The sequence below is a fragment of the Salarias fasciatus genome, chromosome 6, assembly GCF_902148845.1.
Source record: "Salarias fasciatus chromosome 6, fSalaFa1.1, whole genome shotgun sequence".
In the NCBI taxonomy this organism is placed as follows: domain Eukaryota; kingdom Metazoa; phylum Chordata; class Actinopteri; order Blenniiformes; family Blenniidae; genus Salarias; species Salarias fasciatus.
The window spans coordinates 34,221,256-34,290,129 of NC_043750.1; the positions used below are offsets into that span (position 1 = coordinate 34,221,256).

The 68,874-nt window shown below is 44.6% G+C and overlaps 7 protein-coding genes across 10 annotated transcripts; 1 reads left to right on the top strand and 6 right to left on the bottom strand.

Moving 5' to 3' along the window:
• Positions 1–1,498: 1,498 nt before the first annotated feature.
• On the bottom strand, positions 1,499–10,795 carry LOC115390845 (far upstream element-binding protein 2-like). The gene is made up of 18 exons (XM_030094872.1): positions 10,547–10,795; positions 8,916–9,018; positions 8,784–8,837; positions 8,665–8,701; positions 8,519–8,577; positions 8,360–8,431; positions 8,215–8,272; positions 7,931–8,078; positions 7,689–7,787; positions 7,475–7,594; positions 6,195–6,297; positions 5,904–6,028; positions 5,518–5,808; positions 3,035–3,144; positions 2,865–2,953; positions 2,567–2,764; positions 2,291–2,484; positions 1,499–1,532 (listed from the first exon to the last, which is right to left on the bottom strand). Exons 1-18 carry the CDS (start codon positions 10,634–10,636, stop codon positions 1,524–1,526), a joined length of 1,959 nt encoding a protein of 652 aa, XP_029950732.1. The 5' UTR covers positions 10,637–10,795; the 3' UTR covers positions 1,499–1,523.
• Positions 10,796–13,480: 2,685 nt separating this feature from the next.
• Positions 13,481–19,715, bottom strand: LOC115390858 (calcium-binding mitochondrial carrier protein SCaMC-3-like). 2 transcript variants are annotated; one of them, XM_030094885.1, is made up of 11 exons: positions 19,677–19,715; positions 18,505–18,714; positions 16,950–17,073; positions 16,765–16,852; positions 15,394–15,505; positions 15,030–15,188; positions 14,753–14,905; positions 14,450–14,563; positions 14,186–14,353; positions 13,962–14,109; positions 13,481–13,802 (listed from the first exon to the last, which is right to left on the bottom strand). In XM_030094885.1, exons 2-11 carry the CDS (start codon positions 18,697–18,699, stop codon positions 13,591–13,593), a joined length of 1,473 nt encoding a protein of 490 aa, XP_029950745.1. In that variant the 5' UTR covers positions 18,700–18,714; positions 19,677–19,715; the 3' UTR covers positions 13,481–13,590. The 2 variants fall into 2 exon arrangements, with proteins under 2 accessions (XP_029950745.1, XP_029950746.1); XM_030094886.1 differs by lacking the exons at positions 16,765–16,852; positions 16,950–17,073; positions 18,505–18,714; positions 19,677–19,715 and having other exon boundaries at positions 15,030–15,191; positions 15,394–15,493.
• Positions 19,716–19,885: 170 nt separating this feature from the next.
• Positions 19,886–22,076, top strand: LOC115390907 (regulator of G-protein signaling 5-like). The gene is made up of 5 exons (XM_030094954.1): positions 19,886–20,046; positions 20,137–20,193; positions 20,286–20,338; positions 21,434–21,597; positions 21,704–22,076. Exons 1-5 carry the CDS (start codon positions 20,003–20,005, stop codon positions 21,869–21,871), a joined length of 486 nt encoding a protein of 161 aa, XP_029950814.1. The 5' UTR covers positions 19,886–20,002; the 3' UTR covers positions 21,872–22,076.
• A 1,841-nt stretch (positions 22,077–23,917) lies between these two features.
• Positions 23,918–25,226, bottom strand: LOC115390920 (UPF0390 protein zgc136864-like). Its single transcript, XM_030094968.1, has 3 exons — positions 25,122–25,226; positions 24,484–24,539; positions 23,918–24,384 (listed from the first exon to the last, which is right to left on the bottom strand). Exons 1-3 carry the CDS (start codon positions 25,204–25,206, stop codon positions 24,238–24,240), a joined length of 288 nt encoding a protein of 95 aa, XP_029950828.1. The 5' UTR covers positions 25,207–25,226; the 3' UTR covers positions 23,918–24,237.
• A 453-nt stretch (positions 25,227–25,679) lies between these two features.
• Positions 25,680–37,390, bottom strand: LOC115390884 (methylthioribose-1-phosphate isomerase). The gene is made up of 6 exons (XM_030094925.1): positions 36,848–37,390; positions 34,565–34,788; positions 32,322–32,491; positions 32,048–32,224; positions 31,730–31,954; positions 25,680–30,207 (listed from the first exon to the last, which is right to left on the bottom strand). Exons 1-6 carry the CDS (start codon positions 36,977–36,979, stop codon positions 30,074–30,076), a joined length of 1,062 nt encoding a protein of 353 aa, XP_029950785.1. The 5' UTR covers positions 36,980–37,390; the 3' UTR covers positions 25,680–30,073.
• Positions 37,391–45,602: 8,212 nt separating this feature from the next.
• LOC115390833 (coiled-coil and C2 domain-containing protein 1A-like) lies at positions 45,603–55,900 on the bottom strand. Of its 3 annotated transcripts, XM_030094848.1 has the most exons (29): positions 55,868–55,887; positions 55,642–55,768; positions 55,359–55,431; positions 55,113–55,254; positions 54,696–54,802; positions 54,245–54,496; positions 53,814–54,132; positions 53,304–53,413; positions 53,146–53,218; positions 52,856–52,963; positions 52,623–52,750; positions 51,848–51,920; positions 51,613–51,749; positions 51,360–51,447; positions 51,184–51,260; positions 50,975–51,070; positions 50,274–50,396; positions 50,073–50,131; positions 49,342–49,458; positions 48,537–48,610; positions 48,399–48,457; positions 48,165–48,316; positions 47,986–48,076; positions 47,746–47,901; positions 46,886–47,017; positions 46,689–46,815; positions 46,496–46,572; positions 46,348–46,395; positions 45,603–46,262 (listed from the first exon to the last, which is right to left on the bottom strand). In XM_030094848.1, exons 3-29 carry the CDS (start codon positions 55,413–55,415, stop codon positions 46,230–46,232), a joined length of 3,015 nt encoding a protein of 1,004 aa, XP_029950708.1. In that variant the 5' UTR covers positions 55,416–55,431; positions 55,642–55,768; positions 55,868–55,887; the 3' UTR covers positions 45,603–46,229. The 3 variants fall into 3 exon arrangements, with proteins under 3 accessions (XP_029950708.1, XP_029950709.1, XP_029950707.1); XM_030094849.1 differs by having other exon boundaries at positions 55,359–55,428; positions 55,642–55,900; XM_030094847.1 differs by having other exon boundaries at positions 55,642–55,900.
• An 8,780-nt stretch (positions 55,901–64,680) lies between these two features.
• On the bottom strand, positions 64,681–65,310 carry LOC115389842 (nanos homolog 3-like). Its single transcript, XM_030093410.1, has one exon. The coding sequence runs from the start codon at positions 65,308–65,310 to the stop codon at positions 64,681–64,683; it is 630 nt and encodes a 209-aa protein (XP_029949270.1).
• Between the last annotated feature and the right edge of the window lie 3,564 nt (positions 65,311–68,874).

Sequence of the window (68,874 nt, forward strand, 5' to 3'; positions counted from 1 at the left end):
AAAACACTGCACAAATTCCAACAGACACAAAACTATAAACCACCAAAGATGAATGAATCGTACAACCTGAGGAACAGAAAGACCAGATATAACAAGGTCCGAATGATAACAACAAGAAAAAACTAGACAAAGATTAAATGATTACATGAATAAAACACAGAGAGAACTAACTAAAACATGAAAAGAAACAGACACTTTAGCACAAACTCAAAACAATCTGTCAGGCTCGTAACAGCCAGAAAAAAACATGACTTGAAATGACCCGATGCTATAAAGTGACGGCGTCTCTCTGCTGCGACGTATTTCCAGCATAAAGAAATGTAATCAGATAAGAGTTTGAGTCAGATCTCATAAAATACTCACGATCACACAAAGCTGCGGCAGTTTCAACATTTTTATTTAAGTCTTTAAAAACAAGCTGTAAAAAATAACATAAAAAAAAAATCAGCATACCTTAACAGAATCTATTGATATTAAAAAAAAAAAAAAAAAAAAAAAAATCATTTAACATTGAAGATGTAAAAATTAAACAAAGGAGCAGTCAAGCACACAACCATACGGACAGACGGCCAACCTGCGTGGAGCAGGACTGACGGCCCTAACAAAGATAACTCCGTCTTCTGTTCAGTAGCATTCTCTGTATCCACACACACACAACCCTCACGGAATTTACCCAGACAAAATAAAATAAAAAAAATATGGACTCATGACAGAACGGGGAGACGCTCCTGCAACTCAAAACACTGAGAATGAAGTTACAAAAGTACCAAAAAAACAAGGAAAAGGGAGGAAAAAAAAAAAAAGGAGAGAGAGTCAACATTTCCTTTGATACAAACATTTCTGAAGATATTCAAAATACTGCAGGACAGTTTTTACCCTCCAACGAAAGGGGAAAAACTATGAATGAGAATCAGTGATGAGATGCTTTTGTGCTAGCTTGCAATCAAAGATGCTTATTACTTCACATTTTTAAAAGAAATCCGTCCGAACGATCGATATTAAAAAGGTATGTGTGAGGTGGTGGAGAAAAGAAGGGGACAACAACAGAGGTTGTTATTTAGTGCTTTGGGGCAAAAACATGTTCCCTTTTCTCTTTCTTTCACAAAAACGGACTTGAACATTTATTGTGTGAAATGTCTGGCTGAGTGAGAGAACCACCGTCTTGCTTCGTTTAAGATCCAGTGTGTAAGATTTAGAGGGAACACGTGAAATGCGATGCAAGTCTTCTGAAACACACACTTTCATGAGTGTTGGACCATCTGTACGGACGCCGCGGCGGCGTCCGTCATATCTACACGCTTCTTAAGACGGGTCCGGAGAGGAGACGCTGTCCGGGAGTTTCTCAGTCACTGCTGGAAATGCTCGGGAGGGATCGGTGAGGAGGGCAGCAGTGCTCACTGCTACACGCCGCTAAATCCTACACACTGCACCTTTTAAGCCCCGAAAAAGTAGATATCGAACAAGTCCGATGATTCCTCAAGAAAAAAAACAAACAAACAAAAAAAAAAGACGAAGAGACACGGTTACTGCGCCTGAAAGAGAAAACACAAGGAAAAAAAATTACGTTTATAACCAATATAAACGTAATATACTATATAAACAACAAATATAAACAATTTGTAATTTAAATCACCTGGTTAAATAAAAGTTAAAAAACAATATGAAGGAATTTGAAACTGCTTTATTTGATGTGTTTTGTTCAGTCAGCATTCAACAACATGAGTAGGAGGTAAAAATAAATGATTTAGCTGCAAAAAAGAAGCGGCTCTTCAACCACAGACGTCAAAGATCCTTCTGTGATTTACTGAAGTTGGTGTTTGATGATAAAAGGTAACTAACCATGTGTCCACACTGCTCAAATGAAAGTGAATTAAACTCTTTAAATTCAGGTTTCCTGGGTTTGGTTCAAAATTGTGAACCATGATCTGAAAACTTCATCAAAGCAAATAAAATGCATTAATCAAGTATTCTGACGAGTCAGATTGTTTAAAATGGCAATATAATCTGTATTTCTGCAAAATTCAAATAATTAGACCCAACATTCCCTTTCATGGTAAGTTTATTTGGCATTTGAACACTCAGACATGATTCAAAGTGCTCTTAAAATTTTTAGGAATACATAAAAATATCACTCGTTTAAAAGAAAATGCTTCAGACTGAAAACCATTACCATCCAAAGGCTGTTTTTTCTTTTTCTAATGAAATTGTGTCTTCCAGATGTGATGCAGTGTGCCTGTATTGGCTGCTAGCAGATCACTGTGTGTTGTGGAAGCGGGTGTTCCCGGCTCACCTGTTGTCCCTGCTGTGGAGCCGCCGCCTGTCCCGGAGCCTGTCCTCCTTGTCCGTAGTAGGCGGCCTGCTGTCTGTAGTACTCGGCCCAGGCCGCGCTGTAGTCCTGCTGGCCGCCGGCTGCAGCTCCGCCCGCCGCCGGCGCTGCGGCGGCGCCGGCGCCCGGAGCAGCTGCTGCTCCGCCGCCTGGCTGGGCTGGAAGCACACGTTTCACCGTCAACCACCTGAATTTATCATTCAAAGCTCAAACTTGAATCGATTATTAGCTCCGACTTACTCATGCCGATCTTCTTATAATACTCCTCCCAAGCTTTAGTGTAGTCGGGCTGACCCCCGGCGGTCTGTGCCTGTGGACCCTGGTCCCCGGCTGCTGCGGGCCCAGGAGCCTGCCCCCCCATGGCGCCCCCCGGCTGCTGGCCATAGTATTGCGCATAATAGGCAGCCCATGCTGCGTTTGGGTCTCCAGCGCCTTTATCTGTCGGGAGGAGGTGGAGAAACGGTAGAGGTGGAATAAATTATCCACGGAGAGCAGGACGTGCTGAAATGTGAAGCGTCTGATGGCGTGGGGAACTCACTGGGGTCATGTGGACTCGGGGCCTGCCATTGCTGGTAGCTGCTTCCCCAGCCCTGAGGGCAGTACTGAGGACCACCGGGTCCGCCTTGACTGCAAAGACACACAGGACCGTTTATGATCAAAGCTGGTTCAGGGTCTGACGTTCACGTCTCCTCAGCAGGCTGTACTTACTGGGGAGCTCCACCAGGAGGCCCTGGGTTATAAGGGTTGGGATTATACGGACCCATCGGACCGCCTGGTGCTCCTGGACCAGGACCTCCACCCACAGGACACAGAGGGCCCTAAAAACCACAGGAGGACAAAGACAAATGAAACACTCTGATGTGTTTCAACTACAATTTTTGGGCTGATATTGTTCACTGGAGCTAATCAAGACAAAACTCGTATTTTATTTACTCATCAGGGCTGGTTTAAACAGCGTCAGTGCAGTTCACATGTGAACACACACACAAACAAGCACAACAGCTGTTTACCAACCACAAACCAGCAGTGCTGTGTTCAAACACAGGAACCGACAGAGCAAGAGGAAAAAAAACACTGAAATCAATTCACCATCAGAACCGCAGATTACCTTTCACTCCTTCATATTTACGACTGTTTCATAAAGTATTAGCCACAAAAAAAAAAACACAACAACGGTTCTCAGACTATTATAAACCCAGCATAAAGGAGACATGTTCTGTCAAGCAAAACTTTAAATCTCTGGGTTTCACGCTAAAAATGTGAGCTGATTTTTCCTTCTCCAACACTAAATGACCAGACTGCTGCAGAGCTTTATCACAACCTGCTCATCTGAGTCAGCGACCCCGTTCACATTACCATAGGAAAACAATTAATCTGATTACTGGGACTAATCAAATGTAATAAAAGGATCCAAGGCTTTCACATTTACTTTAGAAAAGCAATAATCTTTTCTTTGCTCATTAATATATATTACATATATATATATATATATATATATATATATATATATATATATTTTAGGGGTGTAACGGTATACAAAAGCCACGGTACGGTACGTACCTCGGTGTAAGGGTCACGGTTCGGTACGTTTTTCGGTACAGTGGGGAAAAAGTAAAAAAAGCTCACAAATGCACCAGAACATTTTTCCCAAGCTTTCCCATGCGACACATTATTGGCCCAGTTTACATGGTGTTTTTTCAATCTGATTGTAAACAATAGTATTAAACGCGAGTGTATTCATGTACAGCATACAAAGCATCCACGATGAATCCTCGTTTACAAGGACCCTGTGACATGCGCACAAAGTCTCACGAGGAACTTGCAGGTCTTCCTCTCTGCAGCAGCAGTCCTCAGCGCCGAGCAGAGAGTTTTTATCTGCTGATATCTGCTCAAATAATGTCCCAAAATCTCCATGATATGCTGCTGAAGGAGCGGCTGCTCCCCCTGACCGCAGCACCGCCGTGCGGAGCAGCACGTCTCGGTGTGAGCTCTGCGCCGCAGGCCGATGTTTCGAATTAACTGGTGCCCGTGTTAACTTGTGACCAATAATGACTGAAACATCTAGTCGTTCTGGCGAACTTCGGTTATCGACAGTTACAGTGAGTGTATACGTTTAAAGTCTTTTGTGAGTCTTACTTTAACAACTGCTGTAATCAGCATGTGTTTACACAGACCTCCGCTGCCATTCGTTAACACGGGAACCAGTTAATCCATAACACCAGCCGGCGATGGCTCGTATTCTGCGATGGAGCTCTTTATACAACTCACTGTTGCGCGATTTGGTTCCATCTCGCCTCTCCAATGTTTTTTATGTCGGGGTTTTGTATTAAAAAAGTGTTTTTCCACCACCGTGGCGTTCTCTGCTGGTTTTTTGACTGTGCTGCTTCCCGTTTACTGGCACGTCACACGTCACTCCGTATGAGGGAACGCACGAGGAACAAATACTCTCCCGTTTAATCCGCTCCGCCGCACGCTGCAGCTCTCATTCCGCTTGTACTTTCTTCTTTGATTGTTCATGTTTGGACCTGCTTGTTCTACTTCTTCTTCTTCTTCTGTGATAATGGTGGTTGCCGGCAGCTTTTAGGCTCATTACCGCCAACTAAGGTTGGAATTTTTTTTTTTTTTTACTCACTGGTGTATTCGTCGTGTGATTGTGTGTGCCGAACCGTGACCCCTGTACCGTGACGGTACGGGACGAATACAAATACCGTTACACTCCTAATATATATATATATATATATATATATATATATATATATATATATATATATATATATATATATTTTTTTTTTTTTTTGGTTTTGGCTTAGAGGGGATATGTGCCGGGGGTGGAGGGGTGGGTTGTAGGTTGTTTGTTGTACTCTTTGAATTACATCACTAACATAGTATTGTTTTATGACTGTCATTGCTGCTTTTATATGTGAAAATCCAATAAAGAGATTTGACAAAAAAAAAAGTGAACCTGAAATGCTAATACTCCTTTAAAAAAAAAAAAAAAAAAAAAAAAAAAAAAGCAATAATCTACTATTTAACCTTCACAAATGTATTAAGAGGGAATAAGAGTTCTACATGCACAAAAACAAAGTATGAGAGAAAATCTATGCATGTTAGTCAGATTTACTAGAATCAGATCACCTCATATCTTCCCAGGACCAGTTCTGGAAGAATAATGTATCCCTACTTGAACGAACCTCAATCTTCTCCTCTATGAGCTGCTTGGCGTGGTCAATCTGCTGCGGGGACCCTCGGATGGTGAACAGCTTGAAGTTGGGGTCGCCGTTTGGCGGCGGCTGGCGGGAGATCTCCACAAACGCTCCGGTCTGCTGGTTGATGGCCTTGACGTTCTCGCCCCCTCGGCCGATGACCAGCCCGCATTTGTGAGCCGGGATGGAGAAGGTCACCTCATCCCCCGGAGGACCCCAGCTGCCCTGACCTCTGCCCCGCCCCCGGCCGCCGGGAGGCATGCCTCCTCCAGGAGGGCCCTGCGGGTCAAACCCAGCGCACAAGTGGGTGAACATCGCGCACATTCACCAAAACACATTTCCTTATCGGCATCGAGGCCGGCCTCCGTACTGACCCCCTGCCCGCCCTCCTCTCGTGCACGGATGCTCTGCAACAGGTCGGTGATGATGGAGGCAGCGTGCTGACACTGGTCTGGCGGCCCCATAATGTGGGCTATCTTCTCAGGGCCGGTGCCGTCGTCTGGAGAGCCACAGGTCAAAAACAAGTTTATTAAAACAATTACCTGTATACAGTTTGTGAAAGCATGCTCACGAAAGACAGCCACGGTCAGAGATCATTAACTGCGTTACTTTGACGATTCCTTTAAAATGCAATTTGATCGTTCAGGAATAAGTGAAGAGCTCACCTGGCTTGAACTGAATCTTCACTCCGGCATCATTCTGGATTTTCTTGATCATCTCCCCGTTGCGACCAATCACAACGCCCACAGAGTGTCGAGGCACGGCAATCTGGAGAGTGTCAAAACAATAAATATGACAGATTTAGACCAATGCATTCTGATCAGAACCTCTCTTCAAGAGCTTTAAAGCAAGTCAGTAGGAACAAGGCAAATAGAGAGAAGAGCTGGGAGGTCAATAAAGAGCTGAAGAAGAGCGTACGGTACATACAAGGTGGATTTGGTGGAGACAAGTGTCAGAGAGGATCGTCACCCATGAGGTTTCAGAGTTTTAAGTTGGGGTTTCTTCTCTAAAAGCTCCTGAGGTGACTGTGTTGTATTTGCTGCCATATAAAGTGGAATTGATGCGTGACAGACGGAAAGCAGCAAGAATGAAAGGGAAGGTTTTAGGGATGGGACGAGATCTCGTGTCACGAGGTCTCGCAAGATCGAATGCCGCGAGATTGAGTACGTTTATATAAAGGCAATAACTCTTCATTAACTGGAATATTGACGGAATAATACATTACATGGCGCACAGCCATATAAACACGTGCAAAACCCTGAATGTGCTCATATTCATATTTAAAAACCCGGTCGAAAGGGACATGAAATACTGTTCTGCGCATGTTCTATCCACAAGGAATCTTGGTCTTTTGAGTACACAAACTACTTGTGATACAGTTTAATTGCTACGGCGTAAAGAAAATGTGCGGAAACGATCGTTCAGTTCTTCTCTTTTATTGAAAAAACGGTGCATCGCATCAACGAACATTTTACCACGTCTTGCCGGCTCACACTCTTTTTCTAACAACATGCAGAGAGAGCCTGCAGCGGCTGCGGCGCCCTTCTTCCTCTGTGGTGTCTGTGTAAAATAAGGTTGAACATGCAGTGAGACCTGCAATGAAAGCAGTACTGTCTCCATGTCTGAGCACAACGGAGCAGAGATGGAGATTCTTGAGATTGTCAGTGGGAGTGACAGGACCACAAATAGAAAGATCCGAGGAAAAACTAAGGCGGAGCTCAGTGGTTATAAAGGAGAAACTAGGTTTGAGATCCAGCTGCCAGGAATCGGAAGAGGAAGAGCTCAGAGTAGATTCAACATGGAGGCAGTTGATGCAACAACTGGGGTGAATAAAGCAGCCATCTATCCATCCATCAGTACAGGAGGGACAAGGTGAGATGGATAGTAATACACATCCTTTAGTAACTGTGCCGCGTGCAATTAAAGGCATAGACTTTATTCTTACCTCAATGCCGCCGCCACCGCCGCCGCCGCCTCCTCCCATCCTTGAGCCGTATTCGTTTCTGTCTCCAAAGCCAGCATGATCCCGTTCTCGTAGAATCTCATTGACCATCTCTTTTGCTTGCTACAAAACCGATAAACAAACAAACAAAAGAAGTAAGCCAGGACAACAGATCTGGCAGCTAACAGAAAGTTTCTCCAGTGTGATTAAACAGTACCTGCACTTTGTAGGGGTCTCCGATGATGCGCAGGGGTTTATCTACATTGGGAGGCTGAGAGCCATCCTGAATGAGAATCATTTTAACTCCAGCTCGCTCCTGGAAATTCAGACGAAATTAAAACTCTCAGCATTCCCCGTATTTTCTGTGCCTCTGCATCAGAAATAGTCTCTCTGCGACAGTGCAGTCACACCTTCGCTGGGTAGCTCATTAGAGCTCTGAAAATGTGGCGTGAATCTCACCTGTAGCTGTTTGATCGTCTCTCCTCCTTTACCGATAATCAGCCCAGCCTTTCCTGCAGGGATGATCATCTCTTGCATGGAACCTGACTGACCGTTTGGGGAGTCGTGACCCCTGGACACAATGTCGTCTATGAGAGCCTTAGCTCTCCTGGAAGCAAAATCACATGAAAGGATAATTAATTCGGAGGCCAACATAAAGCCATTGCTATACTTGTAATAACTCTTTAATAAGAACAGAAAATAGACAACTAATACCCAGAATACATAGAAGAAGAAGAACGTACTGTATGGCATCTGGTGATCCCGTCAGAGAAACACTTCTTTCTGGAAGACCGGCACTGTCTGCGAGTTCACAAGAAATAGAAGGATCAGCAAAAAAAAATCAAGCAAGAACTGCTCATGCTGTTGACGTAATAAAGCTGAGGCTACCATGTGCGATTTGAACCTTGCAGCCAGAGTCCTGCTGGATTTTGTTAATCTGTTCACCTCCTCGGCCGATAACTGCAGGGGCAACATAACGATGCTTTGAATACCGTCTGGAAACGTTGAAGACGTGCTTCACACGTTTGTGAACTTGGGAGTACTCACTGAGGCCAACCATGGCATCCGGCACCCGACACTCTTCTGTCATTGTTGAGGGCCGCACACTGCAGAGACACACAGAGTAATGAAATACACAGAAATATCCAACCGAACACCAGGCGTTTAAAATACAGAACAAAACAAATAGATACCTTTGTTGGGACAGAGCTGCCAGCTGCGCTTCAATAGCTGCGAGTGAGGACAAACAAGATGAGCTGATCAGAAAATGAATAAATGGCAATCAGAAAAAGATTAGAAGTATTGCACATACACGATGCAGTTTCTCTTTCACTCTGTGATGCTAACTTTTTGGCATCCGGTTCATCTGTAAGCAAAAGAAAAAGTTAGCGTTACAATTTAGAGATACGAAGATAAAGTGAGCGTTTGGCGGGACTCCTCTAACCTGCTTCCTCCAGGGATCGTTTCTGTGCTGTGAATGGATAACTCTCAGCTCCTCCATTGTTGTTCATTGAGGGAACACCATCCCCACCTATCTTAGCTGCAATCTAAAAAAAAAAAAAAAAGAAACAAGAAACAAGATTAAAAAAAAGGTAAGGCAGTTAACGAAAACTTCTACGCACATATTCCGATGTCGAAACAAATTTCTTCGAGAAGGTGATCTTTGTTACGTAATCACTAAATTCAAATGACAATCACACTTTATCAGCCGTCCTCTGATGTATGAAAATCAGTTTGATCTTAAAGAGCGCAAATACAAAAGAGGCACAGAGGGGGGCTTCAGCAGAGGGGACATTGAAAGAAACTGTAACTTGCAGGACAATGATTACTGAACTGAAGAACCAACTTCTGGTCTATACACAGCAAATTCACACATTTGTGTGAATTTGAGCAAATTTCAATCAGAGTTATGGAAACTGGGGATGCAGACCTGGCAAATTGTGCTCACTGTGAAGAGTGTATAAGCAGATAAATGGGTAGCAAACACAGATATTGATACATTCATCTTTTGTCTTCGCCTAATTCACACGGGGCAAAAGACATCAAAAACAGCAGAGCGATCCCTGTCCTTCCCACTCCACCAGCAGGTCCTTGACTGACTTTATGATAGTCTGGTTCACTACAAATGTAAAAGGTCACTATCCAGGATAAGAGGAACTGGAAGTGGATCCACTGCTTCCACACAGTAAGTTGGTTTGGATGCTTCTCGGTTGCCTCTAATCCTGGAGTCGGCTTGGAAAACATGCTGGAAGAGGACAGCTGCCGGTCAGCCTGGGAAAGCATTGGGATCTCCTGAGATGACCTCCGAGGAGCTACTCAAACACAAATACCTGCAGTTTTTCATCTCCATATGGCCATAAGGAGCCAATAAAGTTGGTCAACACAGTTCTGATTCTGGGAGATGTGGAAATATCTGAAGATGTGTTAAAGTATCAAATGAAAAAAGCAACAATGTTGTGAATAAATAACAGTATGAGTAATGTCACCGCACCTCATCAAACCAATCAAAATCTTAATGATAGCTTCACTGCTTATCGTCACCCGACAAAGTAACAAAAGATCAAAACCCGTCCGAAACACAATCAGACAAATACCATAAAGCTTATAATAAACCAGCTTAAGTCAGGTGTATTGTTTGCATCGTTCCCTCCAAATGTGACAAAGGCTAAATGGGCATAAAATCAGTAGTTTATAAACTGGTTTCTACGGAGCTGTTAATGTTTAATGCAAAGAACGTCTTTAGATTCTGAACAGATTACTCATTATATGTCACCATAATAGAGTTTACCCCGGTGGCCTCTTAACTTGGTTCAGCTCCACATAATTATGGCCTCGGCGAGGTTGGATTATTATAAGTACGTGGGAAAACTTTCTAGCTCTCTGATTTTGGTAGTATTTTTGATCTAGACGATGTCGAAGCTCGGCGGCGTGAGACAAATGAATGGTAGAGCTAGCGGCTAGCTTAGCTTGGTAGCCGTTTAGCTTAGTGGCTGCTTAGCATTGTAGCAGCAGCTAACGGGATCCCCAGCAGCCGCTAACCGGCCGCCTCCTCCGGCGCGGGGCCGCCTCGGTTACCTGTCTGGCCCGCTGTACAGCATCCGCAAAAGCGTCTTTTTTCATCCCAGCGCCGACTCCATTCGAGGGAAGAGCGCCGTAATCAGACATGCTGCTCTGGGCGAGTGGACACACAGGAAGGGGGGAGCAGGCTGGATGGCCGCGGCCGGGTCGAGCTGCGCAGAAGCGGGAAGGTTAACGGGAGCGCACGGAGGGGGGACACCGAGGAGATCCGCTACCACGCCGGCAAACTTCCCTCCTCAAAAGAGCCAATCAGCGCGCCCTCTGCCCCGGGCTGGGTTCTCCGCCTCCCCGCTGATTCCGGAGGTTCGCTGCTCTGATGCTGGAGCGCAGGAACAGCGCCCCCTGCAGGTGGGAGTGCGCAACACGCCCCAGCTTGTTTTGGCTCAGCTGGCTTTTTTCAAAGCACTTTACCAGAACTGGATTAAAAGATAAACTCAGCTCCAAAACTGCACCAGGCCCAGAAAATCCATATGATCTGACAGTGTTTTCATTTCCGGGAAGTGGAACAACATCTAACATCTGTCAAGTTGGAACTGTCCATGAGGGAAGTTTCCTCTTCGATTCTTCAGAGCTCACACTCACAGCTCACATTCAGCCACCATGTGCGTTTACACTCTGGAAAACAAAGATAATGATGCTATTTAATAATCAAAAACTTTTACTCAACAACCATTTTGGATTTGCCTCAAGTGTCTATGTAATGTCAAAATGTCCAGCAATACCCATTCCTCTTCTTCTTTGGGTAATATAGATTAATTGAAATGCATGTTTTTGGACTGTGGGATGAAAGCAAAGTACCAGAGGAAAACACAAACATGTATAAGAACATGCATGCTATGTACTAATAGGCCTGGACTACAACCATGATTTTCTTTGCTGTGAGGCCACTTGGCTGTTAGGTAACTCTACTGTGAGGCTCCACAAGTGAAGAACGATATGATAATATTTCTATTAAAAAGACTTAATAGCTCTGAAGTTCAAATATTTAAAGTCAAGGACAACGTGAACCTCAAACCTGAGACTTTCCAAGTTGGAGGATGAAAACAAAATCCTATAACAATATCAAATGTGATATTGTCTTGTTGTGCTTGAGACAATATGCTTATCTTTGAGGCTGTGGTTTTGTGTTAATAGTGTTGCCACCAATATTAGAAACATAACCCACTGGTCTCCAGCACTCAGAGGCGGAGCGTGGGTCTCAGTGCAGAGGGGGCGGAGCATTCTCGACAGGCCCTTATGATAGTAATTTTACCATTCAAACAATCCCTCATGCTACCATCAAACAACACAGTAATGCTCACTTTTATTGAGCCAAGCAAACCTATATGCCTCAGAAAGCAGAATAAAGTCACAAACCAGTTCACAAACTTGTTCTGAAGAATAAATACACATACGCACGCACACACACACACACACACACACACACACGCGCACACAAATGCAGCCTCACAGGTGTCAATCTCAGAGCTTCCGCTGTCCATGGTGCTGAAAACTCAGATAAAAACTCATTGGCTAAATCTGTATCTATTCAGATAGCTATAGTCACAGCTATCTATATCTTTTGGAATTCACATATATTAGAAAAAAATAGACTCGGCGGTCTCTTATAGTTGAGAGCAACACAAGGCACATTCAAATATCCAGGTGTTTAAGACCACAGCATTCTGATAAAGATAATATTTTTGAAGGTTTCACTGACTCACCAGTGGCTCCGATGTTAGGTTTTGGGTAGTACCGCTAGCGGCTAGCATAGTGTTTAGCATACTGTTGAACTTCCCTCCAAAGAGTTCAGATCAAGTGCAAAGAAAAAACTCATTATTACCGCACAGCCAATCAGCGCTGGCTTACAGCTCTGATGCATTCATGGACAGTCGTAATGTAAGAATCGGCAAATTGGAGCCCACAATCATATGCGTATACCTTCTCACACACACTGCACATTTTATTATAATAATTTTTTTTCTGATTAAATGTGAACACACCACATGAAACAAGGTCCTATGACCTTGTGGGTCCTGGGGCCACCGCCCCCTTGCCCCCACTCTGGCTCCGCTACAGCTAGCACTACATCTCGAAAGACTATAGCGTCAAAAACAAATAAAGAAAAATCAGGACAATGTGTTACTGTTACTGCACTGCTCTCATTTGTAAGCTGTATTTATTGAAATCTTGTGTAACACGGATCTGTAACACTCATACATGAGAAAAAGCTGAACAGAATAACTTTTAGGAATGAAACACAATGCATGCATTGATTTGAACATAAATATTGATACATCAGAAATGCTCAATGCAATAAAATAAATATCAATTTATTTTTTTCTCAATACAAAGCATACTGTAGTGTTTATAGTAATACTTAGTGGTTCTGGAACATCAAACATTTCAGTTAAGAAATGTCTTCTTTGTATAGGAGCACAAACGGCACAGATAAACAACGGCTTTTATTCATCCTTTGTGCTTATTGATGTCTGCTGTAAAAATGTGATAAAAAAATAAAAACTTTATATTTGCTTTATTCAGTAGTACTTGTTCCAGGATCCAGGAGAGTCTTTCCTTTTGTTTCAGTATTGTCCCCGAGGTCAGTCAGAAAGTTTCTGCTGTTGTAACATTTGTTGAGAAAGCGTCATAGTCCTCTCTTAGAAAACACAGCATTAGATCAGCCCTCCATCTTCTCTATAGCAGATCACCTGGGAGAGAGAATAATGCTGAGGGAATGTAACATGGCTTCAAAGATGAGTAACACTTGTCTCTGCTCTCTGGCAAGTTCATGCAAATCTTCAAGGGAGCAGCAAAATGCTTTCACACACAGTGCTGGCATGCTCTCACTGCAACGCATCACACCCCAATCGCTGCCAATCAACCCAATGTTAAGCTGCTTCAGAAGATTATATATTAACATAACTTATTTGTTTCTTCCCATTTATCCATCCTGAAGGGATTCGTGGTTTCGGGACAATCCTCAGTCAAGGCCCGTTTCCTCATGCGCCGCCGACGGATCCGTGCACGTCGACGAAAACCACCTCAAACAGTCCATCCTGCTAGCTTTTTCCTTTCCCTCCTCTCCTACCCTCAATGTCCACCCCCAGCATCATCCGGGTGTACTCGTAGACCACGTAGGACACGCTCACGGCGGGAATGACTTTCAGGAGGTTGGGGGAAATTCCCCGATAGAGTCCGGTGACGCCCTCCTGGGACACGATGTTGCGAATCAGAGCCAACATGGAGAGTTTCGGGGCTCCTTTCAGTGAGGCTAAAAGGATGAAAACAAGAAACGTCAGTGTGTTCAGATTAAGAAGCTAAAAGTTTGACTTGTGGTCAACCGGCATCTTAAAGAAGACCGCCCACGTTGTCATGAAGGCCCCAAATCTCTACTTATGCCTGAGATATTTATAAACCCTGTTATCCTGACCTTGGGCCTGCATCCGGGTGCGGATTAGTGCCAGTGGGTAACTTGCCAGCTGGCCGCAGGTGCTGGACACGGCACCACACCCAACCAGCACCATCACCCCCGGGTCCGCCAGGCCGATGTTCCTGTTCAGCCAGGCGAACTTCAGAGTCTGCAAGACACCACACGGTGAGAAGGAGGTGAAGACTGAGCGGCGGGAGCGGCGTGCGTCTTCCTGCTCCTCTCACCTCGTAGACGGCCAGGTCAATGCCGGCGTAAGGCACGATGCTGAGCAGGTTGGGTAAATAGCCCTTATAGAAGGCTCGGACGCCTTCTTTCTGCAGCATCTGTTTGGCACAGTCTGCGATCCCTGTGTACTGACCTGTTTTTCTCAGAGTGAGACGGGTTTTTAGCACCTAAAATAAACAAGGAGGAGAGTTCTGTTCATAAGAATCATGAACCCTGCTCACATCTGGATGAATGCCGTTGCCTGTGTATTACCGTGACATTACCTCCATGGGATAGATGGCCGTCTGAGCTGTTGCTCCAGCTAAAGAGCCGGCAACAAACCTCTCATGAACCCTCAGTGTTCTCGTCTCATTGCCTCCACGGATCACATTCTTGATCTGTAAAACATATAAAAAAAAAACAAGTAACTAAAATTTGCACACATATATATGCTGTCAAGTTATGGACTTCGATGGGATAACTGTATGTATGAACGTGACTGTGAGCTTAACTCTAACATATATGATGGCTGTTAGCAGAGGTTTTGAGACATTATGATCAAACTAAAAACGCCAGATGCTTCTCACCTGCTCATAAGCTGTGAATTTGATCGCAGTCTCTGGAGCGATTTTTAGAACATTAATCCCATTTCCCCTCCACAACGACCACGGCCCTCCTTCCTTCCACATGACCTGAAAACTCGTCAAAACGCTCCCGGTGAAATCAGAGGAGCCGTGCACCTTGGAGAGGAGAACAGGGACACGATTGATTGATTGAGCCTCCACAATAATGTCGACACATTACTAATAACAAATGAAAGATCATTTTGTGGACCTCGATCGGAGCGCTGAGATCCAAACCCACCTGACGGAAGACTTTGATGCGGTCTAACGGGGCGGTTCCAGTCCGGGACACGGACCCAGCCATGGCTCCGGCCATCAGCTGCCGCCACACATAGCCCGACTTCTTCTCCTCCTCTGAAAAGTCATCTGGAACGGTCAGCTGCTCTCCGATGTCTAACATCTACTGAAGCCACAAGGAATGGGAAATGATCTTCCAGATGAGTAAAAGCCAGAATAAATATTTCAAATGTTCTTTATTGAATAGGTTATATGGATTCTGACGCTAGCAGGTTTTCCTTCATTTATTAATTTTTTTAAACAGGAGGAACCACTTTACAGATAGTATTGTTATTCAGAAAGACACAACGCTGTGTGCTTGGCCTCACCATTGAGCGTTTCCAGTAGCGCGCAACCTCCTCCATGTTGGTCAGAGGGTTAAAAAGGAAATAATCCCGCCACTCATTCCAGTCGATGGTCATGGTGCCGTCCTTATCCATGCTGAGAAAAACAGAAAAAAAAAAATTATAAAAAGAATTTCATGGGAAGTCAATTCAAAATGCTGGTGATGAGTTCAAAGTTAATATAATTTAATATTTTTTTAATTCATGTTTTCATTTTATCATTTGGACAGTCAACAGTATAATAAAAAAATGACTATTTCTAACAAGCTTCACGCAAAGCTCCAAAACAGCAGGTGGTAATCACTATGGAGCTGAATATACACAGGAACTGGTTTGACAACTGGGTTCAAACTGGTTCATAGATAGTCTTTGGACGAGGCTTAACCGGATTCCAGACTGGATTGGTACTGATTTTACCTTGGTTGAGATCTTTTCGTTCTGTTTTAACCATGTCTAGATTGTTACTATATTAAAGTATTTTAACAATTTGGCACTTGTTGTCACCAGACTGATTTAGTTAGTTAGTTAGGTGTCTAACTAGTTCCAGAACTGAATGTTGAGAGGCTGTCGGACGTCATTCAGAATGGTTTATGACAGAAACTTTGTTTAAGTTGTTCTTTGGATGAGTTTAAAGCTAGGGTAGACGATGTTGTCCAAAAGCACTTTTTGTCATACTGAGTGAAATGCTCCTTGCCCCCTGGGAGAAGTCAATTCATTATGTGGACGGAAAAAGGTGCAGAAAAAGTTTGACAATTGTAGCGGCCACAGGACAGTAAAAACTCCGACCAATCGTAAGGCGCGGACCGCTCTTCAGGAACCAATCAAATCCCTTTGCCGTTCTATCAGCCCCCTGCGTGTACATTTCAATGGCGTGCACTGGCCCTGGTTCAGAGCGCGCACGCGCTGCCAAGGCGCTCTCGGCGCTCGCGGCTCGCGTGAAAAATCGAACGAAGCGGAGCGGGCGAGCTGCGCTACTATGCGCATTGTGTGCGGGCAGTCAGAAAGGTTAATGACATTGGAGGCGATCACAAACTCTGTGCGCGTGGCGCCTCCGCGCACACGCGGCACTTCCGCGTCCAGTGCTTCGCTCCCAACAGGAGCTCCTCCAATGGGGTGGGAGCTGGGCGGAGCCTTGGGGAGACGCTACATTCGTGCTACATGCTACTTTTCCAAGATCGTCGACCCTAGCTTTAAACTGGCTTTTCATTGGTTTTTGTTGTTCCCAATTAGACTGGAACTTCAGACTCTTTAAGAAGTTTGTGAAGTTTTATCATTAAAAAAATTAGCAAAATCCATCTTTAAATTTTCGGCGAGTGTTCTTCATTCAATTCCTAATGTAACGTAAAATTAACTGACCTCAACAAAATCCTGGTTGCATCATTCATGCTAATGTTCACGCCCATGGAGCGCAGGCAGTCTCGGATCTCTGCCACATCGATCTCACCTTTCAGGGAGAAATGATAACGTGAAAAATCTAATTAAAAAAAAAAAAAAAGATTGTGGCGTAAATTACGGTCAATCAAGACAAAGTTGTTCCAGACCATCATTGTTCTTGTCCAGCTTGTGAAACATGAGTTTCAGCTGCTTCTCGTGTGCTCTGAGGTACTGGGTGAACTCCTCAAAGTCCAGCACTCCGTCCTGGTTGGTGTCCCCGGCCTCCACCATCTGACGGCACGCACAGGACAGGAGAGGCGATAAAACATGACGGCGGTTCAAGGACCAAAAAACATTTGTCAGTCAGAGGTGAGATTTAAAGGGGGAGCTCGGCTGTGCCATGCACAGCAGCACAGGCAGCGTTTCTTCTGGGTATCAGGACCAAAAACATCCACAGCAGTCAACATGAAGAACATGAATCGTCCTTCACTTTCATGGTAACAGATAATGTGTAAAAATATATGAAAGGTGAATTCTAGCTTAGGATTGCAGAAATAACAACAGGGAGGGTTTTATTTCTCATGTCATAAGTGGGTCGGGGTAAAAACAAAAACAGTCACATCCAGACGGGTCGCATGATGAGACTCGTAACATGTGAAAAGAGGTCAAGTGTAGAACTGAGAGAAAGGTTAGCACTCTCAGCTTACAGGGTCTTACTCCTTCTACTAAAATAGGAAACAGGCTGCCCTGCAGACGTCAAGGCAAACACACACACTCACGCGCACACACCAACACTGATATGTATGGGATGTGGAATAAACCAGGACCACGACTTGAAACATCACAAGATTAGTAAAGGTTGTTTTTAAGCCGAGGATGAGCGTAACAAAATAAAATTAATCGTGGAAAGTGAAACAAAAAATACACAAGATACAAACTGTAAAACATAATTGGCATGACTGAATCAAAAGCACCATGTTTCTCCTCAAAACACTTTCAACTTTTTAATCAATACAAACAGAGACACCGAGGACACGGATGCAGACTCTGTGTATTCACAACACACACTCATGCTGGTGATGTTTTGGGTTGTTAACACACTCTGTGAGGCTGAGGATCAGGCTGGTCTATAAAAAGGGAAATGTGATGCTGGAATAGCAACTGAGGAATTATTAGGAAATAGCTCAAAACAAAATCTGTATTTAATTAGAATTTTGGAGTTGGTACCGGGTCGTACAGCACTGTCTTTGTGTTTTGAATGATGTGTTTTTGTATTGCAAACACTCACCATGGTGATTAATCTAACACACATTGATTCAAATGTACAACAAGAAACAAACAGCAAAGAGGAGTGAAAATCCAGTGCAGGATTTCTTTTCTGTCAAAACGCAGTTTTGCAGAGACAGAGGACATTTTTAAATGAGATTTTGTAGATTAAAGATGATTTATTAGATGTTTGACCAATTGTGAAATCGCATCCTATAGTTTCAAGTCTTTACACCAAGAGAATCTGACTCCAAGATGAGTTTCCTATCATGTCTTAAACAGTTTTTCCAGTGCAAACAGTATAAACTCTGCATCCATCACCCCAATGACACCTGAGAATATCAGTGCGTCTACACTTTTTAGTGGCTTCAAACTATCACATTGATTTTGATGTTTGAAAAGCAACATTAGAGTGAGAGGCCTCCCAAAGCCCACCCCTCCTGCCCCGCGCCTCACCTTCTCCAGAGACTTCCTGGAGAAGCCGCGGCTCGCCAGGCCCGCCCGCAGCTCCACGATGTCGATGTGTCCATCCTTGTTGAGGTCGAGCTGGTCGAACAGCTCGGCCCAGCGCTTCTCCCTCTCTCTGTCCGGACCCGGAGGCTCGCCGCTCTGACACTGGGCCCGGGAAAACCAGGTCCACTGTGGTCCCATCGCAGCCGACGTCAGCTGAGGGGACAGAGTGTTGGTTCAGGCATGGATAAATGGATGCAGTTTTCAAAACAGTCATTACAAATGAACTTGTGTAATCAGGATGAGCAGTACAAGAAGGAGTAAAACCAACCCAGCATTCCTAGTCAGGGTTAGTCTACACTACCCACAATGCCTCTCCAGCTCCATGTGGAAGACATGTTCTGCTTAAACATTGGTCCAACTGGGCTTTTTTTGTGGTTTATATCTGAAAATGTCCAAAGATTGAAGTTAATGTACTTCACTTTACTCAAACATTGTTTTCTTTATATGACATGTTCTTCAAGTAGTATATACTGGGATTTCTTTCTTTTTTTTTTTAGGAGAAATAAATAAATAAAAAACTATAAATAAACTGTAAGAAAACTCATTTCTCTTCAGGAGCTCAAGAGAACATGGTCGTATTGTGGGTCACCAGCAAGTGTGGCTTTAGTTCTGGGGTTATTTTGGTTAAAAAGTCAAAAAATAGTTGGATGCAGCTGGATCATAGTGTGTAGAACATACACCTACAAGTAGTTTTTATTTCTGTAATCGACCTGTGAAATGCCAGTTTCTAACTTTCCAAACCTTGCTGCAACAAGCTGCTTCAATAAATCGTTTTGCGCCAGATGACAGGTCGTTCGTCTTAAAGAGCTCCGTGTCCTCCTCACTAATCCTAATCCTCTGCGATTAAACTATGAATCCAGAACAGTGCAACTATTAAGCAGACAGTGAGACCATTAAGCAGAAACAGGATTTTCCTGCGATCTGTCGCGTTTTTAGGGGGGATTTCTCCAAAAATCCAGATGATCGGTCGGAGCCAAAAGGCGTCGGGTCATCTGGAAAAAGGGAGTTCAGCTTCCACACGGGGAAAACCAGGCTGTTGTGTGGTTCTGTGGTGGCCTCATAACAAAATATGGTCTAATAATAAAGCCTACGGTTCGGTTTCGTGGCCCACTCACGGTGTTTCTCTGCGGACCGACCCGCCGCCCATCGCCGGACGCACGGGATCCGGGCGCAGCTCCCTGTGTGTGTGTCCTGTTGACAGATCTGCATGGCGGCCGAGCACGTACGCCTCTCAATCAGACGCTGCTGTCTCCACTCGCTCACACGGACACACCTGCTGGTCTGAGGTCTGCTGATTGACAGATGAGAAAACGTACAAGTCACCCAGCGTATAAAAGAGCAGCACACTGCGGTCCGGGACGCTGACTGAAAGAAGAGAAACTCTTCACAGATCATAAAACACAATTTATATTATTCAGAGTTTGAGAAATCAAAGGCCTCAATGTGCAAAGGTCTTTCCTCGCTGCCTTCATCATGTCTGGAGAAGTGAGTATTTAGAGGTTTCATGATTAAATGACGTTTTCTGAGATTGTGTTTTCTTCATGTGTGATTTTTCTACGTCCGTCTTCCTTTCAGGGCAAAAGGAATGAGGGTGAAGTTAACTCACATGGCTGAGACTCACCACAAGAACAGGTACATTTACTGACGAGACTGAAATAAAGATAAAGATGGATCCAACAGAGCTGAAGCTTCATGTTTTATTTTGTCCCTGTTTCTCTTTTCAGGATTCAGGATGCAAAAATCATCCAGGACCTGGAAACTCTGTTAAGCAGCAAAAGTAAGTTTGTTTTAGATGACTTCATCCTGCTGACTGTCAAACCTCAATGAAACAATGCAGAACACAGATGTTTTGAAATTCATTTTTATTCATTCGAGTATAAACAGTCTTGTAGTGAAATAATACAGCGATTGTCTGTTTTCCTCAACTTTACAAACAAATTCTTTACAGGTTTGTGGAAAATATTCACAATATTAGTATGAAAATAACACATTTTAAGAAATTGAAAGAATTTTTGCTAAAATAAACTCTTGAAGTTTAGACTGAGTGAAATTAATCAACTTTCCATTATCTGAGTTTACTTATGTCCCAGTCAGAGGTTTCACAAAACATTTTGCATTAATGTAACCTGTGTGGTCACAGAGCAAATACATACATATTTCAGGATTATAGGATAAAAAAACAAGTGAATCACAAAATAACAATGATGGCAGAAAAATAGACTCTCTTCAAGGTATCAGAAAATGGTCACAGTTTAATAATTTTCAGTTTTAACCAAACTTAACAAGCAAAGCTCAGATACGAAACTGTTTAAAATAAAGGTTTGAGGTTTTGATATTCTGTAATTACATGGAAGAATCAGCTTGTTTTCCAGTATCATGGGGTTAAGTTGGACAAATAGACTTCTGTTTTGTCTTCTGCACATTTTTCTGAATATTAACCTTAAAAAATCTTGAATAGAAGGAACATATCATTACAAATTACATTCTTTGAATAGCATGGAAATGAAGAAAATGTTTCCTTTTTTTTAACTCTACAAATGGGTATTTATGATGGAAGTATTATATATGTGTCAAACTGCATTGCTGAGTGAGTTGCATTTTAGTATAAATGTACATTAAAGTCATAGTCATACACACTCCCTGTGTAAGACTTTGCACTCAAATTGAAAATAGAGTTGCACCGTGGTGCAGCGATGATCCAGGCAGCAGTAGAGTTATCAAGAGTACATACTATGATCTACATGGAAATGTATGTTTACTTAGAATAGTTCAGTATTTATTAAATGAGTGTTGTTGTGCTGTGGTGTCCTGAACCTGTTTGAAAGCCTGATCGTTACATTGAGCGTGTTGTCTCGGTCGGCCTCCCTCTCAGGCGCTGTGCAGGCCTTTCGCTGCTTCCTGTGCTCGGAGTTCAGCGAGGAGAACCTGGCCTTCTGGCTGGCCTGTGAGGACTACAGAGTCTCTCCATCAGCTCTGCACAAGGCCAAGGCCAGCAGCATCTACAGCCAGTTCATCGTGCCCGAGGCGCCGCAGGAGGTCAGCAAACGCCACCTTGATGCAGGACGTCTCTCAAACCGGGAACAAATCAAAGGAAGCAGGGTGGACGAAAGCGCCTCTTCAGTAATCTGCTTCTGTCCTCCAGGTGAACCTGGATGCTGAGACGCGCGACGCCCTGCTGAGCGGGATGGACTCTCCGTCCGGGGACACGTTCAACGAGGCCCAGCAGAGGATCTACACCCTGATGGCCAAGGACTCCTTCCCCCGCTTCCTGCGCTCCCACCACTGCGCGCAGGTCGCCAAAGCTTGCTGAAGCACAGAATAACCAACCCGTACCGCATGATACGACAAATGTACTCCCATCAGTTCAGTGTGGCAGTCTGTTTTCTCAGTTTTGTGTTAATCAGGCAGCACTCTCCTTGTGCGTTGTACACTGTGTGTTGTGGTGAACTTCATTGTCGATGTAACTGACTCTGAAGCACAAATAAACTGCAAGCGTTGTTTTGAAGCACACCTCAGGAAGGGGGATTGACTGATGTTGTATTCACGCAGTCATTTTTACACAAATTGCCACTGAAGCACAGTTTGTGGCTCCAATCTGTTGACATTAATCAAGCAGCTGAGTTGGAATTGCTCATGCGACGCACGACTGTTTACAGTCCTCGGGAACTGGTTTGAGAAAAAGTGCTTTGGTGCCTGTTTACACTCGTCCTCAGTTCTCACCACACGTAAACTCAACACCCGGAACGCGCGTTAATGTCAGGTGGAAACGGGCTGATGCAGAGAACAGCATCACAGCAGTAATACTTTCAAACTGATGAATAAAAAAGAAATGGAGATTGATCTCACGTGAGTGTTGAGTATGACTCCAAGATTTCCATCACAGAGCCTCAGAATGGACTGCGGTGGGTATCAGTGGTTGACTGTTCTCCAAAAACATGTATTTGAGTCTAAAGCGACTGGATGGGTGTGTGGTTGTGTTTTCCTGTGCACTTCCTTCAGCTGGGACCGACTCCAGCTCTCATCCGCCCTGACCTGGATCGAACAAGAAGGTAAAAACAGATGTGGCTTCAGGATTAAGAAGCTACACCTCGGCTAAATCTTTTAAGAGACTTGTTGGAGCTCCTGTTTCCTGCAGAAGAAGCTGCAGTATTGTTCTGGCGTGAAACATGAAGCCTCCGTGAGATTTTAAAAACCCACCTTTTTACATTTGTGCCGAACAGCCAGGCCTCAGCGAAACGGCTTCATCCTGGATGTTTGACTCAAAATAGCAGACTTATTTTGAGGCTGGTTGCAAAAGTGCATCACCATGGTAACACTCCAGGGGAAAATACGCCGAATGGGAATGTTGTGCAGGACATTTTGAGACTGCAGATGGAGTTCGACTAATAACTGTTATAAATAAAAAATGATACAAATAACCTGTGAGTACAGAAAAGCTATCATCATAATGTGCTTTTCCAACATTTGTGTTTCTCCTTTGATACCTAAATAAGACTAAGGGGAACACAAAAGTCTAATCCACGTCTGAACTCTTCCTAATGTTCCTAGTATTAAAATATACGACTCTCTGCCAGTCAAAACATCCTAATATAGTCATATAGCCTAACTACTAGTGCTCCCTACTGGACACATGCAAGATCCGAACAACAGTAAACATATTATGGAAAAGACCTTAAGAGCAGACAAACCCCAGCTGCAAGAAATGACTGCAAATTTGACCTTAGTGTCCAATCAGAAAAATCTGCACTCACGTGCAGACAAGATAAATGTAAATGAGTTTTCTAAGGTGTTCTGCAGTGTTATGCTCTGGTTAACATTCTAATGGCAGACTTCCACTTTAGGACATATTAACTACTGTCTGTTGCTCTGTGCTTCATGCTGCAAAGTAATCAAGCCACACCAGCAGATCTGCTTTTCAAATGACCTCACAGCAAAGTTTGAATTGTAACTCCAAAAAACACAGCAGTTTGTTTTAACCGGACCAATTGGAACACACCACTGAGGTCTTAAAGGAGGAGTACAGGACTCAGAACAGGCAGCAAAATTAACTAATTATAAATTACTTGCCCAAAACTGGCCACTGCTGTAAAGCTGGGAAATCAAAAAATATTTTCTGTAATCACTGGTCTAAAGAAATACTCCAAATGATCATGAACCTTTCTCACAGAAATTTCTTAAAAATTGCTTGAATCAAAAAAACAAGAGAGATGCAGAGTGACAGACTGTCGACTACAGCCTGCACCTAAAATACTTTCCAAAGGGGGATCAATATAGTAGGAAACAATGTTATAATTCACACATAGCAATTCACTTTGCTTCAATACACACACACAAAACAGACAACACTGGATTTGTTAGGATGATCTATATTTCATGAAGACTGATTCAAGAATGATCAGCAGGCGAACTTTACAATCTGAAGGTGCTGAACGTCTGGGAAGGTTTGAACTTCACATTCACAGAATAACTCAGGTCCTGTGGAGCCCTCGGAGGAAGGATCCAGGGACACTCACCATCCATGATTGCTTCACTTTCTCAGATAAACATCTTTAAAAAAAGAAAGCCTTTGCAAGGTTTCTGCCATCATCCTCCAGAAGGTTAAAGACACGAATCAAAGAGGGAACACTCCATAAAGAATACAGTTCATTTGCCGAATTATCACATTCAGCAGCTTGTTCATTTGGAGCTGGATCCAGGACTGGGTGCAGCAGGTTTTCCTTTACTCTCAGGTGCTTTCAGAACACTCAGCCGTTTGTGCAGCGACGAGCTGGCCTTCTGGGTCACCTCCTGCTCGATCTTGTTCCTGATGGCCACCTCCAGACCCTTCAGTGAAAGAACAGACGAGGAAAAGCTCAAGCCGCTGCATCCAGTGTCAGTTTCTTCATGTAAATCTGCTGGGACAGATTATAAAGTGCGTCTCACCTTCTTCAGCTTCTGCTGCTGAACCACCTGGGCTTTCTTTGGAGCAATGATCCTTCCTTTACAAGGGGAAAAACACAAGAATTACACAAACGTAAATATGTCAAGCGGTTTTGGGTGATTTTGGCCAAAAATAATGGCAATGTGAAACGTTCTATATCTAAATAGTTTTAATTATATCTAACCCCAACCAAGAATCCAGAACAGAAAAAAAAGGAATAGAAGAGAAATATGGTATTAATCCCAGAGGGAAATTCTATCATGGTTAAAACACATCAGAAAGGTTCATAAAGGAACCATGTTGAAATACGCAAAAGAACAAATTGGTACCGAGTCTGAATAAAAAGAGGAAAAGAAAATGAAATAAAACACATTCTTAGAGTTTTATCCGTGAAAACTTTCCTACAGTGAAGATCTGTTGAAAGACACTCGCTTGTACTGAACTAAAAGCCACATATTACTACGTGTGTAAAGATTAATTGGATGATTAATTATTAAACGGGCATATTTACACAGAATTAAATTCAACGTGTTCAGCTGTTTACAGCAGATCACGTGTCTCGGTTAATCGACCTAAACACCCGCACGTCTGTCTGCAAACATCCTATTGTTTAATATATGATAAAAGACGATAGTCTCACCTCCTTTCTTCGGTCCTTTCTGTTTCTGTGTTTGTTTTTTAGCTGCTGGACGCTGAGATTTAAACTTCTTACTATCCTGAGCCATCTTTCCTGAACCGGAAGCAAACGAATCATTTCTTCTTCGTTGGTTCGAAGGGTTTCATGTCAGCACGAGCGCCACAGCGCCCCCCGCTGGTTCCTTTTGAATGTTTTCTCCCGCCTGCAGAAATTCATCAATTTATTAAACCCAAATTTATATTCAGCCTGCATATATACATTTTTTCATTAGTATCTGAAGTATTCACGCCACCATAAAGTTTTTTTTTGATGCTTTTTCCCCTCTTTTTGTCAGCAGCTGTTGAGCAGGTATTAAAAACATCTGCACATCTTTTCATTTGAATTTATTGGTGGCCATCAACCTGAGGTCCCAATCGCTTTGGAAGGGCAACAGGAATCATGGGAGTCTGCAGACAAGCAAAACGTTAGCGTTCATTGGGTTTATCAATAGTGCTGTTAATGTGTCGTGAGAAACGGTTTCAGACAGATACACAGACAGGTCATTTCACTGTGGTTTTATTCTTTTTACTGTATTGAGGTGAAAGAGAAATCTCTTAAATCATGACTGCACTTTACAGCATTATATTCATATACGTATATATAAAAAAATGCAATTTTGAACTATTTCCACATGTTACAAAATTAAACCCATATCAGGTGATTATCAAGAACAACAATAACATACTTGCACCTAAAGAGGCCATCTGAACAACACTCCTTCCATGGTCACATTATTATTTTTCTTTTCTTTTTTTTTTTTTTTAATGACACAAGCACCTGCTTCGATTCATCAAATCAATGTGAAAACTAACGCAGCTAAAGCAGTGCTAACTTTTGGCACCTGATTGTGAGCCGTGTGTTGAATTTTCCCAAGGAAACGGGTGATTGATTATCTCTGTTGAACACAGTGCTGCTTCGCCGCTGCCTCGAAACCACGGGTGTAAAAACATGGCATAATGCACAAATCATTTGGCTGCAACCCAAAAACAACACGCTCGCCTGAATCTTTGGCAAAAAAAAAAAAAAAAAAAAAAAAAAAAAAAAAATCAAACGCACAAATTATCGGTCGCTTTGGGTTCGAGATACAAACGTTAGTGAGCGATGTGGAGAATTTCAGTCCAGATTCCTGCTCTGCTGCAGCCGCCTGGCACACCGAGTGCTCGTGCTCGTGCGCTTCAGTGTTGGGAGTCCGTGCAGGCAGACGGAGAGGTAGTGTGTATGGTTGAGGAGGCCTCCCCAGCGTGGTGTACAAATGGCCTAGTCACTAGGAATCACAATGTCATGGAACAAAACGACGAACCACAAGCCAAACAGTTAGAATCATGATGCACAGACAAACGAGGGGAAGGGAAAAAAAAAATCTTGTACCTCTTATTAAAAGATTAAAAAAAAAAAGAAAAAGAAATTTATAATATGCGGCGAGTCTAACGGCCGCAAAAATTGCTACATATGTCTGGAACGCCACCTAAAATCGGCCCGGAGGAACGTGATGTGTTCGACTGTACAAAAGAAGAACGATTCAAATACACAGAGTGTCTCTTTACGCTCGCGAGCGACCTACCAGCATTTCTGTGAGTTGAGGTTTCATGAGTGAACGAGGTGAGGATGAGGATGTGCAAAGGAGAGGAAGAGAGCTTACATTACAGCATTTTAGAGATAGAGATGATATGAACACTGTGGATGAATTAGTGCTTTTTGACACAGAAGCTCTTTTTCTTTAGGGTGTTTTCTGCGGACTTCAGCGAAGGAAAAACAGCAAACCTGTCGCCAGTTTGAGTGAAGGAAGTCGATCAGGAGGCAGCAGGCTGAGCGGTTCACCGAGCGGCGTCTTCGTCGATTTACACTCACAGTAACATTCCGATCAGGGATTGTTTGTGTAGAAATCCTGCAACATGCTGGTTTGAGCTTATCGAAAAACTCAACAGCATCATGTAAGAATCACGGATTCAACAGTTTTTGTTTCTTTTTAAATTAATGCATCTTTGCTCAACACTGTGAAAGTACTTTGATCATTTCGATTCTTAAAACATTTGCTTGTCATACACCAGAGTTCAGACTGAAGCATTTAAATAAATGAATCACATTTAAAAGTCGAGTCATCTGTTTTCCTTTAAATGTGACACACTTTGACAATTTGCCAATAATGAGCGCTATAGCACCTCATTTAATAAAATTAAGCTTAATCATTAAGAATGTATGTATTTGACATGCTTCACTGAGAAAAACTTCTAGAAAGACTGTGTTTAGAGGTGAATTACATCTGATTCGCATGTATGGTTTTACAGCAGCAGGATTTAGTACATTTTCATCACTTTCTCTCTCAATCCTACACATCCATCCATCCATCTTTATCCAGTCACGGCAGCTGGTGCAGAGCCAAGCCGCGGGAAACACTGAATAAATGCATGTGTTTAAACTGTGGAGATATCAGGACGACGAGCAAAACTCTTCAAAGAAAAGTCTCCAAGCAGGGACGGCGCCATCCGCAGCGCTACACCAACTGTCAAACTTCTGTGCATGTAAATCGGTAAGACGCGCACACACACACACATGCGCGCGCAGACAGCGTGATGGTGTCAAACACACTCAGATCCACCGCCTCCTGATTACGCCTTGCACACATGTGTTTGATCTCTGGCCACGTGACACAAACCGGGTTGAGAGGAGGACAGTCGGCTTCGCTGGCGCCGCACCTGTAAGGCGGCGAGCAGCGTGACCCCCCCCCGTGACATTCAGTACAGCGACCCACACCGCTCCCGTGGAACCAGCGAGACGTGGATTCACCGTCCAGGCAACCAAACTGAAGGAATTCAGGACGTCTGAATCACGAACGAACCCTCTGAGAAGCTTGTTTTTAAACTCCTCTTCAGCCGGATGCTCGTGATCCAACATGAGGTCACTGTAGGTCATGAGAGCAAAGACAAACTGCTCATTAATCAATTACAGTTAAAATCTAAAAATGAGAAAATCAGCTGATCTCAGGCTTGTTTTGGGATTTTCCTGAGAAAATTAACTTCTGTAGCTCATTGTCAAATTGATACTTTAAATTTTTTTTTTTTTAATAGTTACATTTTTAATCCATTTTTCTATTAAATATGAAGTAAGTGACAATCTGGATGTGTGCCTGCGTTCAATCGCCCTGGATTCACAGCAGCTTCATGGTCTGGAGTCAAACAGGCGTTTTGTTTTACGAAGAGTCCAAACACCCCGACTGCAAACCAGGACGGGTTCATCTGGGTGAGAAGTTACATTCTGATCGTGAGCGGCGCCACTGGAGGCGCGGCGGCGCCCTCCGCAGGCAGACGCCGCAGCGTGGAGAGCGTCCCGGCCGCCGTGGAGGAGCAGTTTACCCCAAAACAAAGAAAAATCAAACCAGCGCTCACCTCCTCAGACTCTGGACAAATTGAAAACCAGATTTCTGTGCAACCATGGTGACTATTAATCAGTTTAAAGACTTTTATTGCTTTTGAAAACTGAAATCGCTGAATTGTTTAACGATTTTCAAACTTCATTTTTTGCGGATTGAGTCACGTAAATCCAGAAGTGAGAAATTCAGCTGTAAACTGTTGTGTCTGCGGGGATTTCTGCAGCTGAACACTTCCACAGCTACTGATGGGAAAACTAATTCAACTTCTTCGCATTTTCCTGTATTGTAAAATAGATTTTTAACAAACTCCTGAGGTATTTCAAAAGTGCACAAATATTAAATCTCCACTTTGGGGTAAACTATTCCTTCATCAGTGATGCCTTTTTATGTTTTTTTTTGTTTTTTTAAATAGAAATACAGACTTCAGTTCACAGCTAAAGCTGTTACACAGATAAAATGACACTATTATGAATATTTTTTTTGTGTTTAATGTTTCATCCTTACAGAGCAGGGCGACCTGTAAGGATGCACGTGTATGTGTATATTTATATCTACACATATGTCCATATATATAGATATGTTATGAGAGTACAGGTGTGGTTATGATGCAGAAGAACTGGGGATAACGGGAGCAAACTAGGAGTGAGGTATAAATACAGTGTCGATAAAAGCTTCAGCTGAATAATGACTCCACTTGTTGAAATCGTTGCTACACTGGTTACAAAGTGAGCGCAAAATACTAGTCTTTCTGTCAATAAGAATGTCAGTTTGTTAAAGTTTATGAGCTAGAAATTTAGATTATTCCTCTACAAAAGTCAACAAAACAAATTAAAATGTTAATATAACATTTTCGATGACAAATTTAAACCTATTTGGTTAAAATAGCAGTACCTTTGACTAGCATGGGTTAGCTTTCTACATATGTACACACTACAAGCGAGGATTTTTATATATAATATATATATATTTACAAGTGGATAGCAGCATTTTAGAAAGCACGACTACTTAAAAATCGAACAATCAGTCGCGTCATTTATACTTTTGGGATTTTTTTATTTTATTTTTTTTTTTTAATTTTTCTGGTCTTATTGAGGATGTTCATAAAAATCACCTTGGTAAATGTCTCAAAAATTTGTCTTCCAATAAATTGTTGTGGGTTTTAATCCAGCTGAGCTCTACGTGTTGCTACATTAAAAAAAAAAAAAGGAGTAAAAGAGGAAAGAGACTGAAAGGTTGGGTGGAAAGCAGAGTGACATGAAGGACCACAGTAAGATCGAACAGAACGGACAGAGTGCACATGTGTGTGTGTGTGTGTCTGCTTGACTCCCTGCAGTGTGTGTGTGTGGTGTGTGTGTGTGTGAAAGAGAGAAAGTGAAGGTGTCTTTTCTTCTTCTGTGTGCACCACTGACCATGTAACAGTAACTGCCGCCAGACCGACGCGACCCCCGACCCCAGCAGTGTCCGTGCGTTGTGGTGTGGCGACATGCCGACGTGCGAGCGAGCGGCGCGCGCACGGACCGGCGGCGGGGGGGGGGGGGCGGGGGGCGCTCTAGAGGGCCGTGAGGCGGCCGGTGAGCGCCGCCTGGAGCTCGGAGGGGAGGAAGACTCCCAGCTCTGTGATGATGCCGCCTGTGATGAGCTGGTGGGGGGTCACGTCGAACGCCGGGTTCCACACCTCGATACCTGAGGAGGCGGGAAGAAGTGAAGGTTAGATGGATAAAGACGGAATACAGCAGGTGAGCAGATTCCTCTGCTTTGCATGAAGCAGTAAAGTGCAGTATTGTCAAACAGCACGAAGGATTGTGGTCCAAAGCCACAAAACCTCCCGTTACACAACAATTTCAACACTGTTCCTCTCAGTCTGTAGCCTAAATTAAGCTTCTTATTTAACATTTTTAAAACTCCTCACTGCAGACTGATCCTATATCATAAAGTTGAGCTCCAGTCGTTCTTCTTCTACCACTTGATCTGAGTCAGAGTAGCAGGAGGCTGAAACTGATCCCAGAGGACAAACAGAGACCGACACACTCCCACCTGCCCTGGAAGAACTAAGTTAATTTTCTTGATGTGATTCTTCCTCTTCCTTACTCTTACTCTTCCTTCAAGAAAATACTACAAAGAAAATCAGGAAATATTACATTTACAGGTAATGTTTCCAGCTTACGCATGTTTCATGAGTGTAATGGACATTTCACCCAGCTTCCTCCTTCACAGACGAACAGCAGTCAGCTCGTAAACCAACCTAATGATTGTTAGTTTTAGACTCTTAATAAGATTTACCGTCTGTAAAGAAATGAAGAGTAATTAGGTGTGAAAAGAAACAAGGTAAAGATGTAAAGAAAAATATAAAGTACAAGCAGACGACGCGCTCTCCGAGGGCCGCTGTGCTCATTAACTGATCTTAATTACTGCGATGTGTCTGAGCACCCCTCTGCTGCGGCGACATAATTACTGGGCTCGTCTCTCAGATCCTCTCCTCAGCAGTAACAGACTCAGACCGCGACTCTTCAGCCCGTCAAGGGTCAACACTGTCACTCCGCAAAACCTCACGGCTTAATGGACTCTTTCCAACTCTCTGCACAGACTTAGGAATAAAACAACAGCATGGTGCTACAGTGTTCAATGCTGAGCATTAATTTTTTCCCCCATATGTTTCCAAAGACGAGACAACGTATATAGATGCTTCTTAAAAAAACAAAAAACAAAGAAAAGCTACGTGGAGACATCTTCCAAGTTCACAAGATTTAAATTTTGAGGGACAATATAGCATTCAAACTGGTAAAATCACAAAGCTCTGACACTCCACTGCAAGGAATGCATGTGATCCTGACTTCTAATTCCCCCCAAAGTCACAATAAATGTCCAGCAAAAACAAAGAACAATGCATTGACATGCATGGTAACAGTCTCTGGGCAGTAAACTTCACATTGTGCAGGTTTCTCCTTGATCTCCAACACTCTTTCACACACTTTTTCTCATCCTTTAAATCTAACGCTCTCATTTGATGGAGTTCAAAACGACTTCCGTCCATTTCTTGAATGCCAGAGGTCTCGTATCCTGCTCCTCCAGACGTCTGAACCTCCTTCCAAACTCACTCAACCTGCTGCAACTACATCAAACGAACTCAAACTCTAAAGCTCTAAAATACATCCTGAAACGTCCAGGACTGGACCCGTCATGCGCCGTAGAAATGCTCGTTGCTTACCAGGAGCGGCGATGGAGACCCCGTTTATACTGGTGAGCTCCTCCGGGGGGCGCACCTCGATGATGATGTCCCTGCCGCTCTCCAGGCTCAGGTCGCAGGACGTGCTGGGCGCCGCCACGTAGAAGGGGATCCCGTGGTGCTTGGCGGCGATGGCCAGCTGGTACGTGCCCACCTTGTTGGCCGTGTCGCCGTTGGCGACCACCCGGTCTGCGCCCACCACCACGGCTGAGGAGGAGAGACCGGACGCTCCGGTGAGCTTTGAGGAAGAGGAGAGACCCGAGTCCTTGTGCGTGTGCACACACACACACACACACACACCTGTGATGTCCATCTCCCTCATGGTGAGTGCCGCCATGCTGTCCGTGATGAGCGTGGCGGGGATTCCCTCTGCGACCGCCTCGTACGCGGTCAGCCGGGAGCCCTGGTTGTACGGCCTCGTCTCCGTGCAGTACATGCGCTTCAGCCGGCCCAGACCGTGGAGGCTCCTCACCACGCCTACACACACACACACGCGCACACACACAGACATACTGTCATTACAACAGTTTCAGCTCCATAAACATTACACTAATGGCCCCCCGCCCGGGCTCACCCAGCGCCGTCCCGTATCCAGCTGTGGCCAGCGAGCCGGTGTTGCAGTGTGTGAGGATGGTCACCGAGTCCCTCGGGACGCCCGACAGGATGTGCTGGGCTCCATAGTTACCGATCTTCTTGTTGTCATTGACGTCACGCTCCAGCATGTCTTCAATCCAGGCAATTACGCTGCAGGAGGAGAGGGAGGGGGGGGGGGGGAATGAGAGGCAGGCGCCGTCTGTCACTGCGGACGCCGCGGCGCGGACGCTCTGCTCAACGCCACTTCGTCGCTTCCTGCCGTCAGTCTACATCCCGCCTGAGCCTCCACTGAAGCGGGAACACTTCTCCTCATCTCCCTCACTTATTTTTTAAGCACTGATAAAATAATCATCTTACGGTTTTTGGGTTCAAAAAGTGAAAACAGTGTGAAAGTGACGACCCGGCTGCTCCTACATCTCCACTTCCTGTGGGTGACGCTCCTGCTGCCACACCATCAAGCGGGGAAAAGAAAGAGAGATAGTAACCAAACCCCGAAGAAGTGCTTAGAATCGATATGGATCAAGATATTAAAATTCTTTCTGCAGCGGTGACGACATGTAGCACCAGCTGTAATTTAACACCAGCCTCATCAAAGCTGCACGGAGAGACAGTGACTGAAACATGACGTTTACCTCCAGTCTGCACAATACGGCAATGCTACAGAATACAACCCCCCCCCCACGACCCTCCGAAGGCCATGAAAACTCATCAACTGTGAAAGTGAAAGTGAACCGATTTGTCACCTGCACCACGTTTACAGGAGGAAGAACAGTTCTTAATATTCCCAATCATTCAACAGATGTGAAACGTGTTTTAAAAATGTATATTCTGATAAGGTTTGAACAGACAACACAGAGTTATATTTCTCTGTTACACCAGGAGACAATGTGATAAGTGTGGAAACAACCGTCTGCTGTGTGACTTTGTCATGTAACGATTTAAAAAGTTAAAAAATCGAGCTAAAAATACTGTTTAGAGACAGATGCTACAAGAAACAAAACTGTGTGTCATTTCAGTGACAGAGGTGCTGAAATTACTGCTGTTTTTGGTGCAGCAGAAATTAAAATTAAAATTAAACTGAACTTCGCCAAAGACACTTAACATTTACTTTTAGGAAACGTGTCAACAGCAGAAGAATAGATAAATGTTAAATTTCTATGTAACAGTGGTGCCGCCACTAATCTGGAGAGAGATTTTTATTCAAGGAAAAAGGTTTTCTTGCACAATGTTTGTTCCTGCATGTCTTCTGCAAAGCTTTTCTAAACATGTAACAAGCACACAGACATTCTTATGGACAGACGACCTGTGCTGGGTTGTCATTCCGGGTGACTAAACTCTAAAACTACCAAGTTCCAGGAGAATCTGCACTGGGAGAAATGACACTAGAGGTAAACGTTGTTATTGTCCATCTGCTCACACGTGAAGAATAAATATTTACCACGGCCCTGGTGGTAAACAGCTGCATGTGCAGTCGCTGCATTTTGGAAAAGTTGCATTTTCCTCAGATTACATGAAGTATCCTCAAAAAGTTCCACCTTGGAAGCCATTTTTAGTGACTTCATGCACCGAGGTCATCAGAAACAGACACCCGAAACGCAAGGAGGGTTTCAAATGAGGGACGAGACACCACCGCATTCAGTCACACAGCAAAAGTTACACAAAACCGGGGAATCGAACCACCCACACTGGAAATGGAACTGCACTTTACCAAAGGAGCCCTGATCAGTGTGGGAAATGATCTCTTCCAGTCAGTAGTCTCATCCTGACATTCTATCAAACATCAACATGAAACAAACTTCCACAGCACAAAAACCTGACTGAAACTAGTCTGAACCAGAGTTCCTCTGAGCAGGAGGAACGTCGGCACCGACAACCAACCGGCCAATTTTCACCTTACAGGAGATCACTTCCTCAGACAGACACCTGCAGCTGCTGCCGAATGAGAACACGAGAAAGAAATGTGCAACTTTTCCAGGAAACATCCAGAAGAACACAGTTAATTAACAGCTCAACTGTCACAATGTGAGAAAACGTTTACATTTCCTTTGTGCATCCTTCTGCCAACGCAAAGCTGTAGTTCAGTTTGAAGTGAGAAGCTTGCACTGTTTTCTGGCAGGGGTGTGTGTGTTCTCACCAGTGTGCACGTGACTTCAGTGGCTGGAATGAATCGGTAGATAAAGAGTTACAGGTCCGACCCCTCGTCGCTCTGACGGAGGGACTCACCTTTCCCTGAGCTGCTCGGAGTTCTTCTCCATGCTCTCGTTCTCGGCGAACTCCATCAGCTCGCGGGCGGCGCGGCCCATGTTGACGGCGGTGGGCCGGGCCGACGTCAGGTGGCACAGCGACTCCCTGATGAAGGTCACCGGGTCGTCGCCCCCGGCGCCCGCCCGCAGCTCCACGGCCAGGCTGAGGCAGCCGACGATGGCGATGGCCGGAGCCCCGCGGACCTGGAGGAGCGAGGAAGGCACAACAGGTTCTCAAGCTTTTTTTCACAACATGTTTTCATTTTATCAGTCAAAAACAGTCATCCTGTCTATTGCTTTGATCCGATTAAGAGAGTGAAAGAAGATATACTAGGATGGAAATGATGGAGAGAAGTATAGAAACACTATTGCATTATTAGTTTTCCCAATTAAAATCACACATCTGTCATTGAATTGAGGTTGAAAATGAGTTTAAACATTTCACATAAGATGAGAATGAGTAGTCTGTGTTGTATCAGCATCAGTGAGTCCTTGATTATTAGTTTAGAATGAAAGTGGAAGTTTCTAAATATGGCCTGAAAAAAAAAAATTGCTTTAACACAACTGAAATGACTGTAATGAAGAACGGACTAGAAATCAGAAATCTGAAGAGAGAACTGCCTCATGAACTTCTCTTCTGGCTGCTTTAACAGAACCTTGATCCTTCTCCTGAGCTGAAAACTTCAAGTACGACTTTTCACACAAGGAGTTAATTTAACTCAAAACGTTTTCCATACAGGAAGAAAACTAAAAACTTCCAATTTATTCATGATTTCACCAAAGTGTGTAATGTAACAGGAGACCCAGACTGAGCAGAAGTTTAGCTGCAGACTTGTATGAAGGATCTGCTGCAGGGTTAACACGTGGACGACCACTTCTAGAGCGACTGTAAACCAAACAAACAACAGCTTGTTTGGAGGAGCTGAAGTACAGAGACAAGCATGCAAACTCCTCACATACCGCATCTAATTAGAGACACCCTGTCAGGTGACAGAAATGAGCCAAAACACGCCAGATTATCTACATATACTGTAAACCGGCCTGCCATGTGCGCTCCTCGTTTTACACTTAAACCACCAGACTTTTCATGGTCTGGTCCGTCTGGGGTTCTATTCTGTGTTCGTTGGCTATCTACATAATCTGTGCATTTTATCTCTTGTGCTACGATTTCCTGACCTCTGGGAGAAAAATGGCCTGGTGGTCTGCAGGCGTTCACACTGCTGGTATGAACGCTTCTGTAAATATGCTAAACATGCAACTGTGCTTCTCTTAATGGGGCATCGCTTCTTCAGCTTTTCGTCATGTTAATAACAGGAGGGATACGTGCAAATATGTGGGAACAGCTCATGTTTTAATAGGTGAAACTGTGTGTCTCATGAGGTGCACAGATTTACTGCACGGAGTGTATTTCTTTGGCAGAGACCAGGGCACACTCTTGAATGCTTCACTTTAAAAAACGAACAGATTACATGAGGCGAGACTTATTTTAAAGCAGTGACCGCCGCACCGGCGTTTGGTTCACTCACCAGTCCCCATTATCATAACATCACCCCTCTGCTTATGGCACATTCCTTCACTGTCACACACAGCCAGGATCAAACAAGTAGCTGAGGGTGTGTGTGTGTGTGTGTGTGTGTGTGTGTGTGTGTGTGTGTAGCTGCAAAGACAAAAGAGTGAAGCCCTGCTCCATTCGAACAAACATCTGGAGATGCTTCCCAGATGTTCCACAACTTGGACCACCATGCATTCCTAAAGAGTGCGTGTGAGAGTGTGTGTTGGGGGGGGGGGGGGGCTCAGGTGAGCACAGGTCCAGGAGCTGGGGGTGTCACAGAGTGCAGCTCATGACCGAAACGCGAACAAAAAGCCTGGCAAAGGTCATTAATAATTCATCAATAATCTCTCCCAAAGAAAGAGGAGCAGCAGCAGCAGGAGGAGAGGGGGGGGGGGGGGGGGGGGCAGGGGGAGGAGGGGTATTTAATGGGCGGGTGGATCCCCCAGTTTAACGGGGTTACGCAGAAATAGAGGAAAAGTAGAGATAAAGGGTGCTTTCAGTGGCGGGGGGTCGGTGATGTTGGGGGGGGGGGGGGGGGGGGGGGGGTGGGTGCAGGTGCGTCCACAACCAAAATACAGGCCGGCGGCGGCGGCGGGAGCACAAAAGACCCCCCGACAAAACCCACAAGCATGACGGGAATGAATGCACATGCAGCGGGCGTGGAGGGGGGGGAGGAAGCCCCCCCACCCCCACACCCCAGCCGGGCCGTACCTTCATGGACTTGATGGCCTCGAAAGCGTCCTGCACCGAGCGGATGTCGTCGTAGACCGTCTGGTGCGGCAGCAGCAGCTGGTTGAGGACCTGCAGGGACCCGGTCCGGTAGCGGATCGCTTCCAGCGTCATGACCGACACGGCGAGGCGGGATAGCGGGGAGAAAGAGAGAGGAGGAGGAGGAGGAGAGGAGGAGAGGAGGGGGCGAGGCGAGAGACCGGCCGCGGGCGGGTGCGCGCACACGCACTCACTCACACACACGCATACACCGCGCACACACTTTCACACACGCTCAAGTGTCCGCACGCTGGAGCGGCCGCGGCCTGGCTGTCGGCGTTACCGGGAACCGAGGCGGAGTGGAGCGAGGAAGAGGAGGAGGAGGAAGAAGAGGAGGAGGAGGAGGAGGACGGAGGAAGAGGAGGAGGAGGAGGAGGAGAGCTGCTGCCGTGCGGCAGGAGAAAAGGAGGCAGAGGAGTGAGAGGAGGAGAGCTGGGAACCTTCACACGCTGACAGACGAGCAGGAAGGCAGACGCGGAACCACGTGTCCAGCCGAGCAGGAAGCCCTGCTCCTGCGAGGCCACGCCCACCACGCTGTCACCCCCCCCCTTCTGGACCGTCAACCCTTCTCCTCCCCCCCCTGAAACACATCCCCCCCCTCCACCTTTTGTCTGGGGACGTTTCACACTCACAAACCTTATTAGCATAAGACCAAAGACCCGAGCTGCTCCCCCTCAACAACAAGCCAACAAATCTATTTCTGTCCCACATTCTTTTGTCTCAGCTCTTCTTTTTCACCTCCCACTCACCTGATCACTGCAAAACCTGCCGGTTCTCTCTTAAACACGTTAATAGAAGTTGATTTATCACAGAAAGTATGATGGTATCAGATCCCCAGAGCGGGGGATTAGTCGGGGGTCTGGGTTTAGGACCCACCATCACTGCTTTAATGAGAGAAAATCAGCCCCCCAGCTGACTCCCCCACCAGCCAGCAGCCCATAACTTATTCACTTGACCTCATTTGTGCACATGTTGTTAGTGTATACATGTATAACTCACTTTTGATTTTCTGTTTACTTTGTATTTTTTGCACCACGCACCAAAACAATGTTCTGTAAAAAAACGTTTTTTCTCTTATGTTACCTGACAATAAGTTGTTTCTGATTTTGATCAAGTACAAACACTATCTGTTTTATATTCATTTATTAAGTTTGAATCAGGATAGCTCAATAGATTCCTATTTACAGAGAGTTTTGGTGTTGTAGCTCCGGTTTGCGGCAGTGAGTCATGTATTTATCTTCTTTTGATCAGTGTGTGGGTGAATGAGCCCCCTCACAGAGCCTGGACCAAACCGTGCACCCACCCCTCAAATCCCCACAGACTAGTCATGTTTATTTAAATGTTGGTCGTCTTGATGTTTTCCTGCATAATAAAATAATATTGTTCATATCTGTTGGCAAAACGTCGTCTGCATGCTGTCTTTTAATCACAGATATCTGGTAAGTTTTGGGCTTCTGGTGCATCATACTGAGAAAATCCCTGATTTAAGTTTGTGGAGTTTATACATTGTCACTTGGTGTTTTTTTTTCTCCAGGTATTCTGTCTTCCTTTCACAGCCATATCAATTACCCAATAAAGTAGGTTAATTAGTGACTTTAGAGTGATCTAGGTGTGGATGCCAAGTGTGTCTCTCTGCCCAGATAGACTGTTAGCCTGTCCAGTGACAGACCCAGTTATTATCCAGTGCACATGTATAATTAGATATTTACTCACAATCAAAGCAGTCGTTAATGCCCGAATCTATGAGGGCTTTCTTATTTTTTTAAAGCAATCATATTGAAATGGTCTATTTTGCTGTTCCCTTTTCCACGAGGCAGGGGTGCTTCTAGACCCCCTGGGGGCCCTAAGAAAGAAGGACTATGGGGCCTCTCAGGCCCAGAATTATGAATGAAGTCCAGGATGAAGGATCAGCGAAGAAATACTTGAATTAATAACGGTGAAAATTTGGTCATAATCCGTGCCATAGTTTGGAAGTTATGCTGTCAACAGACAGACAAACATACAGAGAGTGCAATCATCCATCATCATCCGTTCAGCTCTGTGAAACGCCTGCGTAAATTTTTTGTTTCTCACATTTTTCTATTATATTGTCCATATGTGTCTGTCTTAACTGTATATTTGAATTATATTTAATTTATATCTGTTACTTATACAGTATCTGTTATCTATTTAATTATATCTGTCTTAGATGTATATGTAAATTATTAATTTATATCTGTCAGTTTATATCTGTTATTTAATTCTATCTGTCTTAAATTTCAATTTAAATTATATTTAATTATGTCAGTTAGCTTGCATCTGTTATTTAATTATATCTATCCTAAATTTATATTTGAATTATATTAAATTTTTTTATTTATGGTTGAGCTTTGTAAATTTTACATTTCACATTTGTATTCCATTTATATTTCTTTTCTCTGTGCTGCTGGAACACTGCATTTTCCCCCTGTGGGACAAAAAACGGACTTTCAATCAATACAAATCAATCTAAACTATTCAAATGTCGCTGTGTGATGACATAAGGCATCAATGAAATTTGATTTGTAACTGTAGATAGTATTTCTACATTTGCAAAGAATAATAAAACACAATAGATGTATAACAATAGATTCCTGTACTTCCATTTAAAAGCTGCCTTTGAATGATCAGGAGTCAGGACTCTATGGCTGTAGCTCTGTCACTTCACGTGACTCACTTTGCACCAATATGGTTCCTTCTTTCTGTATGAAAATGTCATTTAGAACCTTCCTGACTGAGGAGTTTGCAACAATGTATCGTTTTGAATGACGTCATCATCTAATTTGACCTAGATATGCAAATGAGCCTCTATACAAATTACAAGATGACGTCATTCAGAACGTTACTAAGCGAGGAGTTGGTAACAGTGTGTCCGTTTTAAAGGTCTTTTGTTTGTTGCAAAACAAAATAAATATTTTATTATATATTTTATTATATATTTAATGTAAATTTTAACATTTCACAATATGCACTTTCATTTAAATCATTTTGACATTGTAATATGTATAACACAACTCACCATTCAGTTAAATTCAGCACCAATAAGGTTCATTCTTTCTTTGCACAAACTTCACGTCATCTCAGGTGGACTTCACAGGACGAAAAACCAGGCTGAAAGCAGTGAATGACAGTTCCATAGCAGCGGCGCACCAGACAAATTTACTGGTATTTCTTTTTCAGAGTGAGAAATACAATGTGTGGCGTGAGTGGGTGGCAAAAGACCAAAATGTGTGACTGTCACGCTCAGTGCGTGAGACTTAAGGCATGGGGGCGACTAGTCTATGTGCCGACGGTCCACGGACCCCCGACTAGCTTGGGGCCAAGTTGGAATCTCGATGCAAGCCGGGTAGTAGTGGGGCCCCATTAGGTAGGTTCCCGACAGGGGGGGGGTTCAAGTTGTGTCGCTGATATCCGCGGTCTGTCGGGGCCCCCCATAACCGGTGATTACTCGGAAAAGGGCCCCATTCGGGGGATTTTGGACATGCTGTTGTTGCAGCGTCAAGTGCCTTTAATTTTTCATTGACATTGACTGATGTCAGCCGTCCCTCGGGGCCCCCTTAAAGCGATGCTTCAACATTTTGGCAAATTGGCCCATTTAGCGCAATTCCTTAGTCATTTCGAAAAGCATACTTACTTTTTTTGTGAGGGCGAGCTGTTGTTTATTCAGAGGTGAGTTGGGGAAGGTTTTCGGGACGGACACAATGGAAGTGAATGGTATTTTTGTTCCCCCTCGTCAAACTCATCAAATACACAATCCAACAACCCAAAACACTTTGGTGGACTCGTTATAATCCGCACATTCACTACGGTGTGGAACACCAACAAATAATATTGTAGCGTTACGACACTGAAGCAAATACTGGGAACTACTTTTTCTTTTGAAATCACTACGCCCAGACGCCATGTTTAGTAAGTAGTTCCGTCTTAGCAATCTTCACATAAACAACTCATTCTGGTAATTTTGCATTAATATTTCACAGCATAGTGAATGTGCGGATTAAAACGTGTCCACCAAATTGGTTGTTGGGTTGTGTATTTGATGAGTTTGACGAGGGGGAACAAAAATACCATCCACTTCCATTGTGTCCATCCTGAAAACCTTCCCCGACTCACCTCTGAATAAACAACAGCTCGTCCTCACAAAAAAAGTAAGTATGCTGTTCGAAATGACTAAGGAATTGCGCTAAATGGGCCAATTTGCCAAAATGTTTAAGTATCGCTTTAAGCCCGGGACCCTAGGAAAATGCCTGGGTTGCCTACCCCGTAGCGACGCCTCTGCCATGAGGTCGACAGCATCAAGTCATTGCAACTTGCATCGTAGACTTGGATAATTTTTACAACAGATGCCCGTCCAACCGCTTCACTTCTCCTCTGAGGTCAAGTATCTTTTTCTCGCACCAGAGTAATTCGTATTTACTGTGCTTCAGTGGTGCTCCATCACGTTGCTGCCATGTTACTGGTGGCTGAAGTGTCACGAGCACCCACATTCAGTCCTACTTTTTCTGCTACATATTTGCATAAATGTCACAAGAAATTACATGAAACTAACATCTTACAAAAACCTGATGACTGTTTTTAAAAATCATCTAGTATTTTGTTACATTAGCCGTCGTTGCCAAACCTTTTTATTCACTGTCTATAAAAACAAAGTGTAGAAGTAAAATGCGCTGTCAGAACAAAGAGACCGGTTGTTGTCAGATGGTATTGTTTCACTCCTTATCTTACTGCAACACTCCCACCTACATATCTCACAGATGTATGTGCGGCTTGAATTGCAAAAGCAAAGATGGGACAAAAGAGTTTTGTTTTTCTTAATTTGACCAAATAGGACAGAACTACTTTACTTGTTTCCTGCCATTCGTACCGTTGCTGGAAGAGAAGATAGCTGGACAGAACTCAACAAGCTGATGGATTAATGTATGAGGAACACTGTGAAGCAATCAGACTGTTACGGAAAATGTAGAACACGATATTTTAATTGTAATTTTCTTGCAGTCTAATGTGATTTCACTCCAGCTTCTCTGGGGTTATTTCTGTCTCTACAGGTTTGACTCGAATGACCTGAGACATCAGGAAGACTCACAGCTTCTTCAGTTCAAGAGAGGCGCAGCTGGACAGGGGGTTAGGATCTCCGGCTTCCCCCAGCAGTCAGGTGGTGTGTTTTAGGTTGACGGACTTCAATCTGGCTGAAGGTGACGGTCTCTGGGTGTTAATCCTGCGACGGACAGGTGAGCTGTTCAGCCTCCAGCTCTCTGGAGCCTCACACAGAACGGTGAAGGATGTGAGGGAACGCCGGGGCACTGATCTGAGCACGAGAAGCTGGGTGAGAGAAAGCAGTCTAAAAAGTAGTCATTAAATGAAACATTGCTAAAATCATGGTTTACACTGGAGACCTTACATGATATTAAATGGTAAATGGACTACACTTGTATAGCGCTTTTTACCCTGCTTGACAGAGCCCAAAGCGCTTCACACTGCAATATCACATCAACCCTTTCACACCATACTCGGTGGTGGTAAGCTACGACTGTAGCCACAGCTGCCCTGGGGCAGACTGACGGAAGCGAGGCTGCCAATCTGCGCCATCGGCCCCTCCGACCACCACCAACCACTCACTCACTCTCACAACTTTCATACTAGGCAAGGTGGGTGAAGTGTCTTGCCCAAGGACACAACGCCAGTTTTACGCCTGCGGGAGCGGGGATCGAACCGCCAACCTTCCGGTTATAAGACGACCCGCTCTACCAACTGAGCTACTGTCGCCCTGTTATTTAAAGCATGTCAGTAACTGTGTTTTATTATTCCTCACCTGCCACTCACACTCCTATTGCATCATGTTTACAATGCAAACACTGTATTGTGTTGATCCATTTTTCAAAATAATCTATTTTAGTCTTTTGACAATGACAATAAAAGATCATTGAATTGTTGAGTACACACAAACAAATGTGTTCATTTTCTTTGGAATGAACTGATGTGGATCCAAAAGGAGCAATATAAAAATGTTCCCACAAGTCCATTATATTCTAATGTAAATTATGAAAGAAAAGCCTTTCAAGCACGTTGAACCCCTCCCCTGAATAAAACCAAAACCCAAAAACTTTCTGCTGTTTCACCTTTTTATTAATATTTCCACCAGCCTCACACATGAGATAATACAGCCTGAACAATCAGGCCTTGATACATTCCCACACGGAGCCGCACCGATCATCAGCACACTGAAAAATAGAGACCAAGCATAGTATGCTGAATATTTACCATACATACATTAACAATACATTTATGCTGATTGCCCTTCAATCACTTAAAAGATTGAAAATAAAACAACAAATGTTGAACAATAGATGAGTACATTTAGTCCAGCTGATCGGGAAACGAGAGTCAAGAAATGATAAACAATAAACCGAAGGTTTCAAAAGGAGCTTAAACCAAACCAGAAGACAAAACAGGAGACAAGGACCCGGACAAATGAGTAAATAACTGAGAAGGAGTGTGAGTCACCAGCAGGACAAACTTTAACAATATGTCTCTCTGCCGGGACCTGACCGTCCACACGCCACGCTGAATGCTGATGAGCTGGTTGCCACGACAACAGGACAGCCTCTGAGGCCATGAGGTTATTGGAGGAGCGGGGCGATGTGGCAGGAGTGTGTTTGTGTGTTAAAGCTTTGAGTTAAACAAAAATATATATTTCTATATCAGAAGGTGGGAGCCGGAGCGCTTTTTTGTGATGCAGCTGCTACAGAGTTTCATCGGAGCTTCAGCGTCTCGTCCAGGTTTGATCAAGGAGAAATGCTCTCCCCAACCGAAGCTGTGAGGCTTTACATTTTAAATCAACTTGCCAGTTACTTCTTAGTGTCCATTTGTAAACTGTCAGTTAGCTTTGTCAGCCGTCACCATTCTCACTTCACACTTCTATTAACAACATCAACTGTATTCAATTAACTTATTTGAACAAAACATTTCCGCTGTTTCAAAGAAGCTGTGATCCCAGACAATTAACTAAATAGTGTGTGATTATATTCAAAGACCGTGTATGTAGATCAAGAAATATTAAATAACATCAAACATATGAAAAAAAAAAAGCTTCCTGAGGTTTATTTTGTGAATCGAATGATGTATTGGATATTTCTTCTGTTTGGGAGAGAATCTAAAGAATCTGAAGAGCTTGTTTGGGCTTCAGTAAACAATTCAACCAGAAAACAATCGGAAGATTACTCAGTAATGAAAATCCAAGTATTGAATCAATTACTTGGGTTCTATTCATTAACGATGTAAACTGTTAGCAGACCGCTGAAAATCACAGGAGTTGTGTAATCCACCGAGTCACCACACTTTGAGATTACATTTCTAAACTCTGCCATAACGCAGAGCTTTCCAAATGAAACTGAATTTAAACTGCACCGCGGAGAAACATTCAGGAGACTTGTCTTGTTGTCTGCACATTAAGTTTGGCGCCGCCTGGATGAGCAGCACAAATCCGTGAAATATCAAGTCTAGACAAAACGAGCTGTGTAGATTGTAAAGATAGTGATGCTGTTATGAGGAGAGGCTTATTCAAATTTCCCTGCTCTGAAACCACCAGGTGAGCTGAAGCACGTTTACAGACTCCGAGGATAGTTTGTCTGGGTTAAAAAAAAAAAGCAAGTGTGTGGGTGTGTGTGTGTCCAACTTTAACCAGGATTACTTGCTAATGGAGGGTGGCAGTGGTGGATTATTGCAAATGCATGCTTATCTGACGAATCATGTGAGCAAAAAAAAAAAAAAAAAAAAATCATGGACATCCTCAAAACTGAGACGTGAGACAAACATGAAGAGAGACACGGTTCAAGCAGTCTGCTTCATCCTGGCTGGATACACTCGCCATGGAGCACCGTCGCAGGTCATCCAATGTGATAAGAAAAAGGATGTTATGAATTAACCCTTTACAGAGCGCCGATTTAAATATACTCATGCCTGAAGTTCAGATATATTGTGATGAACTCAGTGTATAAAAAAACTCCTCGAACCTCGACCCAGTAAAGGGTTAACTGGAGCTCAAAGTTCACGGCCGCCCAGGCGACGCACGTCAGGCTTCGAAACTGAGCGAGAAGTGCTCTTGTGGTGGATTATTCATTTGCAGAGTGTTTATAACAACATGTTCACAGATTAGTCTGGATTGAATTTGTGAAAGGACTCCAATGTCTGTGGGGGAACTGAAATAGAAGTGAGCGATCACCCGGCCGCACGGACACACACTGGCATGTCACACTGCGGACGGACGTTTTAGAGTCTGCTGTGCTCAGAGGGGCCGAGGCAGACCGCGCAAACTACATCCCACAAAATCTGTGACGAGGCCGCCGACTGACGGGAGAGGATCTCCTCTGTGTTCAGATACTCTTCCAGAGTTGTGAGTTTTCCAGGTGGTGGGAGTTTACAGTGAGAGAATAATCTGCGTTAACGAAAATAATCGAGGGGGGAAAAAAGATGAGAACGACAACAAAGAAGAAACAGCTGATGAAGGAGGGGAGCAGCGATCCTCCAGCAAAGCTGAGCTTAGAGCACATTCATGCTCCGCTGTTAACACCTCCTCCTCCCTGCCCCCCCAAAGGCGACTCCACGGCTCATCCACTCGTCTCCTTGGTGACATAAACACTAATCCCTCATTATGGGATGTAGGCAGCAGCACCCCGAAGCCATGTTTTTTTTTTTTTTTTTTATTCCCATATCACAGCACTCCAAACGGAGCAGATTACTGTAATCTGGGAACACTGGAGCAGACAGATTAGATTAAGCTCATTACACGCATAAAATATGGGGGGAAAGGGTTAAAAACACCTCGGCTCATTGGTTAAACACAGCTCAGAGCGCGCGCGCGCACACACACACACACACACACACACAGGGGTCAAATGTAGAACATCAACTCTGCTTACAGCTGATTCTAAAAGAATAATTGTGATTAGAAAAAAAAATACAAATCATTTAATGCAACTGAAGTCTGCAAAGATTCAGTTTAGTTTTTCTGTAGTGTTCGTCTGCTTTAAGTGCAAATAAGTCTCCCTCCCCTCTCTCCAGAGTTCACTGCTTTCCCTTTGTACGTACAGGAATGGTATTGATTTTGCGTGGCTGAGCGTGACGCGGGTTACGGGAGCGACTGACTGGTTCATGCAGATGTTTTTTGGACATGAGCAGCGATGGATCATGCTAACGGTGCTAACTGTAGCCACTGTAGTGTTTGCATATGGGTTGTGTGTATGAGAGCGCACGAGAGATAACAGTACTCCAGCCAGGTCTCCGCCTCCTTCGCTCCTCCTCCTCCTCCTCCTCATCCCGTGCGTTTCCTTCTCAGCGCCTCCAGCTGAAACACAGACGGGACGCAGGTTCTGTAGTCTGGATCCGCACGCGTAAAGATGACAAACGAGCCGCGACGCAGCCGCCCTCACCTCGTTCTCCACCATCTTCATCCTGCCGAGCGCATCTTTGGCAGCGTCCTGCGCGAAAGGATGGAAAGGGTTTTATGAGGAAACACACACACACAGCAACGCACACACACACTTTATGTGAACCGGTGAACCTGCTGTCTGCACCCACCCTGTTGCCTTGGCTTGAGTATTTCTTCACAGACTCAGACAGTCCTTGGACGAAGCGGCGCAGCACATTTTCATACTCTGTGGCAGGAAACAGTTCATAAAGGACAGCGGATGGTGGTGTAAAAAGTCCTTCTACTAATAATACTGAAGAAAAAACAGAGGGAGGTTTTTTTTTTTAGAGGTTTTAGTATCACCTGACAGCAGAGCAGGAGAGGCTCTCTCCAGCTGGGATTTCTGCCAGTGCAGTCGGTGTGTGACCTCTTTGTGTTGATGTATGAGGTCAGGCGGGGGATCCCGCCGGTTCTTCCGGTACTCTGCCATCTGAGACACAAGCGTAATGAGAAGCGCCGCGTCTTCGGAGCGTCGCTTTGCGCAGGTGAAACCTGTTTACCTTCCTCTCCAGTCGGTCCTTGTCGTAGTTGAGGAGGCTGAAGCTGTGGAGCTTGTACTGAGGAGGGGAGGTGTTGGGATGACTGCTTCTGCTGGCTGCTTCATGTCGGGGTTTAGACCGCGGAGATGGAGCCTGTGACCCCCAACACACACCCCAACACACACACACACACACACACACACACACACGACGTTAGATCTTTTCATTCTTCTGACAGATTAATCCAGCTGTGTACTCAGTTATTTAGTTAAGAGTTAACTGAATGACGGTTTTGAGCTTCACTAATTTCACAATGAGCTTGAAAAACCACAACATGTTGTCAGCATCTCGTGCAGACGCCTGAGTCACGAAACTATTCTACTACCCAAACACTTCTGAAGAGAAAAATGTTGAAAAGCCAGAGATGAACATCAGATATATATTATATTTTCCATCTGAGTTTGGTTAACAATAAAAAAAAAAGACAAGAAAAATAATGGTAAAAATGACAAATAGTCTACAGACAAAAATCAAGCAGTGTGCCACCATTAAGGAGAAATGGTGGAAATCAAACCTTTCCACTAGATGCAGAAATTCCTACAAGTGTTGGATGAGCTACTTGACATGAATGAAGAAAACAAATTAAAATAAATTGATAAGAAAGCTGCAAACTATTTACATCTTGATCAGAACCAAATAAACAAAACTAATAGTGTGGGGGAATGTATTTTCTGTTTCATGGTAAATGTTATTGATAATAACATGTCAGATTAATGATGGATTAATTGAAGTTCATGTGAATCTTCATTGAGGAGATGAATCCATGTTCCCACTCAAAGGTCACACGGTTGACGTTCAGATGGATCGGTCACTGGACTCACCCGCTCCCTTTGCCTCTCTGGAGGAGAAAGCGGCGAGACCGGATCGAGAACCACCCACTTCTCCGTCACGGGCTGCAGGTCGACCCCTGAGAGCGGCTCTCTGATCTTCACCCGCACCTCCAGCTTCCCACCGGTGGCTTTACGTCCGTCCATCACCTGCAAAGCACCAGGCGCGCCGCCGCGCGGTTCAGCAGGTCCGCTGCGCGCCTGCGGGGACGCGCTCGGGGTTGAAGCGCTCACCTCGATGATCTCTCTGATCTCACAGTGGTTCTCCAGAGCCTCCAGCTTCAGATGAGCCGTGCCCACGACTTTATCCGTCTTAAACAGGCCTCTGGAAAACACACGCAGCGGGGAGAACGCCTGGTGAGCGTTCAGCAGAGAGCAAACTCACAGCATCGCAGTGCAGAATGAATGGTTACCCCTTGTGGATGACTTCAAACTTGATGCCTTTGGACTGAACGACGCGCTTGAAGCCTCTGTGCGTTCGGCTGATGTTGAGCTTGAACTGCTCTTTGAACTCGGGACTGTTGGTGTTCTTCATCGTATTAGTTTTGTCCCTCTGAGCTTCCTCCTACACACACACACACACATTTATTTTATCAAAACACATTTCTATGCACACACACTGCTCACCCTGGGTGAAATCTTCTCACCGAGCTGGGAAATGGAAACTCGAACTTGACGCTTGCATCCAGATCATTAGCCGAGACGCCTGTGGGCGGAGGGGAGAGCGGAGGTGAGCGCGCACGGATCGACAGGGCCAATTAAAACAATGCGGACGCCTTCAGGACCTGACGGGGCCGGCAGGTTGACGCCTCGGATGACGTACAGCACCAGGTCGTTGGGCGTCAGGTTGGGGTAGCTCCTGCGAGAGAAGCATGAGAGGCATCGTCAGCGGTGAGAGACGGTGACCGCTCCACATCCCCGCCGGTCAGACCGCCGCTGAATGATTCAGACTCCGAGCTGGGAATAAAACTGAGTCATAACGTGACTCATACTCAAAGACAGCGATCCTCCTCATGTCGAAAAACTGTAAACAACCGATGCAACTGTAGATCAGTAAATAGAAAACCTGAACAAACATTTTCAGATTGTATGTTGGCATCAGATGACGGCTTCAATACAAGGAACTCTCCGAATAATAAACTCATTCCAACATCTGGGATGAAACAATCAGACCAATAAGCCTTCAAACAAACCAGATTTTTATCTGATATTAAAAACTGCAACGTCTAAACAGCTTATTTACTGGATAAACATCCTGAATATGGATACAACGAGTATCCTTAGTGCCTCACAACAAGAGGACCTGGGTAAAAATCAGAGAAGATTCCTCTGTGTGGACATTATATGTTCCTCTCCGGGTTTGCAAACAGTCAAAATATATCTTTGTTGACTTGGTTATATGTGTTTTTATATGAACCAATGTATCCAGGCTGTGTATACCTTTAACCCAACAGAAATGTCACCCTAAAAAAATGGATCAAACATGAGGTCAAAGTGATTTTTCCTACCAATCAAATCAATGAGAGTGAACATCAAATATCTTTTGAAAACAAGTGACGATTTGAAATGTGAATCGGTTTTGCTGCTGACTTGACGGAGTTGAGGGTCCTCTCCTCCGTGCGGCACTTGGGGACCGGGTGACCTTTGGCGTAGCAGTCCTTCAGCAGCTCGATGTCTTTCATGCATTCCCCGGACAGTTTCTCAAACCTGCAAACAGACAAGAGACTTCAAAGTTTCCACACAAACCTCGACTGTCCCACAGGACAGACTCCTCTGACTCCACACACCAGATCGGGGATATTTACACACAGTTCCGACGCTTTTTGAAATTGGAAAATTCAGCGGCACGATCCACCCTGCTGTGTATTCACGGCAAAATCAGCACTAATGATGGCAGCGAAGGAATGCAGAAAAACACTCCCATGCAGAACATGTGACGGGGAAATGTATGTATAGTTATGTGAAAAACCTGTCGAGAAAAATGTGCAAAATATGCAGCGTGACATGAACGCGGCACCTCATGTTTGAAATGTGGAAAAACTGTAAAAATGAATGCCTCAGCATTCACACAATGAAGATAAATCAGTCTGTTAGAGTTACCAAGTGCACTAAAATTATGAAGAAATGCATATTGGATGAATGAAAATGTATTAGATGAAGAAAAACTCAGATTAAATCAGCTATAAGAGAACATGTCATAACTGAACTAGAAGCAGCATTAACCTGTAACAAACGCCTCTCAGACGTCATCATACATCCTCCCAAACATCACACAAGGGAAAAAAAAACCCAAATGTGCAAATGGAGGATATCTAACTTACTTTAAAGCCTCGGACACGCTTCCCATTGATGTGAACTGATGAGACAAGTGCAGACATTTCTGCAAACGGAGGAGGATGTGGATCAGAAAAACAGAGATCAGCCTAAAACTACTGAATACACAGCAACTGATTTCTTGATAGTCAGACTCGAAAAATATAATAAGACTATCAGAGCGATGTAATGAGGAGGCGGGGTTTAACCTCATACTGCTTTCGCAGAAGATCCAGGAGGCCATGGTACTTCTCACTGGAGCGAGGGGAGACGGGAGAGGTGCGGGAACGAGCCAGGACAAAGTCCTCCTCATTGACCGGAGCATTGGGAATCTGTTCAGAAGAAATATAAAAGTATAAAGAATAAGATTACAAATTACAGCTCTCAGCTAAACTGGTTATATATATATTTTTTCCTGAATCTAAGCGACCTCACGTCAGACCTGCAGTGAAATCTAATCAGTTTCCTGTCTCCTGTCTGTCTAGCCCCTGGAAATCAAGACCTCTCACTAAGCTGGTGTGATACAAAACACAAACTAACAGAGGCACAAGCATCATGTTCTGGGTAATTACACTGCGCTTCTGAGTCAGACACGGATATTAGAAATATCAGGCAAAGTTAAATAAAAGAAAGACAAAATAAGGGAAAATCCAACGGGACATGAATATTAAAATGATGCTAAAAATATATATCCACACACACACAGCAAAACACACACATAAAGGTGAAGAGCAGCTGATTTGACTCCATGCATCCTTCTGCCTTCTATTCAGGCAGCGATACGTCTGCCGTTAACACGCTTCACACATTCAGCTGCTGCTGTGGCGACATGTTCAACACACACGTTATCGACCGCGCAAACAAATATCAGTCTGTCTGCGTTGTCCTCGTGTGTTCTTTGTAATGTGACCTTTGTGATATCAACAGGCAGGCCGGACTTGGCCGCTTCGACCATGGGGTCCAGGCCCTTGGCGTGTCGGAGGTGCTGCGCTGCTCCCGTCATGTCCTGCAAACAGGCGGCGGATGCACCGATTGAAACACACGAGCAGGGACAGGACGGGCAGCAGAAACACCAAAAACATGACGATTGGAGGGATTTCATGGAGGAAGGGGGCATACCTTCATCTGCTTGGAGCGCAATGCTGCGCGCAAAAACGCCTGTCGCCGTAGCAACAAGAAATCCACTTGCTGCTGGGCTGCGGGGACAAATCAGAGGAGGAAGAAGTGAAACTTTGCCTCGTGTAATGTTTTGTTTCGTGTGTGCAATCCGACATGAAACAACAAAATGAACAGACCCTTCTGGCCCAGTTTGGGAGCGGAGGAGCCTCCAGGGGTTTGAGGTGCAGGAGACTTTGCTTTCTGGGCAGATGGACGCACTGCAGGCTGCAGACGCACCCCACAAAAATGACACGAACACGTTTCAAGATGCTATATTTAGAAGACCACTTCTTAAATCATGGATTTCAACACATTACTGTACATGTTTGCACAGGACCACAAATAACAGTTTGGCCATTTGGTTCTAGCCTTTATTGTTTTTCCATTTACCTTGGCAGCCTCCCTTTGTCCACCCTCGTCTTCATCTTCTGCGTCTTCGTCCTGATTTGCTATTTTCATCGCCGTTTCAAGCGCTCCTATGAAGCTCTGCTGCTGACCCCCCTCTGAGCCCTGGAGTGGCGGACAGCCTGGAAGAGCAGCACACACACACACACACACACAGCAATCCCTTTACACTTCTGCCCACAAGCCAAATCTGGACACACGGCCTGGTTTTATGGGCTACCTGGCGGCACGGGCAGATCGGCCAGGCTGACGGGACGGCCGGCTTTGTGAGCTCTGATGGCGTCTTGGTATTGCTGTTAAAAACAAGAACAGCAAATTATAAGGAATTGCTTTAAAGCTTACTTTATACATCAAGTCAATTACAACAATGATTGCATACAGCCAAAACAAACACATGGAAAGACAAAAAAAAACAAACAAACTCCCACATAGACATCAGTGTCAGCTGTGTGGCTCCAGCCGGATCAAAAGCAGAATATTTAGCTCCTGCTGCCGTTTCCTCTCCTGCTGCCAAATACATTTAACTTGAAGGTTTTCCTATCCCTTCTCTTAATGATGTTCCACAACAGAACCTACTGTGGGATATTTTGGTGAGTCAACTGAGCAATCAAAGCAGTTAACAGTCTAAAAAAGGATTTGAAAGTAACACTGCATTAGTTAGAAGCAGCAAATCGCACACACACACACATCTCTGATCTTGAACGGCCAGATCCAACACTCATCAAGTGAGTTAAAATGACTCTTTTTGGGATCACTCTGTGTGCATGGCAGGCCATAATACTCGTACATAAAATACAACTGCAAAGACAAGCTAAAAAATGTACATGGCATGACATAATTTTTTGAGAAACAGCTGAAATTTAGAATGAAGCTTTACATTACAACAGCATTTCAAGAAACCAACATTAATTTGAACAGTGGCTTGAATCCAGAATGGAAAACAGTTTGATATAATCTGATTTCTTCTTTGATTCGGTGGTTTCCTTGGCGTCTACCTTCACAATGCGCTGATGCATGCGAGCCTTGCGATCGTCTCCTTTGCTCTTGGCTCCCTCTGCTGCCGACTTGTAGATGTCCATCCTCTGCTGCAGGGCTTCACCCACACTGCTGGGAGCGGGCAGGTCTTGACAAGGGAATTAAAAAAAAACAACAACAACAGTCACTTTATGGACATAAAACATGCATTGGTCGTTATCTTAGAGGTAAAGAGTGGCTGCTGGAGGCTTACCAGAGGTGGCCACCTGGGCAGGAGCTGCCGGGGCAGCAGGGGCAGCTGGGGCAGCAGGTCTGGATGAAGACTGAGGTGGAGGCGCTCTGTGCTCTGCTACCACGTCTCCTGCACACAACCAGAGAGCAGGAACTAAGAACATTCTTCAGTGTGAATTTTCATCCAATAAAACCGACTTTAACTCGTTCATCTCTCAATATTCAAAGTCGTAAAGCACTCAAAATCAGTGAAGGTAACTGGAAGGGCAGGAAAAAGAAGGTTAAGAGTCTCCTTCAGGAGGTTGAACCTACCGGGAGGAGGAGGCAGTGAGCTCGGGTTCACAGGTTCATCTCGGTCCACCGCCTCCAGCAGGGCGTCCAGTTTCTACACACATCAAGGAGGATATGATTCAGATCGTCATCACAGAAGCCTAATTCCATCGATGCACAGGCGATAAAGCTGATGGTACCTTGGCAGTGAGGTAGTACTGTTTGGCCTGGTCGATCGCACCATTCTGTTTGGCGTGTATGGCAGCTAACTTGTATTCCCTCTGTCTCGCCAAAACCGCCTGTTTCAGTTCTGAACATGGAGAAGGAAGAAGAAAATAGAAAACAACAAAACTAAACATTTCACCTGTAAGACAAATATTTAGCTCATAGAAGTAAATCAAATATTTAGATAATTTATTGAAACATGTGTTGATATGACCTGACTCCTTAAACTGTTAGTATATATATTATTTGCCGCCATTTTAACCGAGTACAAAACTCACCTGTCAAAGGCACGTGATCATAACTATACCAATACATTATTCCATTATGGGTGAACAGATTCCCTAATAAAACTGTGATATTTAGTCTGATTAGAAATGAAAAGATTCACTGATTGAAGTAAAAAATGCCTCAGACTGAAAGACTGATCCATGCAGAAGGACACTACAGAGAAAACAAACACACCTGTAAAGATGCAGTGTGTTTACCTGAGTGCTGTGTGTCGGGCTGGCTGGGGGTGAGGGGAGAGATAGCAGGCGTTTCTGGAGTGATGGCAGCAGCAGCAGGATGTTGGGGAGGGCTCAGATGGACTGGCTTGGTATTTGTAGCAGGTGGTGGAGCTTCTCTCTGGGGTCTCTGGTTGACCGGAGGGGAGGGGACTGGAGCAGGTGCCGGGGGTTCTGGTGTCTCAAACGGCGCAGGCTGGCCTGCTGCTTTAGACGGTGCACCGAGAGCAACAGGAGGAGGCATCTCCTCTTCGTTCACTGGCTTTCCTTTCTTAGCGGATGTTAACATGGACTGTAATGTCTGGAGTAGAAAACAACATAAACGATGATCATACAATATGTTTTAGGGTCCAAGTCGAAGTATTTCCATGAAAACAAAGTATAGACATCCACATTTTTTCCATCCATTTCACCTTCAGTCCACGATCATATCGTCGCACTTTGCTCGTCTCTCCTGCGGCTTTGGCATTAGAAATGGCCGTCGTATACATTTCAATACGCTCCATCAGACGGGACTCCAATCCGGATGCCCCACTGGCAGCAGGAGAAGCAGGAGAAGCAGGCTGGGGCGTTCTGTTCACTTTTGGAGCGGTTGGAGTGACAGCGGGAGGCAAGCCAGGGGGAGACGAGTCCATATCATCCTCCAGGACTTCATTTAATTCAGCCTACACAGAGAAACAGGGAAGCCTGCTGACACACTGCAACACCCTGGTTTTGAGCTGATTTCCTCTGAGAAGTGGAACAGTTGTATTTCAAATTACACCAGCAAATTCAAGGACAGTTTGCTCTTCATCACCACATTAAACTCAAATACGGGTAATCGGTCACAGTGAACATGAATAACAACATGTGTGTGTCATTTACCAGGAGATCTTCATCATCATCCAAATCTTCGTCTCCCATATCTTCGTCATCCAGGTCTCTCATACAAAGAGCCGCCATTTTCTCAATTTCAGCCATGGCAACAGGAGCTGGACAGAAAAAGACAAGCAGAGTATCAAATATCTAAGAATAGAAATATTTTTACTTCAACAGACACAGCAGAGAGAAATAAATGTGCTTCAGTTGTGCCAAAATGTTAAATAGCTGGTCAAAACAAATCAAGCTGAAAAGAAAAACATCTGCCTTGACGAGTCCAGAAAAAAAAGCTTTCTGATGAGGTGTACATATCAATCAGCCGCCCCAGTTGCATGCACCCCTGACATTTTAGCCTGTGGTTTATGGATGAGAACGACAGAGAGACGATGCTGTCAGAATATTGGTGGCTCCTGTCCTCCTCACCTTTCCCTTCACCTTTCCTCCCCTGTGGTCTCCCTCCTCCTCCGCCTCCTCCCACCAGACTGAGCAGCTCTGCCTCCAGGTCCTCATCATTCCCATCATCCTCCATCCCTCCGTCTGGCGTCAGGTCAAGGAGCAGTCCCATCTGAGAGGCACAGCGAGGCAGACAGAGAGGAGAAGAGCTGCTGAATCACAGGAGCCTCCACACATCATGCACAGGTTTCCTGATGGGGGCGTGACACCTGCTACCTGTTTGGCACGAGCTGCCCCTTGACCCCGGGGCGCGGGGTTCCGACTGCGACTCATGGACTGTCAATACCTGCTGGATTGTTTGGGGAAGATAGAAACATGTAAGAACAACATGGTGTGGGGTTGGATAAATGAGTGCTTGTGAGTCAGCACAGACTCAAACGTGAGACTCCGCGTAGTTTGGGGCAAATCAAATAGTTAAAACTGCGTATCTTAGATTAGCTTTAGTTAACTGAAGGCTATGACACATTTAATTATATTCCTCCGCTGCTTTAATGCTTACCTTGTCAGCTCTTGTCGGCGAGGTGTTCAGCGTTTCAGCTGATCAGATCGATTCCTGCCCAAAGACGACCGAGAAGAGGCAGACAGGGCAGATAGACAGCCGGGAATACGTGCTACTTCAGTCCAAGCTATCAAAACAACAAGAAGAAGGTGCAGACGGGGTGAATAAGTAGCCGGAAATGTGCTACTTTGATCCAAATGCTACCAAAACAAGGGCTGAAATTTACTTCCTATACTGCGTCTCCCATGGCAACGTGCTTTACGGCTGAAGGCCACGCCCATCACTGACGTAAAACTTCGGCGCTACAATGTGGTGCATTCCAGAGCACCTCGGACAGATCCAAATTCCCCGATGTGAACGACTCTGTGTAATAATAATAGACATTTCAGCCACATTCAAGCGATAAGATACATGCCTTATAGCAATAAAATTGATGTTGAAACCACTGATGTAGTCTTACATCACAAACAGTTTGAATTCTTTGTCCTGTCACGAGTTAACAGACAGGCTTTCTTCGAGTTCTTACTTTTCAAATTATGTCGATGGTATTTTAATGTGCCATGATAAATCGTGGGAAAATGTAATTTTGCTGACTTGTTCTACCTCGCAGTAAATACAGGTACATTTTACAAGCATATATTCATTTTTTTTAAAACAAAAAAATCAATTTAAGTTAAATTAATTTTCGTGAGTGGAGGAAATGGGAATTTGTGAAATAGGTGATGTTTTGAGGAAAATGTGTGATGTAGTTAGCTATCAGCTAACTATAAATTAGCTATTTCAAATGGAGTTTGTCACGTCTTTGAATGATTATATAAACTGATAATTCTGTTTCCTTTTTCAGTAAGAAGAGATGGTCAAAGTCAAGTCAAAGATCAACTGCTTTGGTAAAGAAAAAAAGATGTACTAGCTCAAGTGGATGATTATTAAAAGCCTCATTTAAAAAGTTGCATCTTCTTAATGTCACACGTTAGGAGACTTGTATTAAACCGAATTTGTGTGTTTTCTCTAGAGGATGGAGCTCCAGCTAGGTCTCTCAGGTCCAGAAAGAGGAACTGTACAGACCATGGAACTTCTCAAACTGCTGAAGCTTCAGAAGATCTGCAGGTAATATCTGTGACTGGAATAGAACTGTAGTGGTAAAGATCTCAGACATTTAAACTGAACTGCTGCACAAAATTCTGAACCTCTGTTCCAGATGTTCCAGAGAATATCAAAAGTGACTGTGTCTGATATTAGTCAATTTGTGTAAACTGTTGTCTAAATTATTTGGTCCTGAATCAAGGTTTGATGTGTGTGTTCAGTGACAGTCATTGGCATACCTACTCTGTTTTCCATCTGTGATGCTCAGGTTGAACTTCAAAAGGTTCTCTCCACAGCCTCTATTCACCTTTGTTTGTGGTCATGTGATTGGCTGTGTAGATATTTGGCTTTAAGAGCTAGAAAACAGATAAACGAATAGACGTGTTATACAGTTTATTTTAATACTTTACCACAAGTAATTTAGACTTTTTTATATTTCAGGACTGTGAAGAAAAAGACGGTGCGGTCGCCATAGTGCCACAGTTCCCTCTGCCGGCATGTGTTGTGGTTATAGATCAACCGGATCAGGTGGCTGAGCAGTTCTGCCTGACAAAACAAGATCTCTCAGCCAAAGAAAAGCACACAGAAACAACAAATGAAGCAACAGATATCCACTTAACAACTGAGGCAGTCCCACAGCAAAAAGAGACGACTGTCACTAATCCCAACGGTGATTTTCAGCTCAAAGCCCCAGAAGATCCTGCTGCTGGTGAGGAACTGAAGAATGGAAAAGATATGGAAGAAATAGCCGTGGATGAAAATCCAGTATGCGCTGATCATCTCCAGATTGTGCAGCCAAATGTTGAAGAAGTCAATGGATCCCGTGAAGCTGCTTTGGAGAAACCACTGAGTGCAACAGTGAACGATCAGAGCCTCTCTGAGGAGAATGAAGAGGACAGTCCAAACCAATCCAGCGACTCCTGCATGAGTGAGAGCAAAGAAACAACCACGGAGCCCAGAGTGGGGGTCCCTCCAAAAAAGAAGAGACGGATGGGCATGTGTGGGCTGACGGAGAAGGAGAGGAGCCACTTTCTGTTGGCACAGCAGCGTGACAGCGGACTGAACGGGACGGTGAGGGCTGAGAAGCAGATGAGTGAGAACACCGCAGAGAAACCTGCAGAGGAGAGTTCACCGCCACCTTGTTTTCCTGCCTTGCCTCCTTCCGTCCCGCAAGAGCCTCAGTCCAGCCATAGTGGAGATTCAGCCAGGTCAGAACAATATTCATGGTTTATGTTTAGGTTTTCAGATTTTTACATTGATGAAATGTAACACTGAGAGAAGAGATCTGTAGATCTTAACAGCATCCATCTTTATCTAACGCCACCTGAGTTCATCACGAGGCAAACACACACAGACAGACCACCACACACATGATCACAGCTGCTGGCAAGCTAGAAGCACCAACCAACTCATTTTAGGCCCTGAACTAAAACTAAATCTAACTGTGCCAGCGGCCCTGACCTTAATTTTCACTCTATGGTAGTGTTCCAGCTCACAGATACAAAACATAATTTTAGAAATATGACAATATGTAAGACTCTAAAGATGGTAATGGAGAATTCAGTTCAAGTGGTTTAACGTTCTCAACATAAGTTACATCATAAAGGTGTTTATACAAGTCCAACTTGACTTTTATAGGTTCATTTTATCCTGATATCCTGATATGCTGGATGCTTTCAGATTGTTCCACTGCTTGAGTGAAAGAAATCAAACCACGTTAAAAGAGCAACATTTACTTTAAAATCAGTGATATGGGTGTGAAGCAGGACTGAATCTAACCTGCTGCTTTCTGTTTATCACAGCTCAAAGATTGACGTCCACGCCACTGCCACTCCCTCAGACGGGACGGACACGGTGTGTGATCCAGAGGTAAACATCTGTGAGGCTGAACCAGCTGCTGTAGTTTCTCCTGAAGAAATCCAGCAGCCAAAGCCAGATCAGCCGATAGAAGAAGAAGAGGATGGACATCTGGAGATTCAGCAACAAAGCAAGCAAAGTCTGGCTGCGAGTGAAATACCTGAGAAAATAAAGGAAGGATGCTGTGACTTGGATGTCACCGATCACACAAGTTCAAGAGAGGAGAGCGGCAGTCAGGGTGCAGTGGAGGCCGCCGTCCCACCGGTGAACGATACGACCGAGACAGGAGAGGAAGAGGAGAAGGAAGAGCTGCGTGCAGAAACAGTTAGTGCTTCATCTGCCGACACTCCGGCAGGACAGATCAGCGGTGAGTCTGAGGAGATTTCCAGAGCTGCAGCGGCACCCGGCGTCTCAGAGAGGACAGAGCAGGTGAGCTGGAGCTTCTATAACCACCGTCCTCCATGGGGAGGGAACAGGCTGATTTAAACCAGCTGAAAACCTTAAACGACAAGCTGCAGCTGAGTTATTCTTATCATCTCTGTGCAGTCACATTCACAAAGTAAAATGAGCGCAAAACAGTTAATCGTCACTATAACCCCTGAAGAAAACTGCTGAATATTCACTCATATTTAGGATTCTCATATTAACGGTAGTTTGTTGTTTTCACAACATTGCTTTTCTTTGAACTTGGGATACATTTTTATTTATTGACATTAAGATAGTCAAGCACACACTTCTATAATTTAAATCTTTAAAAATATGAACAAAAGCCTAATAATAGCCAAACTCTTTGTCTTGATCCCAGATAAAGGTCATCTTAATGAAGGACGAGGTTACCTTTCTGCAGAACTTGTTTTCATGTCTGTTACAGACTGATCCTGATCTGAAACCAGCCGCTGGTCCTGCTGCCGTGGAAGCTGAGCACACACACACCTCGGAGACCTCGGACCCTTTTGGATCCACGTGCTCAGATTACGTGTCGGACTCGCAGCTGAACACCATCGATCTGATGTGAGGAAGCAAGACGGACTCAAGTCCAGCTTCTCATTGTTTTCTTTTAACTAACGACTGACTTCAAATTCAGATTAAACAGTTACCTGTCTTCTACACCACTTTATCTCAGCTTACTATCAACAAAACAGAGTTCAGTGGATACCTGGCCAGTCACACACACTCTCTCACACCCACACACACTCACAGTAACACCCGTGGTAACCATTACACCTTCATGCAGCCATTGAAACCCAGTAGAGACAAATATAAGACCTCTGTCAACACAATGACAATCTTAAAGCGACACTAAGGAACTTTTCAACCTTAATAAAACATTTTAATATCTTTTGTGATGACACATCGACTTACAACGGGTTGAATGACCCCTCTGTCACGGGCTGAGGGCGTCAGTATTGCTTTCACTTGGACTAAGAAACTGTGAGGAGGGTGGTAGGAACCCAGCACACGGCATGCGTCACATTATGATATAATATTGTTTAGCCACCATTAGATTCATTACCTCGTCGCTATCCGTCCTTCACACAGCCACTGGAAACAAATGTAGGCGAGTTCAGTCTGACAGCATGCCACCGGGAGCAGCATTTTACGACGTCACGCACTAGTCCTCATGGGAACTGTAGTATTCCTTTAGGCAAAACACTACCGCTTTTGTCCACTGGCGCCGCCAAAATCAACGGAAACTGAAAGTTCCTTAGTGTTACTTTAATGTGTCATAGTTATGATCTTTGACCTCTGGTGCTGTTTGTAGTTGGATTTCATTTGTTGGTTGTTACTGCAGTGGTACGGTGGTCCAGTGGGAAGCACTGTCAGCGACAGCAAGAGGTTAATGACTCTTTGAACAGACTGTCGGCGTGAATGTGTGTTGATGTGTAAAGCTCCACATTTTAATTAACATGTCTTGAATACACATTATTCTTCCTTTTTTATTTCCTCCCCATGTAGAGTGGAGAAGGAGAAAGAATCTCCCAGTCTTCATGAGGACGGAACAAACCTGATCTGTGGTCTCATCAGAGAGCTGTCCTCCCTGAAGTGAGTGAACACTCAAGGTTTCCTTCGTTTTGTGTCTCTCAGTCTTGTTTTTCAGCGTTCTGCCAGCTCACGCTCCTGACCAGATGTGGCTCTTTTGTTCACACACCAGTCATTTCTCAACATGACTTTATTTATTCAGCCATCAACTGATCAAGTTCTCCTACTTCAAACGATGCCAGAGGTCTGTCGCTTTCATCACAGCTACACTTCAACTGTGAGACAGAATGAGGACAAAATCCAGGAATTGACATATTTGTAAAGAATGTATTAGTTCATCATGGTGGAAAATAAGTATTCAACTCAATACTTTGTAATATCACCTTTGTTGGCATTGTCAGAGGTCAAAGGTTGACTCTAGGTCTTCTCCAGGTTTCACACTGCAGCTGGTGTTTTGGTTCATTCCTCCAGCAGGTCTCCTCTAGAGCAGGGATGTTTTGGGGCTACATGGACGTATCTCCCTCCACAGATTTTCTGTGGGGTTGAGGTCTGGAGACTGGAGAGGTCTCTCCAGGACTTTGAAATGCTTCTCATGGAGACTCTCCTCCACTGCACGGCGGTGTGTTTGAGATCACCGTCATGCTGGAAGACCAGCCATGTTTCATCTTCAGTGCTCTCACTGATGGAAGGATTTGGTTCAAAACCTCATCGTACATGGCTCCATTCATTCTCTCCTCAACACGGATCAGTTGTCCTTCCCTCTTTGCAGAAAAACAGCCCCAAAGCATGATGGTTCCACCCCCATGCTTCTTATGGTGCGTTCACACCGGACGCGTCGCAAGCGTCGTGAGCGGCGCTTTTCTATGCAAAGTCTATGGTGGATGAGCGTCGTGGAGCGGCGGGCGGCGGGGCGGCGCGTCAGGAGCGTCATGAGCGTCGCTTTTCGAGCGTTTCGAGCGTCGACGCCCACGACGCGCATCCCCGGCGACAGGAGCGCCATGAGCATCGCTTTTTGAGAGTTGGGAGAACTGAACTTTCGACGCGCTGCCGCTGGGCGTCAACCAATCAGAGACGATCCCTCCGCTGCTACGTCACTACGAGTGATCCGAGCACCGATGCGGGCCGGCCAGTGTTGCTAACTTGACGACTTTCTCGCTAAATCTGGCGACTTTCCAAAGCCTCTTGGCGACGTTTTTTTGTCAAAAGCAACTAGCGACAAATCTAGCGACCTTCTCCGGTGTACTGGAGACGTGACAGGACGTCTCGTTGCTGTCGTCAATGAGCAGCGGGTGCTGCCGTGAGCCCCTCCCCCGTCCCAAAGCACTCACAAGCGGTCAGTCTCACGCAGCGCTCCCCGCTGCAGTCAGAGCAGAGAGGAGCAGACCAGCCAATAGCCACTTTTCCGACGACGACGCGGTCTAGCTTTATTTAACAAATAAAGCCGAGCCACTCTCCTGATGCGATCCGCCATAGCTGGAAACAGAAATCAGGCTCCCGCGCGTCAAGAGCGTCGTGAGCTTTGTGACCACCTGGTGTCAAGCGTCACAAGCGTCAGCTTCGAGGCGTCGACGACGCCCGCGACGCGTCCGGTGTGAACGCACCATTAGTCAGCATTCTTGGGATGCAGCTCAGCATTCTCCTCCCTCCAAACACGAGTTCATACCAAAAAGTTGTATTTTGGTTTCATCCGACCTCATGACATTCTCCAGTCCTCTTCTGGATCATCCAGACGCTCTGCGGCAAACTCCAGACGGGCCTGGACTCGTCTGGCACTGCAGGGTTTGATTCCCTGCTGGTGTGGTGTGTTACTGATGGTGATCTTTGTCACTTTGGTCCCAGCGCTCTGCAGGTCATTCACCAGGTCCCCCCGTGTGCTTCTGGGAGTTTTCTCACTGTTCTTATGATCACTTTGATGAGATCTTGCGTGGAGCCCCGGATGGAGGGAGATTATCAATGTTCTTGTATGTCTTCTATTTTCTAGGAATAGCTCCCAAAGTTGATTTCTTCACACCAAGCTGGTTGTCTATAGTAGATTCACTCCTTCCAGCCTGGTGCAGGTCTATAATCCGGTTCCTGGTTCCCTCGGACAGCTCTCTGGTCTTGGTCATGGTGGAGACTGGAGGCTGTGGACAGGTGTGTTTAATACAGGTAACCAGTTCAAACAGGTGCCATTAATGCAGGTAACGAGTGGAGGACAAAGGAGCTTCTGAAAGAAAAGGTTACAGCTCTGTGAGAGAGAGATCCTGCTTGTTCGGAGGTGACCAAATACTTATTTTAGACCGTACTGTTCAAATAAATTCTTTACAAGTCTGACAATTCCTAGATTTTTTGTCCACATTCTGCCTCTCACAGTTGAAGTGTAGCTGTGATGAAATCGACAGACCTCTGGCATCAATTGAAGTGGGAGAACTTGATCAGTCGGTGGCTGAATAAATACTGTTTTGCTCCACTGTATGTCTTGGATAAAAAGGGCTTTAATGCAACAGAATAACTCAATGGTAACCATAGGTAAAACTACAATAAATAGGTAGAAATGCTGAAATAACTAGAATCAAAACAAAGCATAACTGTTTAAAAAAAGAGATAGAATGGCTTCTAAGGCTGTTTACAGCTTCATATTTAAAATTATGTATTTTTTACCCCGCCTTATTTGACGTTCAACTTTTTATTTCCATGTGAAACAATGATTAAAGGAATTTCCCTCCAGGATTAATGAATTATTTCTATTCTAAAATGATACAAATTGTTCAAAAATGCTGGAAAAGAAGGATAAAGCTGCTAAAACCAGGTACTGAAACAGCTGGAAATGTAATGAATTATTCACCACCCAAAACTAAATGAAACCACATAAATGCAACGTAAGTTTTTGTACACGTTCCAAAGCTACTGTATAAACTAAACTTTAGAAGCAGCGTTGGTCTTATTTTAGAGGTTTAAACATGCTTTGCGGCTTCAGTTAGATTTAGTTTGGTGGAAAATGGCTCTTTCGGTCGTACAGGTTGCAGAGCCCTCTGCCTGACCTTTGACCCCTTTACACCTCTCAGAGCTGCAGGATCCTGTCGGGTCAAAAGATTTCCACGCTTCAGTGTGCTGAGAGAAAACTAAACATCCGCTCAAGTTGATGCAATGTGAGATTAGTGGCAGGCGGATCTGTGAGAATAAAAACTAGTCGAAACTTCCTAAAGGTTCACATTTAAAAGACGCACAACCCCACTTTCATCTTTGACCCAACATCTTAAATTTAGTAACCCTCTCCTGAAATTTAAATTTCCCTTTTTTTCCCCCCCATTTCAGTCGAAAAGTCATGGCCGCTCATCGAGAGCTGGAAGTTTTCCACCGCAGAGGAAAAAGTTCAAGAAGCTTCCTGCGTTGAAGTTCATCTTTCTGTCGCCCCAAGGAATTTCTGACAAAGGCGCAACTTTTAAAAATGTTCTAACACACTTTCCTTACCGCCAGGTGAAATGTTCAGTTTTATGACTATCTCAATTCTATAAAAAATAAAGCTGGATGTTGTTTTTTCAGTCCACAGTTGGAATTCGAAGCATTTCCTTTCATTCCCGATTAAATTTTGTTAAAAAAAAAAGAATTAAAGGTGAAGACAAACGACACAAAGTCAGATTTGATGTAAATTAGAGCTTTTAAAATTATTCAAAATAAAATAGCATGCATTAACATATCAGGCTTCACACAACGGAACAATTCACACATTAAAAAAACGTTAAATATCAACAAGGTCACGATGTTGACGTGTTATAAAGTTAGTGATGACTATTTCTGTAGTAAAGGTTTGATGGTGTCTCGACCTTCAATGCATAGACAGGAGATGTGTTGCTGGACATCAGTCGGCCATGTTTTAAAAACATGCAGAAAACCAAACATTATTACTTTTCTTTTTTTTCCCTAAACAATTTCTCGTCTTTCCTCCCAAACAGCAGCTGGCAGTCGTTTCTAAAGCAACTCTGAAAACAAACCCGGGAGACGCTTTTTCAAACAGGTTCAATCATCCAAGTCGTCCTAAAGAACACAGCAAAGCAAACCCACACACGGACTAACTACATCACACAGCAGGGGTAAAGAAAATAAAGAAAAGGAGGATGTGTTGGATTCGGGCCTGTCGGTTCAGCGTCGGGTCTTTGCGTACACGGAGCTGTACGCACGGTCCACTTTGGGGCAGAAGCGCTTGGTGTGCGCTCTCTCCCCCGTGGCTCCACACAGCGGGCAGACGTACTGCTGCAGGTAGGGGCAGAGCACCTGTCCCGTCTGGCTCTTGAGCCAGTGGGACCCGAACACCAGCTCGGACTCGCCGTTGTGCTTGCAGAAGCTGCAGAACATGCGCTCCGGGGAGGCGGGCGGCGCTCTGCCCTTCCTGCGCTCCTTGGGTTTCCGCGGACCGGCGGCCGGCTTCGGCCGCGCTGCTTTTGGCGCGTCTGCGTCGAGCGACTCGCGAGGACCGGAGAGGCCAGGTGAGCGCAGGGGAGTCAGGGAGTCGCGCGGGGTCAGGCGGTCATCGGGGTGAGGCGCGTCTTCGTGCGCGATGTGCAGAGACATCAGGGGCCCGCACAGTCCTCCGGGATCACCGTGCGCGGGCCTGCGCTCCCGCGGGGGGGTCTCTGCGGGACTCCTCCGGGTCTGGATCGCCTTGATGGTGTCGCACAGGCCCATGTAGTCCCTCCACGGCTGGAACGTTTTGCTCTCGGACTCCATGAAGCGCGGCAGGTGGTGGAAAAGTTCCCAGACGAGTCCGTTCATTCTCGGTTCCTCTGATTCCTCGTTTCCTCGCTGCGCCTTCTCCCTCGGGCAGATGTTTGGATGTCCCGTCCAGAGCTTCACCGGTCGCTGGCACTCACCTTGAAGTTGTAGATTGATAATTGATCTCAAGTGGTCATTGTCTGAACGCGCGCAGCAGCCAATCACGTGAGCTCATGCACAACGCGTGCAGGTTTTCAGGCCTCACCAATCAGTACTCGTTGATGGAGCCTCCTGTTTCACTTAACTAAATCTCAACAGTTCCAGGATTTAAAACAAGTGAGACAAGAGACAAAAGGTTACAGGTGACAATATTTTCTAGTGTGACTTCAAAAGCAGTAGAAACTGGGTCAGTAATGAGACCCAAAGGCCAAATTCAAACAATTAGGAACTATTTGAATCAATTGAAACATACTAGAGGTTACAAGAGTGGAAATATTCATTTCTTGCTTAAAGAAGCTGTCAGAAACATTTTGAAGAAAAAAAAATCCACAGAAATGGCCTCACTCAAGATTTTAAAGACTGCAGCACAGAGCTCCATCATCCCAATGATGCAAAACAAAACGTTCTCATGTCAGATCACCTTCATCCTTTGATCATGTTAAAGTTCTGAGTATGAAATATCTGCTCAGCACACCCTGAACATGAGCGATCTCCTTCCACTGGTCTCATCAGCTTTAACCCCCATCATGCACTTTCACAGTAGCATTACCCATCAACCATCACTCCTTTTCACGGTTTAATGTTGTAGATTTAGAGTCTGGCAAGAAAACAGCATTCAGAGGAAAATAAATCTTTATTAGTCATTAATAAATTAAAAAAGATACGCATTCATAAAGTGGCACTGTCTTCATCCCATCGTTTTTGTCCACCTCTGGGTGGAGAGAGACGTCTCCGGATCTGAAAGGAGATCGTTGGAGACAGCAGTGAACAGAACAATTACAGCAAACATGATGGTGAGGTTTAAATGCTGGTGGCTTTTTAACTAAATGAGAGGAACGTTTGATGCTGGCGATGTGAACAATGACACTAGAGGGAGCACAGAATACCAGCGAGTCCAATGTGCCGTTCAAGACTCCTGACAAACCAGTTTAATAGAAAAACCACCCTGAAAACTACATTTCATATTTACCAATACAAAAAGACACTTCAGTGGAACTGAATGCAACAAACCCCTGCTGTGACTCCACTCACCTGCATCAGCAACGCAGACCCAGAGCCGAGAAGAGCTCCAGAGTGCTCGGTGTCTGAACTCTGACTCCAGGCCTAACTGATCCAGGACTAGTAGAGCTGACGGCCGATGTCGAAGACGGTGGGGTCGCGGGGAGACAGCCAGACATGCTATTGGTTCCCAAATCTGAGAAACGTGGAGGTGAACCTTCAGTTCAGCACACCAAGTGAAAGAAGCAGCAGCAGCAGCAGCAGCAGCAGCGCCTCACTCACCTGAAGTGGAGCTCTCCCTCAGGTACAGCTGCTTCAGCAGAGAGGCCTTCTGTTCTTCCACATCTCGTCTCTGTGAGCACAAAACCCACTTTATTATTATTTTAGGTCAGACTGTTGCAAATTAGAGGTAAACCCATCAGATGGCTAAAAGTTTGAAACTTCAGCCTAATAAAAATGGTTTTGTCTCACATGATTTAAGTAAAATTCTTGTTAGAGCAAACATTTCAGACAATGGAAGCAGTTCAGAGCACTGTGCATTATTTCAGCTGTCCAATCTGTGCCAGTAAATGCATCCTACCAGACCTGATCACCAGAAAACTGACCAACCAGCTCAGTAACTCCTCAAGCCTTATTTTCACCTCTCTGCCCAGTCGAATGGCAGCCTCGGTGAACCTTTGCCGCTCCTTTTCAAAATTAGTCTTCTGATGCTTGAACTCCGCATGGCGCATTTGAAGACGTTCCCACTCTTCTAAAAAATAGGAGTCAGCGAGTTCAGAGGGAACAGGAGACAGGAGGCTGTCCTGCAAGAAGAAAATCACACAGGTCACCATTTATTTCTATTTCCAGGGAGAATTTGTGTAAGAAAATCACAGATTTGCACCTGAAGCAGCTGCTGCTGAAATCTGACCAGCTGTTGACTCTCTTTCAGGTCAGTTGCTAGTTGAGCCAAGAGCTTCTCCTGATCAGTACGTCCACTTTGACCTGCACTCAGACAACAGCATATGGAGCTTTTAACATCTCCCCATGACGTACACGTGAATCTGACAAGTTCAGCCCGAGATGCTAATCATTCCCTTCGGAATAGAGAAACTAAAACATGCAAGACCATGTCAGTCCAGGAATATGACAGATTCTTTTATACAAGTCACAAGATATTTAACTGCATAAACGCTGCCCGGTTTGACGTTTGAGATTTAAGAAAATAAATAAAACTGAATACATTGGAAGAAAACTCTCTTAAAGGAATACTCCGAAGATTTTGGACCCACGCCCTATCCCGATCATTTACAATTGAGATAAGCTCATAAATACCTTTGTTGTGTCCGTTCGTCCAGTGCCTGGCTAACAGCTGTTAGCATCGTAGTTAGCTTAGCTCAACTACAGCAGGTGAAGTGGAGACAGAGCCAGACTGAGAAAGTGAACAAAATACTCCTTCCAGTGGTCCAGGGGACGGCGTATTAGCACGCGAAGTAAATCCGAATGGTTATAAAGCATTTTAAAAGACGTGTTTTCTTTTCAATCCGTTAAAATAATGTTTTGATCCACACAGACCTGAGCATGCGCAGTGCTCCGGAAGGATACACCGGAGCACAGCAGTAGAAGCATAGACTCAGCCGCTGTGCGCCTGGTATATCCTTCCACGGAGCACTATGCTTGTGCAGATCTGTGTGTCAAAACGCTATTTTAAGGGATTGAAAAGAAAACACGTCTTTTAAAAAGTTTTATAACCATTCGGATTTACTTCGCGTGCTAATACGCCGTCCCCTGGACCACTGGAAGGAGTATTTTGTCCACTTTCTCAGTCTAGCTCTGTCTCCACCTGCCGTAGTTGAGCTAAGCTAACTACAATGCTAACAGCTGTTAGCCAGGCACTGGACGAACGGACACAAAAAAGGTATTTATGAGCTTATCTCACTTTGTAAATGATAGGGATAGGGCGTGGGTCCAAAATCTTCGCAGTATTCTTTTAAAGTCCATCTCTTCTAATGATGCGTTTTGCAGGAGAGCTGAAGAGTCTAAAGCTGAAGCCTTGGTCACAGCACAAGCAAAAAGTAATTGTATTTCAGTCTTCCTGAGCAGTCCTCCATCTCACTGGATTGCTTTGTTTAAAAGTTGAGGTTTACCATCAGACGAAACCTGTTGGAGCTTCTTCTGTGCCTGCCTCCAGCTCTGGACCACCCCTCCTGTCACATGTTCCCCGAGGGCCACTTCCGCTTGATCCATTGACTTCCCTCCATCTTCAGGAAGCTCCACAGAGTTCAGCACGGTCTTAAAACAAATGTTTTACAGGGGAAAAAAGTCTCAACAGCTCCATTTTGGTTCACACATCCGAACACACGGTCCATTTAACTGGTGGAGCTTTTGACCATTTAAGAAAGTCAGTCTTGCACAGGAAGTGGAGTT

Coding starts and splice junctions, on each gene's coding strand:
- LOC115390845 (XM_030094872.1), bottom strand. CDS start 10,636: ATGTCTGATTACGGCGCTCTTCCCTCGAATGGAGTCGGCGCTGGGATG. Junction 8,079..8,214: donor GGATCACCAGATGCCATACA/GTACGTTCTTCT, acceptor TTTTGCTTCCAG/GAGAGCTAAGGCTCTCATAG. Junction 2,765..2,864: donor CCCGAGTCCACATGACCCCA/GTGAGTTCCCCA, acceptor TCCTCCCGACAG/ATAAAGGCGCTGGAGACCCA.
- LOC115390858 (XM_030094885.1), bottom strand. CDS start 18,699: ATGGGACCACAGTGGACCTGGTTTTCCCGGGCCCAGTGTCAGAGCGGC. Junction 14,906..15,029: donor GCATCAAAGTCTTCCGTCAG/GTGGGTTTGGAT, acceptor CTCCTCTCCAAG/GTGCACGGCTCCTCTGATTT. Junction 13,803..13,961: donor CACCCGGATGCAGGCCCAAG/GTCAGGATAACA, acceptor TCATCCTTTTAG/CCTCACTGAAAGGAGCCCCG.
- LOC115389842 (XM_030093410.1), bottom strand. CDS start 65,310: ATGAACGGACTCGTCTGGGAACTTTTCCACCACCTGCCGCGCTTCATG.
- LOC115390884 (XM_030094925.1), bottom strand. CDS start 36,979: ATGACGCTGGAAGCGATCCGCTACCGGACCGGGTCCCTGCAGGTCCTC. Junction 31,955..32,047: donor GAGGGAGATGGACATCACAG/GTGTGTGTGTGT, acceptor TCTCCTCCTCAG/CCGTGGTGGTGGGCGCAGAC. Junction 30,208..31,729: donor GGTCTCCATCGCCGCTCCTG/GTAAGCAACGAG, acceptor CCGCCTCCTCAG/GTATCGAGGTGTGGAACCCG.
- LOC115390920 (XM_030094968.1), bottom strand. CDS start 25,206: ATGGCTCAGGATAGTAAGAAGTTTAAATCTCAGCGTCCAGCAGCTAAA. Junction 24,540..25,121: donor GAAAGGACCGAAGAAAGGAG/GTGAGACTATCG, acceptor CCCCTTGTAAAG/GAAGGATCATTGCTCCAAAG. Junction 24,385..24,483: donor AGCAGCAGAAGCTGAAGAAG/GTGAGACGCACT, acceptor CTTTCACTGAAG/GGTCTGGAGGTGGCCATCAG.
- LOC115390907 (XM_030094954.1), top strand. CDS start 20,003: ATGTGCAAAGGTCTTTCCTCGCTGCCTTCATCATGTCTGGAGAA. Junction 20,339..21,433: donor AACTCTGTTAAGCAGCAAAA/GTAAGTTTGTTT, acceptor CCTCCCTCTCAG/GCGCTGTGCAGGCCTTTCGC. Junction 21,598..21,703: donor TGCCCGAGGCGCCGCAGGAG/GTCAGCAAACGC, acceptor TCTGTCCTCCAG/GTGAACCTGGATGCTGAGAC.
- LOC115390833 (XM_030094849.1), bottom strand. CDS start 55,415: ATGAGTCGCAGTCGGAACCCCGCGCCCCGGGGTCAAGGGGCAGCTCGT. Junction 51,921..52,622: donor TGCATCAGCGCATTGTGAAG/GTAGACGCCAAG, acceptor TGTTTTTAACAG/CAATACCAAGACGCCATCAG. Junction 48,458..48,536: donor CAACCTGCCGGCCCCGTCAG/GTCCTGAAGGCG, acceptor CTCCGCCCACAG/GCGTCTCGGCTAATGATCTG.